At 41.9% G+C, this 72089-nt stretch overlaps 2 protein-coding genes and 2 long non-coding RNA genes across 4 annotated transcripts in view; all 4 read left to right on the forward strand.

The window, feature by feature from the left end:
- Positions 1–562, forward strand: part of LOC311047079 (uncharacterized protein) — a gene marked incomplete at its 3' end in the record, with an annotated part of 5031 nt that extends 4469 nt beyond the window's left edge. Inside the window, exons 7-8 of the mRNA XM_084059664.1 lie at positions 2–220; positions 378–562. Coding sequence (XP_083915790.1) covers positions 2–220; positions 378–562 — 404 coding nt within the window. The remainder of the gene's footprint in view (position 1; positions 221–377) is intronic.
- Positions 563–9240: 8678 nt separating this feature from the next.
- LOC311047264 lies at positions 9241–10881 on the forward strand. The gene is made up of 3 exons (XR_014600955.1): positions 9241–9401; positions 9497–9676; positions 10441–10881. It is a non-coding gene; the product is annotated as an uncharacterized lncRNA (long non-coding RNA).
- A 21412-nt stretch (positions 10882–32293) lies between these two features.
- Positions 32294–39646, forward strand: LOC311047537 (E3 SUMO-protein ligase ZBED1). Its single transcript, XM_084060284.1, has 2 exons — positions 32294–33862; positions 38567–39646. The coding sequence occupies exons 1-2, from the start codon at positions 32366–32368 to the stop codon at positions 39035–39037; spliced, it is 1968 nt and encodes a 655-aa protein (XP_083916410.1). The 5' UTR covers positions 32294–32365; the 3' UTR covers positions 39038–39646.
- Positions 39647–45261: 5615 nt separating this feature from the next.
- Positions 45262–50337, forward strand: LOC311047688. The gene is made up of 3 exons (XR_014601033.1): positions 45262–46173; positions 46415–46524; positions 50108–50337. It is a non-coding gene; the product is annotated as an uncharacterized lncRNA (long non-coding RNA).
- The last annotated feature ends 21752 nt before the right edge of the window (positions 50338–72089 follow it).

Consider the following 72089-nt stretch of genomic DNA (forward strand, 5'->3'; position numbering starts at 1 on the left):
GGAGTTGGCAAGAAAATTGATGCTCTTGCAAAAACGAGGGATTGCAAAGAACTTGGCCCCTGGAAGAAAAGTGTGGTCAACCATTTCTATTGGTGTGGCTCCTCATCGTCATCTGGTAGGGAAATTGTAGCCAAATGGAAGTCGGTGGCAAATCATGTGCAGGACGTTCACTCACACGATGATGAGGACTTTCCTGAATGCCTCCATTTGCCTCTTGTGGGTGACCAGGCCAGTGGCTCAAACCAAGTATGTACACAATTATTTGATGCAACATTGGCAATTTATTTGCACAAAATGATGGTAACATAAATTACACATTACTTAGTTTTTCTGTGTTACAACTATTACTAAACCAAGTTATCCTTATTGTGTGACAGGTACTGCTGCATGTGAAAAGTTGGCTGATATCATCAAGGCCCCCAGGCTGTTGAAGGACATGGAGAAGATGAGCTGTGACTTTCAGACCTCTTCCATAGAGTCCTTTCACAGCATGATCCTGAAGTTTGCGCCAAAAAGTGTTGCTTTTTCCTTCATCGGGATGTTGTGCAGGTATGGTCTATGAATTTGTTAGGTTTCGAGAGCCTATCAGGCTTCGAACCCTATTACATCTCTACACTTTCATTATTAGGTTTCGAGAGCCTGTAAGGCTTCGAACCCTATTACATCTCTACACTTTCACTATTCTTCCGCCGTTTTTGCCAGTTCTGGCCTAACCGCCTGGTCACTTCTTATGAAATTCGGCAATATGGTAGAGGGCTATGCCAAACGGCGAAAACCCGAAACTCACAACCATTGGCCAAAGGGTGGCGCTGTAGCACTCAATTGAACATGCCAACTTTGAACAGGTACAGCTCATGCCCTGTTCGACCTACAGCCATGAAACTTCGATACACACATGCGTCTCCTCATGCCTAACAACTTTCACTGTTTGACTTTTGACCTCTGACCTTTAGATCTCCCACCATTTCGAATTCTATGAAAAGCAGTAAAAAGCAGTAAAAAGCCTACTCCTCCTGGGATTTATGAGCAATCTGTACGAAACTGTATACACATGAACTTTGGACCAATGCCGACAGACGTAACTTAGCGGATTTTCCATAAGTGAAAACGTTAAGCTTTTATAAGCCAATGAAAATTGCAGCTTTTTTAAAATTATTCATCTGCCCCTAACACATACATGCAGACTCACATTTGTTTGACACTTTGCAATATTGTAGAGGGTCCTTCCAAGTATCACTGAAACCAATCTTACTCCAATTGGTCAAAGGGGGGCGCTATAGCAATTTTTTGAAAATGCAAACTTTAAACAGGCAAAAGTCATGCCTCGTTTGGCCGACAGCCGTTAAACCTGCTTACACATGTGCCTTGACTCATGAGGAACACATGTATCACTTTGACCAGTAAGCTCTGCCCTTAGATTGTCTGCAATTTTGAGCAGTTTGAAAAACATTTAAATCCAGGATTTCTGAGCAATTTGCATGAAACTGTGTCAAATACATGTTTGAGGCCCTTTTTCACAGGTTCAGGTGTGTTGGTTCAATAGCTTGATCGCTTAATCATCTGCCTTGAAACCATAGGGTAGCCGGTTCGAATCCCACCTCAGGTAGACTTAATTATAATTGCATTGCACACAACATGACTATATCAATGAATACATGTGCAATTGTTAAAGATGACGAGAAATGCATACTTGAAAGTAGTTATTTTCAATGTATGACGTACTTCATTCGCGCTTTTGTTTTGTTTTGTTGGATTCTCCCTTTTCACTGTCTAAGGCTGTGTATTGGATAGCTCCACCAGTAGAGTGTGAGTCTCATGTGCCGAAGGTCCCTGGTTCGAATCCCACTTATTACAGTTCACATTTAAATTGCATTGTACAAAACATGACCCTGTTAATTCAGACAAGTGCAATGTTTAGACAATAACACGAAATGCTTTTGAGAGTAGTTTTTTTTTATGTATGACATACTTTCTTGTGAAAATAGCCGATCTACAATCTCACACCTTTTTAGATAGCAACGCGTTGTGAGCTTGTAGATCAACTATTTTCCACTAGTTTCCATTCCGAAATATATTGAGCAGTTTGAAAAACATTTAAACCAAGGATTTCTGAGCAATTTGCGTGAAAGTGTGTCATGTGTGTGAACTCCCTTTTCACTAGTACAGGTCTGTTGGCCCAATGGCTTAATCATCTGCCTTGAAACCACAGGGTTCCTGGTTCGAATCCCACGTCATGTAGAATTCATTATAATTGCATTGCACACAACATGACTGTATCAATGAATGCATGTGCAATTGTTAACCAGTAAACTCCGCCCTTAGATTGTCTGCAATTTTGAGCAGTTTGAAAAACATTTAAATCCAGTATTTCTGAGCAATTTGCGTGAAAGTGTGTCATGTGTGTGAACTCCCTTTTCATCAGTTCGGGTCTGTTGGCCCAATGGCTTAATCATCTGCCTTGATACCAGAGCGTCGCCGGTTCAAATCTCACCTCATGCAGACCTCAACTCAATTGCATTACACACAACATGACTGTATCAATGAATAAACATGCAATTGTTAAATGAAACACTTATTGAGAGTAGTTGTTTTCAATGTATGATGTACTTCATTCCCTCTTTTGTTTTGTTTTGTTTTGTTGGATTCTCCCTTCTCACTGACCAAGGCTGTGGATTGAATAGCTTGATCAATACAGTGTTAGTCTCATGTGCCAAAGGTCCACGGCTCAAACCCCACTTGTCACAGTTTACATTTAAATTGCATTATGCAAAACATGACCCTGTTAATTCAGACATGTGCACTTTGCTCTCTCTCTCTCTCTCTCTCTCTCTCTCTCTCTCTCTCTCTCTCTCTCTCTCTCTCTCTCTCTCTGCCTGTCTGCCACTCTGTCACTGTCTGTCTGTCTGCCAGTCTGCCACTCTGTCACTGTCTGTCTGTCTGTCTGTCTGTCTGTCTGTCTGTCTGCCAGTCTGCCAGTCTGTCACTCTGTCACAGTCTGTCTGTCTGCCTGTCTGCCACTCTGTCACTGTCTGTCTGTCTGCCAGTCTGCCACTCTGTCACTGTCTGTCTGTCTGTCTGCCAGTCTGCCACTCTGTCACAGTCTGTCTGTCTGTCTGTCTGCCAGTCTGCCACTCTGTCACTGTCTGTCTGTCTGCCAGTCTGCCAGTCTGCCACAGTCTGCCAGTCTGCCAGTCTGCCACTCTGTCACTGTCTGTCTGTCTGCCAGTCTGCCACTCTGCCACTCTGTCACAGTCTGTCTGTTTGTCTGTCTGCCACTCTGTCACAGTCTGCCAGTCTGCCAGTCTGTCACAGTCTGCCACTCTGTCACTGTCTGTCTGTCTGTCTGCCAGTCTGCCAGTCTGCCACAGTCTGTCTGTCTGCCAGTCTGCCATTCTGCCACAGTCTGTCACAGTCTGCCAGTCTGCCAGTCTGCCACTCTGTCACAGTCTGCCACTCTGCCAGTCTGCCACTCTGTCAAAGTCTGCCAGTCTGCCAGTCTGCCACTCTGTCAAAGTCTGCCAGTCTGCCAGTCTGCCACTCTTGTCACAGTCTGCCAGTCTGCCATTATTCTCGAAACCGCTAATTGCTGCTTGCAGCTATATTTATTATTATTATTCTTCCGCCGTTTTTGCCAGTTCTGGCCTAACCGCCTGGTCACTTCTTATGAAATTCGGCAATATGGTAGAGGGCTATGCCAAACGGCGAAAACCCGAAACTCACAACCATTGGCCAAAGGGTGGCGCTGTAGCACTCAATTGAAAATGCCAACTTTGAACAGGTACAGCTCATGCCCTGTTCGACCTACAGCCATGAAACTTCGATACACACATGCGTCTCCTCATGCCTAACAACTTTCACTGTTTGACTTTTGACCTCTGACCTTTAGATCTCCCACCATTTCGAATTCTATGAAAAGCAGTAAAAAGCAGTAAAAAGCCTACTCCTCCTGGGATTTATGAGCAATCTGTACGAAACTGTATACACATGAACTTTGGACCAATGCCGACAGACGTAACCAAGCGGATTTTCCATAAGTGAAAACGTTAAGCTTTTATAAGCCAATGAAAATTGCAGCTTTTTTTAAATTATTCATCTGCCCCTAACACATACATGCAGACTCACATTTGTTTGACACTTTGCAATATTGTAGAGGGTCCTTCCAAGTATCACTGAAACCAATCTTACTCCAATTGGTCAAAGGGGGGCGCTATAGCAATTTTTTGAAAATGCAAACTTTAAACAGGCAAAAGTCATGCCTCGTTTGGCCGACAGCCGTTAAACCTGCTTACACATGTGCCTTGACTCATGAGGAACACATGTATCACTTTGACCAGTAAGCTCTGCCCTTAGATTGTCTGCAATTTTGAGCAGTTTGAAAAACATTTAAATCCAGGATTTCTGAGCAATTTGCATGAAACTGTGTCAAATACATGTTTGAGGCCCTTTTTCACAGGTTCAGGTGTGTTGGTTCAATAGCTTGATCGCTTAATCATCTGCCTTGAAACCATAGGGTAGCCGGTTCGAATCCCACCTCAGGTAGACTTAATTATAATTGCATTGCACACAACATGACTATATCAATGAATACATGTGCAATTGTTAAAGATGACGAGAAATGAATACTTGAAAGTAGTTATTTTCAATGTATGACGTACTTCATTCGCGCTTTTGTTTTGTTTTGTTGGATTCTCCCTTTTCACTGTCTAAGGCTGTGTATTGGATAGCTCCACCAGTAGAGTGTGAGTCTCATGTGCCAAAGGTCCCTGGTTCGAATCCCACTTATTACAGTTCACATTTAAATTGCATTGTACAAAACATGACCCTGTTAATTCAGACATGTGCAATGTTTAGACAATAACACAAAATGCTTTTGAGAGTAGTTGTTTTTTATGTATGACATACTTTCTTGTGAAAATAGCCGATCTACAATCTCACACCTTTTTAGATAGCAACGCGTTGTGAGCTTGTAGATCGACTATTTTCCACTAGTTTCCATTCCGAAATATATTGAGCAGTTTGAAAAACATTTAAACCAAGGATTTCTGAGCAATTTGCGTGAAAGTGTGTCATGTGTGTAAACTCCCTTTTCACTAGTACAGGTCTGTTGGCCCAATGGCTTAATCATCTGCCTTGAAACCACAGGGTTCCTGGTTCGAATCCCACGTCATGTAGAATTCATTATAATTGCATTGCACACAACATGACTGTATCAATGAATACATGTGCAATTGTTAATTAGGTTTCGAGAGCCATCAGGCTTCGAAAGCTATTACATCTCTACACTTTCACTATTATTAAGGTTTCGAGAGCCTGTAAGGCTTCGAAGCCTTATTGCATTCCTTGGCTTTCACTATTATTATTCTTCCGCCGTTTTTGCCAGTTCTGGCCTAACCGCGTGGTCACTTTTTATGAAATTCGGCAATATGGTAGAGGGCTATGCCAAACGGCGAAAACCCGAAACTCACAACCATTGGCCAAAGGGTGGCGCTGTAGCACTCAATTGAAAATGCCAACTTTGAACAGGTACAGCTCATGCCCTGTTTGACCTACAGCCATGAAACTTTGATACACACATGCGTCTCCTCATGCCTAACAACTTTCACTGTTTGACTTTTGACCTCTGACCTTTAGATCTCCCACCATTTCGAATTCTATGAAAAGCAGTAAAAAGCAGTAAAAATCAAACTCCTCCTGGGATTTTTGAGCAATCTGTACGAAACTGTCTACACATGAACTTTGGACCAATGCCGACAGAACTAAGCAAGCGGATTTTCCATAAGTGAAAACGTTAAGCTTTTATAAGCCAATGAAAATTGCATGTTTTATGACAATTATTCATCTGCCCCTAACACATACATGCAGACTCACATTTGTTTGACACTTTGCAATATTGTAGAGGGTCATTCCAAGTATCACTGAAACCAATCTTACTCCAATTGGTCAAAGGGGGGCGCTATAGCAATTTTTTGAAAATGCAAACTTTAAACAGGCAAAAGTCATGCCTCGTTTGGCCGACAGCCGTTAAACCTGCTTACACATGTGCCTTGACTCATGAGGAACACATGTATCACTTTGACCAGTAAGCTCTGCCCTTAGATTGTCGGCAATTTTGAGCAGTTTGAAAAACATTTAAATCCAGGATTTCTGAGCAATTTGCGTGAAACTGTGTCAAATACATGTTTGAGGCCCTTTTTCACAGGTTCAGGTGTGTTGGTTCAATAGCTTGATCGCTTAATCATCTGCCTTGAAACCATAGGGTAGCCGGTTCGAATCCCACCTCAGGTAGACTTCATTATAATTGCATTGCACACAACATGACTATATCAATGAATACATGTGCAATTGTTAAAGATGACGAGAAATGCATACTTGAAAGTAGTTATTTTCAATGTATGGCGTACTTCATTCGCGCTTTTGTTTTGTTTTGTTGGACTCTCCCTTTTCACTGTCTAAGGCTGTGTATTGGATAGCTCCACCAGTAGAGTGTGAGTCTCATGTGCCGAAGGTCCCTGGTTCAAATCCCACTTATTACAGTTCACATTTAAATTGCATTGTACAAAACATGACCCTGTTAATTCAGACATGTGCAATGTTTAGACAATAACACAAAATGCTTTTGAGAGTAGTTGTTTTTTATGTATGACATACTTTCTTGTGAAAATAGCCGATCTACAATCTCACACCTTTTTAGATAGCAACGCGTTGTGAGCTTGTAGATCGACTATTTTCCACTAGTTTCCATTCCGAAATATATTGAGCAGTTTGAAAAACATTTAAAGCAAGGATTTGTGAGCAATTTGCGTTAAAGTGTGTCATGTGTGTGAACTCCCTTTTCACTAGTACAGGTCTGTTGGCCCAATGGCTTAATCATCTGCCTTGATACCGCAGAGTCGCCGGTTCAAATCCCACGTCATGCAGACTTCAACTCAATTGCATTGCACACAACATGATTGTATCAATGAATAAACATGCAATTGATAAATGAAATGCTTATTGAGAGTAGTTATTTTCAATGTATGACGTACTTCATTCCCTCTTTTGTTTTGTTTTGTTGGATTCTCCTTTTTCACTGACTAAGGCTGTGCATTGAATAGCTTGATCAATACACTGTTAGTCTCATGTGCCAGAGGTCCATGGTTCAAACCCCACTCGTCAGAGTTTACATTTAAATTGCGTTGTACAAAACATGACCCTGTTAATTCAGACATGTGCAATTTTTAAACAATAACATGAAATGCTTTTGAGAGTAGTTGTTTTTTATGTATGACATACTTTCTTGTGAAAATAGCTGATCTACAATCTCACACCGGAAGAACCTATAGGACGGAAAAACCTATAGATATCAACAGACACCATCAGGGAGGCCATATCTTTAGCTCAATGAGAAGAGAGGCAGCCTGTGAATCCATAGGTCGCTGGTTCGATCCCTGTCCCCAACAATGCGTTGAGGTGATCATCATTTGGAATTCCCCCTATTCCCATGGATTGGATCCACCCCTCTCACCTGCTCTCACTCATCACCAATCACACCTGCCACATGCACAGTACAATTTTTAGGTACTTTTACTTTACTACTCTACTCTACTACAATTACAGCAGATGACAGCTTTAGTTACTTGTTACTTTGCAGATGTAATTATTAATACAACACCTACAGTAACCACATACAGCCGATCTACAATGTGACGCGTTATGAGCTTGTATGTATATAATAAGCAACCCATGCTGTATGATAACTTACCACATATGAAATCCAATTCTGTCTATCCAATAGCTCAGTCTGTACTGTGGCCATAGCTGAGTGGTTAGTGAGCCCACCTAGGGAGCCAGAGGCCCTGGTTGCCCCAGGTACGATTCCAGGCCAGGCCAGCAAATGTGTCGATGAAATGAAATTTGTCCCTGAGCAAGACTCTTAACCCTTAAATGCTCACAGGCCCTCATTGGAAACAAGACCGCAAGGACTTTCATGAACGGACCTGGAATTATCCTTATCCTTTACACTGTCTACCCACAAGTCTATAGGTCCCTGGTTCAAACCCCAATTTAACCGGTCCAAATATAATTTACTGAACAAAAATCATGACTTTGTTAATTAATGCATGTTCACTTCTTCTCTCTCGCTCTCTCTCTTACTGCCTCTCTTTCTCACTGCCTCTCTCTCTCTCTCTCTCTCTCTCTCTCTCTCTCTCTCTCTCTCTCTCTCTCTCTCTCTCTCTCTGCCACTCTGCCACTGTCTGTCTGTCTGCCAGTCTGCCACTCTGTCACTGTCTGTCTGTCTGCCAGTCTGCCACTCTGTCACTGTCTGTCTGTCTGTCTGTCTGTCTGTCTGTCTGCCAGTCTGCCAGTCTGCCACTCTGTCACTCTGTCACAGTCTGTCTGTCTGCCAGTCTGCCACTCTGTCACTGTCTGTCTGTCTGCCAGTCTGCCACTCTGTCACTGTCTGTCTGTCTGTCTGCCAGTCTGCCACTCTGTCACAGTCTGTCTGTCTGTCTGTCTGCCAGTCTGCCACTCTGTCACTGTCTGTCTGTCTGCCAGTCTGCCAGTCTGTCTGTCTGCCAGTCTGCCAGTCTGCCACTCTGTCACTGTCTGTCTGTCTGCCAGTCTGCCACTCTGCCACTCTGTCACAGTCTGTCTGTTTGTCTGTCTGCCACTCTGTCACAGTCTGCCAGTCTGCCAGTCTGTCACAGTCTGCCAGTCTGCCACTCTGTCACTGTCTGTCTGTCTGTCTGCCAGTCTGCCACAGTCTGTCTGCCGGTCTGCCAGTCTGCCACAGTCTGTCACAGTCTGCCAGTCTGCCACTCTGTCACAGTCTGCCAGTCTGCCAGTCTGCCACTCTGTCAAAGTCTGCCAGTCTGCCAGTCTGCCACTCTGTCACAGTCTGCCAGTCTGCCATTATTCTCGAAACCGCTCATTGCTGCTTGCAGCTATATTTTGTTTTTAAATTTGGAATTGTATGCACTACTTCAGTGATGATTTTACAGTGATTATTTTTTTGTGAATAGCCTCCATATGGCCCCTCTCAATAACTTTTAAACCACATGAACACTAGCGTCCCTATCCCGTTACATTACATACTGTAGCATCCCTATTTGTACATATTGTACAACACAAGACAACATTGTTTTCCAATGAGCTATTTTCGGCGAAGAGAATTGAATAACATAACATAACAATAATAACATTTTTGATATGCAAGACGGGTGAAAATGTTTCTTACATCGCACTTAATACATGTGTCTTGTCCTATTTTAGAACTCAGTTGGCAGCCATTCACTACAACGAGAACGGCAAGCGGCTTCAAGCAACAACCAGTGATGGTGAGCTCAGATGGCACATCCTGTACCCACGGTACAAGCAGGGGGACTACGCAGTGCGACCCTTGAAGACAAATCCCACATTTAGTAAGTATTTGTATTTTCATAGTGGCAAAACTAGCAACCCCTCATTATATTACCTAGATATTGCACATTTTCACATTATCTTTCTCCTACTGCAGAATACATTGACAAGCTGCAGGATCTGGTTTTCAATGATCTGCTGGACCAGCCTGAGACCTACCAGGACCTCCTCAGGCAGATACCGGTTCCTGATCACCTTTGTACCCAGTTCTACCAACCAGACAAACAAGAGGCTGTGGCTCGACACTCATCACGCTTCTTTCTTTCAAATGGCTAAGGTGCAAATGATACTCAGCTCTATATTGTGATAGAAATCATTGTTATAGTGTTTTTTCAACAGGGGTCTCTCCGTCTTTCCAGCTCTTTAGTATAAAATACATTTTCAGGTGAGATACAAATTTCATCTATCAGGAGAAACCCCATTTATCAGATTCAATGTTGTAGTGTAGTTCTTTCAGATTGGATGAAATAGTTATCCCGACCTTAAAATTAACCTTAGAAAAATTAGACCTAAAACAAATTAGACCTGGAGTGATAAGGAGACCCTGCTCTGATTCTGAACAAACACTCTATAGCAGTGGTTCTCAAACTTTTTTGCGTCAAGGACCCTCAAATTGACACATAATAGCCCACGGGCCCCCAGTTAAAAATATATACCGGGGTCTCAACCATTTTAATTTTAATTTCAAGGACCCCTTGAAGTTAGATATGCATTAGGCCATGGAAACCATGGAATATGCATTAGGCCATGGACCCCCATTTGATACCATTTTGATCTCGGGGACCCCCAATCTACATTGCAGTATCATCATCATCATGCAGTATCATCATCAGTGTTCATTTAACTCTGAGTGTACAAATGGAACCAAATGGACCCATTACACTCTCACTTACAGACTCATAAGGGTCATTTTGGTTCCTACCGATTAATTTGGCTGGGGACCCCCTGGAAGCGGACCTCACTTTGAAAACCACTGCTCTATAGCAATGACTACTCACAATATAGAGCTATTTTAATACTTATTTTACTGTCCTGCATTAGGGTCCAGAGCTCTACAGTGTTGCTGGCTCCGCTGTCACGCCGCCCGTATCGGTGAACTCGCCATCATTTCCAGGTGCCTGACATAGGCCACGGTCAGCCTCATCTTTCTCTCTGAAGCTGTCTGAGACCCACCAGAGGCCCCCACAGAGGTCTACATGTCTGAGGTCATCATGGAATTGACAGGGACCCTTACTGTAGTTTTGTGTTAGTCTGTTACTGCAGGGGTTTTCAATGTTTTTCAGACCAAGGACCCCTTAGCTGAGAAAGAGATGAAGCAGGGGACCCCCTACTACATATTGTATACAATTGTGTTACAGATTTAACTTTTCATAGATTCATACTCATTCAGACTTGTTTGACAGCACTATCATCCGTGTTGTGTAAATGAATGTTTTTCGTCTGTATGTTGGATTCATGTGCATTTGCAGACATTACCTCATTACTGAGTAAACTTGAACTTTGGCTCTGTACTTGGTCTGTTCTTTTCCCCCTTTACACCAAATGTCTTCACCAAAAATAGCTTGTACATATGATATTTTCTGCTAATGTTCCCTCCAGAATAGGAATGCTAGGGTTCAAGTGGTAATGTAAAAAAATAAGTTGACAAAGAGGACCCCCTGTTGAAGACTAATGTGTTACTGAATAGAAAGCAGCACATTCCTAACATAAGGACATCAAAACTTGACTAACTGAAATGTTATACGACCACAATTAAAAAATAATCTGCTCAGGAGGGACTAATTGAAACACTTACATTTCTTATAGTAATATTTAAAAAATGTGGGTTATCATTCTTTCATAGCATGTTTTTAATCTACTTAGTATTTCACTTTCATACCTTTTAGTAATGTAGCTGTCTCACTGATGTTTTTTATATATGCTCGGAAGTCACTGTAAATTATGGTAACCTCAGTGCGTCTCGAGCATAAAGGTTTTAAATGAAATATACTAGCTATGGTTTCTTTACAGACATCACTAGTGTGGGAACGTATTCTACCAATGAATGTAAAACAGGAATATTTTTTGGTAATGAATTGACAGTGAACCATGCTGAAGAGTAATTTACCAATCATTTATTGAAATCCAAGAGGGGGCAGAAAACCGCGATACTGTGAATCGGGAGATTTAGGGAATTCTTGTCTGATGCGGGTCACCACACAGGAGGGGAGGACAACTCTGACTTTGTCGCCCAGGTAACCCCAACACCAACGCACAAAGTTCCTGTATCCCAGGTGCCTGTAACAGCTGCAGAAAAAAGAGAAAGAGGTTTAGTGTTAAATGGCTATTTGTCTACAATATTACACTGAATAAATGTATTGCTCTTTGACGGGCACACAATATGTACTAACTTGTTTAAAATGGGGTCCTCCATCTCTCCATGATGATGCAGGTAGGTGCCATATACAGCCTGCAGCACGAAGGGATTCAGGGTTACAGCCTCAAACCCTGGGTGGACTGTCATACACTGTACCCCCCCAACCTGAGCACATCTGATCATGACCTGTATTTGGAAAGACATGTTTTTGGTCATTGATAATATACTACGTTTCAATTACCTATTATGATACAAAATTAGTTGGCCTACTATTATACTCCAAACATATATGGATTATGTTGACAGTACAGTATTCAGGTCATGGGGGTATAGCTGGCTGGGCATAATTATGTGATGCTTTAGGGCAGCGGTTCTCAACCTTTTCAGCCTGTGAACCCCCCCCCCCCCCCATTTTTTAAAATCATTTCTGAATATGGGACCCCCCACCCTGACGAGCACATGGAATTGTAGGGGTTTAGGCATTCGATTTAGATGTCTCAACAGATAGATATTGTGAAAATAGCAGATCTACAAGCTCACAACACCTCGCAAGGCATTGTGAGCTTGTAGATCAGCTATTTTCTAAATGTTTGCCTCTTTCTTATATTTGACAATTTGGTCGAGGTTTGACCAGTTTTAATGTATACTTTGTTGATTACTTTTGTGGCCATAAGCCCCCACCACTGCTTTAGGGTGTAGTTTTGTAACAATGCTTCTGTATAGAGAAGTAAGGGGACCTTACCTTGGCCACCTCTCTGCAGCACACATTCTCTCTGGGGGACAGAATTTCACAGTTGCCACATGTACACCTGGTGGAACAGATATAGACATTACATTACATTACAGTCATTTAGCACAGTGGTTCTCAACCTGTGGGTCGGGACCCCTAATTTTGAAATATTGAAAGAATTGAATGAAAAAAGACCATTACTGCATCATAAGTAATCAACAAACTATCAAACATTGGCATATGTTTCAAATAATATAATAAAGACGCCAAAAGTGTGAAAATAGCCGATCTACAAGCTCACTCAGCATTGCCAGGCATTGTGAGCTTGTAGATCGGATATTTAAAAAATATTTATCTGTGGAACCGAGTCAAACTAATGTAACCTAATGCCTCAACTCCAAGTGCTTGTCAGGGGAGGGGGGTCCCCAGTTCGAAAAAATATGATTATTTTGGGGGGTCCCCAGTTCAAATATGATTATTTTGGGGGGTCCCCAGTTCAAATATGATTATTTTGGGGGGTCCCCAGTTCAAATATGATTATTTTGGGGGGTCGCGGCCCTGAAAAGGTTGAGAACCACTTTTTTAGCAGACGCTTTTATCCAAAGCGACTTACAAGTGCATTCACATAGGTAGGGAACAAAACTTGAGGTGGTTGAGGGCACACTGACACTCTTACTAGATAAAGTTTAGTGACATTAATTTACCAAGTTGATTATGTCGGTATTTTTTAGCCTATATATGAGCAGGACGAAATAGTTGACCACAAAGTGAAGTTTATTTACCATTTTTTGTCACCCATGCGCCAGTCAGACGGCAAAGCTTCACCTCCGACGGCTCCATCCTCTTCCTCCATAGCTGAGCCTGAAGCTAGGGGTTCAAACTGATAGGGTAATGGTGGACCTGCTCCACCAACACGTTGATTCATCTCATTCTCCCCCCCTGAATTCCCTCCGGGAGATCCAGGGGGGGAGAAATCTTCCACTTCATCATGAGATGAATCTTCGGGAGATGGAGGAGGTGAGAAGTCCTCCACCTCAACAGAGGCTTCTGTTCTGAAAGATTCAGTGTCACTGTCCATCGCGTTCTCCATTGAATTCTCCATTGCAGTAACCGTGCATGTGAACTTCGGGCGCGCGCGTGCGTGCGTGTGTGTGTGTGTGTGTGTGTGTGTGCGTGCGTGTGCGTGTGCGTGAGAGAGAGAGAGGAAGAGGGTGGGTGTGTCTGGGTGTGTGTGGTTGTGGAGGTGGAGAGACGTCATGCTGAAACAACAGCGCCATCCTCCTAACAGGTGCTCCAGACCGGGACCTCCGCTCCGTGTTTCGACCGGATGAAAGACAGCAGTCATAGCCGGCGAAAGTGCTCACAGCACGGCATGAAAATAATTAGACACTGGATACTAATACCTGACGTTTTTTTGTAAAGGACTTTTATTTTTTTAGGGGTAAATATGCCATGTAGTTGCGAAATCTTTATTATTTTTTCACCTGCAACAGCTAGTTTTGATTTTTGTTTTAGAAGTCGCATTTTCGGTGCGGTCAGCTTTTCTGTGGCTCGATTCAGAATATAATGATATGTACGTCGCTCCACTCCGCCCCTCCCACCCAACAACGGATAACCACGCCCACATTTTTGGTTTCTTTTCATTTCTCGATTCTGATAAAATAAATGAAGAGGCGGGGTGTCCTGACCCTTTAAATAACCGGTGCTGTAGCGCTTTTGCACGGATTGAGTTGATTATTTTAACAACAACAGTCATCACATGTGACATGTCAATTGCTTTAGCAGCCAGTGCCTGCTGATGTATCACGCAGTGGTAGTTTACAAACGGCGGAAAATCTTCGTCTTTTCTGCACAGTGAAACAAATCCCCGTCTGTTGTCATCGATACGATTTTATGAATGGGAATCTTGTACTCACGCACGTAATCCTTGAATGCGTTGTACACATCCTCACCCCGGGTCCTTTGCTTCAACGGAATAAGGGCAAGAAATTCCTCTTTGATGGTAAAATCGGCAAAAAACATTCAAACAACAAACACAATTAGCTGGGCTGTGTCAGTGGCATCAGTGGACTCATCAAATTGAAGTGAAAAGTATTCACAGTTTGACAAGTCTTTGAAAACTTGCTGGGATACATCTTCAGACAGCGATTCCACTCTCCTGGCGACCGTAGGTGCACCAAGCGACAACGTTTGTATCAATGCTTTAATTAGGTTTCGAGAGCCTATCAGGCTTCGAACCCTATTACATCTGTAAGAATTCATGATCTTCCGCCGGTTTTGCCAGTTCTGGCCTAACCGCGTGGTCACTTTTTATGAAATTCGGCAATATGGTAGAGGGCTATGCCAAACGGCGAAAACCCGAAACTCACAAACATTGGCCAAAGGGTGGCGCTGTAGCACTCAATTGAAATATGCCAACTTTGAACAGGTACAGCTCATGCCCTGTTCGACCTACAGCCATGAAACTTCGATACACACATGCGTCTCCTCATGCCTAACAACTTTCACACTCTGACTTTTGACCTCTGACCTTTAGATCTCCCACCATTTCGAATTCTATGAAAAGCAGTAAAAAGCAGTAAAAAAATCACTTCTCCTGGGATTTATGAGCAATCTGTACGAAACTGTATACACATGAACTTTGGACCAATGCCGACAAACGTAACTTAGCGGATTTTCCATAAGTGAAAACGTTAAGCTTTTATAAGCCAATGAAAATTGCAGCTTTTTTTAAATTATTCATCTGCCCCTAACACATACATGCAGACTCACATTTGTTTGACACTTTGCAATATTGTAGAGGGTCCTTCCAAGTATCACTGAAACCAATCTTACTCCAATTGGTCAAAGGGGGGCGCTATAGCAATTTTTTGAAAATGCAAACTTTAAACAGGCAAAAGTCATGCCTCGTTTGGCCGACAGCCGTTAAACCTGCTTACACATGTGCCTTGACTCATGAGGAACACATGTATCACTTTGACCAGTAAGCTCTGCCCTTAGATTGTCTGCAATTTTGAGCAGTTTGAAAAACATTTAAATCCAGGATTTCTGAGCAATTTGCATGAAACTGTGTCAAATACACGTTTGAGGCCCTTTTTCACAGGTTCAGGTGTGTTGGTTCAATAGCTTGATCGCTTAATCATCTGCCTTGAAACCATAGGGTAGCCGGTTCGAATCCCACCTCAGGTAGACTTAATTATAATTGCATTGCACACAACATGACTATATCAATGAATACACGTGCAATTGTTAAAGATGACGAGAAATGAATACTTGAAAGTAGTTATTTTCAATGTATGACGTACTTCATTCACGCTTTTGTTTTGTTTTGTTGGATTCTCCCTTTTCACTGTCTAAGGCTGTGTATTGGATAGCTCCACCAGTAGAGTGTGAGTCTCATGTGCCAAAGGTCCCTGGTTCGAATCCCACTTATTACAGTTCACATTTAAATTGCATTGTACAAAACATGACCCTGTTAATTCAGACATGTGCAATGTTTAGACAATAACACGAAATGCTTTTGAGAGTAGTTGTTTTTTATGTATGACATACTTTCTTGTGAAAATAGCTGATCTACAATCTCACACCGGAAGAACCTATAGGACGGAAAAACCTATAGATATCAACAGACACCATCAGGGAGGCCATATCTTTAGCTCAATGAGAAGAGAGGCAGCCTGTGAATCCATAGGTCGCTGGTTCGATCCCTGTCCCCAACAATGCGTTGAGGTGATCATCATTTGGAATTCCCCCTATTCCCATGGATTGGATCCACCCCTCTCACCTGCTCTCACTCATCACCAATCACACCTGCCACATGCACAGTACAATTTTTAGGTACTTTTACTTTACTACTCTACTCTACTACAATTACAGCAGATGACTGCTTTAATTACTTGTTACTTTGCAGATGTATAATTATTAATACAACACCTACAGTAACCACATACAGCCGATCTACAATGTGACGCGTTATGAGCTTGTATGTATATAATAAGCAACCCATGCTGTATGATAACTTACCACATATGAAATCCAATTCTGTCTATCCAATGGCTCAGTCTGTACTGTGGCCATAGCTGAGTGGTTAGTGAGCCCACCTAGGGAGCCAGAGGCCCTGGTTGCCCCAGGTACGATTCCAGGCCAGGCCAGCAAATGTGTCGATGAAATTAAATTTGTCCCTGAGCAAGACTCTTAACCCCTAATTGCTCACAGGCCCTCATTGGAAACAAGACCGCAAGGACTTTCATGAACGGACCTGGAATTATCCTTATCCTTTACACTGTCTACCCACAAGTCTATAGGTCCCTGGTTCAAACCCCAATTTAACCGGTCCAAATATAATTTACTGAACAAAAATCATGACTTTGTTAATTAATGCATGTTCACTTCTTCTCTCTCGCTCTCTCTCTTACTGCCTCTCTTTCTCACTGCCTCTCTCTCTCTCTCCCTCTCTCTCTCTCTTTCTTTTCTCTCCCTCTCTCTCTCCCTCTCCCTCTCCCTCTCCCTCTCTCTCTCTCTCTCTCTCTCTCTCTCTCTCTTTCTCTCTCTCACTCTGTCACTGTCTGCCAGTCTGCCACTCTGTCACTGTCTGTCTGTCTGTCTGCCAGTCTGCCACTCTGTCACTGTCTGTCTGTCTGCCAGTCTGACACTCTGTCACTGTCTGTCTGTCTGCCAGTCTGCCACTCTGTCACTGTCTGTCTGTCTGTCTGCCAGTCTGCCACTCTGTCACAGTCTGTCTGTCTGTCTGTCTGTCTGTCTGTCTGTCTGTCTGTCTGTCTGTCTGTCTGTCTGCCAGTCTGCCACTCTGTCACAGTCTGCCAGTCTGCCAGTCTGCCACTCTGTCACAGTCTGCCAGTCTGCCAGTCTGCCAGGCTGCCACTCTGTCACAGTCTGCCAGTCTGCCACTCTGTCACAGTCTGCCAGTCTGCCACTCTGTCACTGTCTGTCTGTCTGCCAGTCTGCCAGTCTGCCACAGTCTGTCTGTCTGCCAGTCTGCCAGTCTGCCACAGTCTGTCACAGTCTGCCAGTCTGCCAGTCTGCCACTCTGTCACAGTCTGCCACTCTGTCACAGTCTGCCAGTCTGCCAGTCTGCCACTCTGTCACAGTGTGCCAGTCTGCCAGTCTGCCATTATTCTCGAAACCGCTCATTGCTGCTTGCAGCTATATTTTCTTCCTTGTTTTTAAGGTTAGAAAACAAGCTGTCAGCCGTGACATTCAGCAATTCTTTAACCATCTCCCGTCCGTAAATGGTTTCTTGCGCCGAGACAAAACATGGCTAATTCGGAACGATGCCTCTGTCGCCAGCTTGTTTTTTGTTGTTGTCGGTGGCGCAGTAAACAGCCGCTGCTGTGTTTGGAGTCCACTTTTCAGTTCATCAATTCTTTTCAATCTTTTTGCGCTGTTCAGTGGATACAGGTCTTTGTATTTAGCATGCACGGTAGAATGATGGCGTTCCAGGTTGCCACGTTTTGGCAAAGTTAACGTCTTTTGGCATACGAGGCATGTAGTATTCCCATGCGCTGACGTGAAAAAAAAATCATGCTCACATTCCAGGTGGTAATGGTATGTTTTCGGTTTCTTTTTCGCCGGACCTTCCATAGCTTGTCACTGCTTGCCTGTGTAGGTATAGTAGTGTGTGGTTCATTTGCTCTCTGTGGGTTTTTATACTGATGTAGTTATGTTCTGATATGCATATGCAAAACACCACTCCGGATGCGGGAGATAGCGGCCAAACAATAGAACAGAAGCATTCCACAGTGGATGGCCCCAGACATGTCCGTTTGGTAAACAGCTAGATGAGCTACTCTAAATACACACATTCTGTGTATTGTCGATGGCTGCCCGTCTGCCACCGGGTCCGCCCCGCAATCGACTTCAAAGGCTTTGATGATCTACCGGTAGATCGTAATCGACTGGTTGGTTACCCCTGTTCTAGTTGATCTGTGTGAACATGTTTGTGAACTAACATCATATGTTTGTTATTGTCTTCCAAATGGTCTTTCATGTGATTGACTGACATTACCATGAACACACAGTACTCCAATAAACCTCACACCGCAAACCACCTCTTATATTTCAATGTTTATTATAAGACAACAATATGAACTTATCAGTCAAAAGTACTGAACAAAATTAAAGAGAAAGTAATGCATGATAATAATACATGATCATTTGTTTTATGTAGGCTACATGCTAATCTTAACAATTATTCATTTACATTCACCATATGTTAAATCTGACCTGACCTTAAACTCTCAGTCTTTTCTCTGGAGATCACAATTCACTTTTATACCACACGAGGGAGTACTTCACACATGCAACAATAATTTGGTTCTTACGTCTGACGTAATTTAAAACACACCAGAGAATTCACACTGGAGAGAAACCGTATGGGTGTGATCAGTGTGGACAACACTTCTCTGTGATGTCCAACCTTAAGATACACCAGAGAATTCACACTGGAGAGAAACCTTATGGGTGTGATCAGTGTGGATAACACTTCTCTGTGATGTCCAACCTTAAAAAACACCAGTTAATTCACACTGGAGAGAAACCGTATGGGTGTGATCAGTGTGGACAACACTTCTCTCAAATGTACGACCTTAAAACACACCAGAGAATTCACACTGGAGAGTCTATGAATTGAATACCAAGGCCCTCATTGGAAACAAGTCCGCAAGGACTTTTATGAACGGACCTGTTAGACAAAGTATTTTAAATGTAAATGTGTTGTTTTACATTTTTTGCCTAATAAAATATTCAATCAATCAAAAAGAGAAACCTTATGGGTGTGATCAGTGTGGAAAACATTTCTCTGTGATGTCCAGACTTAAAACACCAGTGAATTCACACTGGAGAAAAATCTTAATTTGGTCAGTGTGGAATTAATTTTACTCAGTTAAGCAGTCTAAAATGACATACATGCACAAACCAATGACACATGATTGTGAACTGTGTTACACTCGCTACATTATAAAGGATGCTTTCATTTACAATAAAAAAAAACTCTAGTCATGTCCTTGTGTGGATGTGTTTCTCTCATCTCAATCTTGCTAGTCAAGCAGAGCCATTAAGATAGATAGGCCATTCCATTTCCTATTTTACAAGATTGCTCCAAATTCCTTCCGAACAATACAACCTGGTGAGGTGAAGGAATAACTGATTGCTAAATTATGTTCATAGTCTTCATTGTACATCACAGCATCTTCATTTATTTGACAAACATCTTGTGTTATGTAGAATTACAAGGTCTTATATCTCCCTCACCCACTTCACACCTGCACTGCAACATTCCTTTTGTCTTGTGAGTATGTGGCACCGCTAAAAACACCCAATACTTATAATATGGTACTTATAAATTAAACAATAAAATACAAGTTAAAGGTTTGTAAAGTGCAGGGTGCTTAAAGCTTAAAATGACCGACTACGCCACCTTTTGAGAGGTCTGGTCCTCAGTTAAAATGTTAAAAAGGCAACACAGGTCTGTCTGACAACTTTGAGATTAAAAAGGCAAAAACTTAAAACTGAGGCAAAATTGCAAAGTGAAACAAATGACTTTTATTGTCATTTGTGAGCTATGCTCTTCCGTTGCGGTTGTTGCACGTCAATACTCGGGTCGCGTCCTCCTTCTCTCGGTCCTCCACAGGCACGATATGGTCCGTGTGTCATCTGGGGGTGGTCACCGTCTTATAATGCCTCGTTCTGGCTGTCCGTGTCCTCGTCTGGCTGGTTTGTCTGTGTGGTCTCCGTACCCTGGCTCTGCTCTCCTCCTGTGTCTCGCTACAAACATTTAAAGTTGGTCCAGTCTCTCGGGGGAACCCTCCCCTCTGCCTACTCAGCTCTGGATTGGCTGAGAGAGCTCCACCTGATCCTATGTTGCACAGCTGCTGTCTATGCCAGAAACAAAAATTAACTTAAGGCAAAAACAATTACAAACTCCAAATATAGAAAAACAAATGTAGAAAAACAAACCATACACAAAAATAACACTGCAAAAAATAACACATCAAAACATCACAGCAAAATAATAGTCACAGCAAATAAAGAAAATAATGTTTTCTGCCTACTGACAAGTAGCTACCTTCACTTTTAGTTTTTAGTCTGGTCTGATTCTTACATAACTGTTGTTAATGTTGTACAGTCTTGCTAAAAAGAAACACCCCCTTGTTGTTCTGTATTTAACTCAAGCTGAACATTTGCTGCTTCTGTCATGTTTGAGCCAAACATTTATAATGAATCCTCTGATTGTCTTACAAATACAAAGGTGCTCTGAGACAATTCTTTGACTGAGTCTTCCACTTTCTTCTCCAGGAAACATAGACATTACATATAGTTACTCATATGCACTTGTTTCTTGCAAGGTGGTAATGTTGTATGCAACATTACCATTAATACAACCATTAATGTTGTATGCAACGTTACCACCACACTCTGACTGTGCGATATCCTCTTAAACATGTTTTACATGTCAAAAGAACAAACGTTACACTCTTGTGTACTTACTACAAAATAAGCTTTACTGTGAAAAAAGAATAATACATGAATTCAATTTAGATCTGCATTACTTTACCAAAGTTTTTTTTTTGAGAGATAGAGAGATAACAGATGCATTCACCCCTGCTGAAAAAAACAGCTTAGACCAGCCTAAGCTGGACCAGCTGGTTTTAGCTGGTCTTGGTGGTTGACAAGCCTAAGGTGTGTTTTCGCCAGTTTAAGGTGTGTTTTCACCAGCTTAAGGTGTGTTTTCGCCACTTTTTAGCTGGTCTTGGTGGTTGACCAGCTTAAGATGGTAGGTTTTGCTGGTTTAAGCTGGTAGCTGGTTTAAGCTGGTAGCTGGTATTTATGATGGTTTAGCTGGTTTAAGCTGGTAGCTGGTTTAAGCTGGTTTAAGCTGGTAGCTGGTCAAGGCTGGTTTAAGCTGGTAGCTGGTATTCATGATGGTTTAGCTGGTTTAAGCTGGTAGCTGGTTTAAGCTGGTTTAAGCTGCTATCTGTTTTTTATTGTATTCAGGTGTATTCTGGTATGCAGTTAACAACTTTGCTGGAGAGTGTAGTATATTTTCATAAGGAGAAGAAGTTGAAAGGTCCAGACCAGTAATGTTCCTCAAGTCGATTTATTGGACAAAACAGAGTACAGAGCACAGGAGCACATGTCAGCCTTGCTGCTACATGGTGTGGCCGGAACAGAACAGAGCAAGAAGAAGAAGGGCAAGGCAAGAAGGCAAGGGGCAAGAAGGGGAAGAAGGGACGGTTTCTTTGTCCTCACATTATTTATAGGCAGACTTCACATGTGTGTGTGGGTACTTGCATACATTGGATGTGCACGGAGCTAGGTGTGTGTGCTACATCTCTTGTGTGTGTGTGTGTGTGTGTGTGTGTGTGTGTGTGTGTGTGTGTGTGTGTGTGTGTGTGTGTGTGTGTGTGTGTGTGTGTGTGTGTGTGTGTGTGTGTCCATTGTGCAGAAGAACAACACCCCAAGATGCTAGAGGTCAGCTAAGGTCAGATGCCCTCTGGGAAGCATCCTTTGAACTGGACATCTAGTGTTAGAGCAACCACTCTGGAATGTGCACTGTCGACCACTCAGTATCCAAACTTATCTCTGTGTGTGTGTTCAGATTTGCTCTATAAGTCCATAAATGTATATCAATTTACCACATTCCCCCCTACGGAGGGCCCTATTGGTCCTTCGTAAACAAGGGTACAATGAAGAAAATCAAACTCAAATAAGAAAACCATAATTCAAAACATACTCCTCAAAAAGACAGAACTCATCACACCACAACATCTCATTGGCCCCCCTTGATAGACAAAGTACTGGGACACAATCAGACTAACATAAAAACAGGCATTAAGATTACACAGTATTGTCATAAGGTGATTCACATTCAATTTCAAAATAAAAATAGACAAACTGTTCCACAAATCATGCAAGAATATCAGTATTTAGAAACGTGTCGGCTTACGATCACTGCGTAGCCATGGATCACATGACGCTCGTCTGACGATAACCGGCAACACTGGAACTTATTTCCCAATAAAACAAGCTTAAAAATAAAACAACTCAGAAAATCTTATTCACAGAAAATACATAGGATGCTCACGTCGCATCAAAATGCATTCCCCTTCCAATCAGTGTGCAGGTCTCTCTGTTCCTTAAACTCTGGGAAAAAATGTTAAACATATTCACAACATCACAATGAACCATGTGCTCTCTAGGGACTTTCTACCCTTTCTAGTCACCATGTCCATATGTGCTCTCTAGGGACTTTTACCCTCTCAAAAATATAAAAAACTCCACATTTAATACAAGAGACCAGAGAGTGAAACATAATCCTTTACAACACTGCAATAAAACGGCAGCCAAACACTCCGCAGTTTAAATCACCATTATCACAAACATATAACCCACATACATTCATTCAACAAAACACTAATTGATACAGCTTCGTCTTCACTCACTTACAGAATAGTAGATCTGCTGGTTTGTGTGTAAAAACTCTCCCCAATTTTCAAATTTAGGATATGTAAGATAATACATCTGTTTGTACTTTAAATCTCTGTTTTCCAAGGCCAAGAGCTTCCGAACCTCTGTCGGACCCGCTCAATTGAAATGTTAAAATGCCAGAGGTTAGGCCATAAAAACAAATAATCTTCACATTCGTGGCAAATACCTCGTTGACTCTTTTTATTCCACATGTCAACTTTCCTCTAATACTCCTCATGTCAATTTAGTCAGCTAAATATCAACAAACATATAACATCAACAAACAACCTGTTGAAAAGACAGACAAACATTGAAACATGTTAAACCTTCCATCCAGTCCACGAACACAAAGTCCAGTCACACGGAGCAGAGATGGATCCTGTGGCATAGGCAAAGAATGGGTGGGGGCCATCTGTGCCCCTCAGTGCTCAGTGCTGTTCCCTGGTTGCATCCTTGCTGCAGCTGTCTGTGCAGCTAGCAAGCCAACATGCTGCTGTCCTCTGTCCATACTACTCTGAAGTTTTCCTGTAACCCTCTTTTTACTTCTTTTCTTCCATGTCGTCACAGGGGTTGATGCTGTGAGGCTGAGTTCTAGTGTCATCACAGGGTTAGTGCTGTGAGGTCCCATCGTAGATCAGTTGAAAATCAGTTCTTGTCAATTTTCCCATAGCCTGCTCCTCTGGTGGGTCTGCATCTGTGTAGGAAGATGGTCTGCTTCTGGTCCGGATGAGCTTTCAAAAAAATCTTCTTCCCAAAAGAAAATCACAGCTTGTACTCCTCTTCTCAAGTTCTTCTCGTGTGGAACGGTCACAGACACTCCAGTGTCCAGCACTGTTGTCTAAAGAAGACCAAACCATTTACACGTCCTGGCTGGTTCGCCAATTGTAGTATATTAGGTGACACAAGTAGAAAGGTCCAGACCAGTAATGTTCCTCAAGTCGATTTATTGGACAAAACAGAGTACAGAGCACAGGAGCACATGTCAGCCTTGCTGCTACATGGTGTGGCCGGAACAGAACAGAGCAAGAAGAAGAAGGGCAAGGCAAGAAGGCAAGGGGCAAGAAGGGGAAGAAGGGACGGTTTCTTTGTCCTCACATTATTTATAGGCAGACTTCACATGTGTGTGTGGGTACTTGCATACATTGGATGTGCACGGAGCTAGGTGTGTGTGCTACATCTCTTGTGTGTGTGTGTGTGTGTGTGTGTGTGTGTGTGTGTGTGTGTGTGTGTGTGTGTGTGTGTGTGTGTGTGTGTGTGTGTGTGTGTGTGTGTGTGTCCATTGTGCAGAAGAACAACACCCCAAGATGCTAGAGGTCAGCTAAGGTCAGATGCCCTCTGGGAAGCATCCTTTGAACTGGACATCTAGTGTTAGAGCAACCACTCTGGAATGTGCACTGTCGACCACTCAGTATCCAAACTTATCTCTGTGTGTGTGTTCAGATTTGCTCTATAAGTCCATAAATGTATATCAATTTACCACAAGAGGATGCATGATCGTGGTGAATTTCAGCCAGGTGCCCACAGCGCGTGGCATATTAAAAAAAACAGTAGCCTCATAGCCTATAAAAAAGTGAGCAAAATCCACAAAGGAATAAAGAATCATGTATCAATTTCAACAATAATTTATTGAACAGTGAAAACTCAAACTACATTTATATAATAATTAAAACAAACATAAATAAAATATAAATAAATAATAATAAAATAAAAAAATATATAATAAAATAAAATAAAATAATAAAATATAAATAAATAAAACATAAAACAAACATAAATAAATAAATATATAAATAAACAATAAATACATAAACTTCAACCTTCAGTCCATAACAATAAGAATATAGTATTATACTATTTTTAAACATACAGTAAAGCTGTAGCAATATAAACAAAAACATAGCAATATATGCATTAAAAAATAACAATATAAACATAAATGTAGCAATGTAGGGTAAACGTATAAAAACATAGTGATAAAAACAATTGTTCTTTTCTTTTTCTTTGAACCAAATGGGCATGTTACTGTCAGAGTTACAGACCTATAACTATCAGTCATTTAAACTGGGAGACCCCCCGTAACCCCCTCACTTTGTTCTAAATGCTCTTGGACCTACTAAGATTATTAACCACTTAATCCTTATTTACTTAAAGCCCTTTTTCATCTTTTTCATCTTGAAGGAATTCGGCATAAAACATGAGGTTGGCTACATTGTTCCACAGATGATACTTTTAGATTTGAATACACATTTGTGCTAATATCTTGCTTCTAATAGATATTCCAATAACCTCCAATTAAACTCTGGGTAGCCTGAAATGCCCCTACAGTAGTTGGTTCTCAACAGTACATCAGACAACTAGGTGACTGGCAACTCATCATCGACAGCACAGCAACATGGTTCAGTCCAGTTCTGCTGTACAAAACCTTGGGGTTATCCTAGATATTGAACTAAGATCTAAAAATCTGCTCTAGGCTGATGAAAAAAACTCAATGCATTTCTGTTTTCCAGGATTGATTACTGTAATGAATTTTTTAATGGGGTCACCAAAAACAAATTCCTAATTCAGCAGTCAGAATTATAACCCCTACAAGGCCCAAATGCACCTATTCTGCAAGACTTACAGTACATTGGCTTCCAGTACCTTGCTGTGTACAATTCAATAACATTCAAAGCTCTCAATAACCTGGCCTCAACTTCTTGTACTTCACCCAACTGGTCGTACTCTCAGATCTTTTACTGCAGTCCTACACACCCTCCACGCATCCAATGCTGTTTTGTTGTAGAAAACAAGAACATTACCCCCATATCACCCCCCCCCCCTACCCAGACACACTATTTTTTGTCCTTCTTCTTGATGTCCTGGATTTTTTCAGAAATGAATTTCCCCATGGCCCTCTTCCTCTTTGCTAGGTCTTCCTCACTGATGTTCTGCCTCTTTAGCCACCAGTGGAAACAGTCTGAAAAGAAAACAAACAAGAACCCCCACCAACAAAACAATAGTTAGCCTAAGGATTGCATATGGGGTGAGTTGTATGAATTGTGATGTGTTGAGAATAACTTAAAGTAACTCAAACTTCACCCATTTTCAACCTTATCTTCATGGTCCTCGCTAATGTTCATTATACAATGGCACCATTTCTGTCTACTCATTCTGCCACTCATTGGTGGAATGTGGACAGTTCAGAAACCAGACTACCACTGACATCACCAATGGAGCTAATAGAAACAACAGTATGTCTCTAACTGGAAAGTTTGCATACTGAAGTAGAAGCCATTGTTCTTGCATTAATAATTAACAATTAAAAAAGTTTGAAATTTTGTTCAAAATGACCAAGCCTGCCTAACGATGATGTCAAAGGTAGGCAGGTTTCTAAACTGTCCACGGCCCATTAATGAAACACAGAGTGAGTAGACATAAATGTAAATGGTGCCATCTTAAAATGTGTATTAGTGAGGAAGTGGAACTTTAACCACCTGTTCCAGTTATGAAAAAATGCATTTGAATGGATAACGTGGGTGGGCAGGCAATAAGCCAGATAATGGACAACAACAATTGGAAAAAAACACTATCCCTGTCGTATATGCATGTAGGGTTTGCCAATGTAGTATATTAGAATAAGCATATAGTATAGAAAATACTTGAGATGAACACACATAGGAACTCACTGATTTGAGCCACACAAAGAACATACCTACCTCTCCTCCCCCGCAGGACGTCACACACAGAAAATCACTGATCACTTGTTAATGAGGAACAGGCATTTAAACAGCACATGTTCCTTGTACTTACTTACATACATCCATACATAATATCATATATCAATATACACTAATGCACTAGTACTTATATTGTAATGCACTTACATTACAATATAACTAGGCATACTACTACTGAAGGTATAATAGATTACTAGTTTGCCTAGCAAGGCATTCCCGATTAGGCACAGAAACCTTAAACCCTTCCATAAGATAAAGGCCCATTCTCTTAGGAGGTCCAGATGGCCAGTATCCTGGGGTCATCTGACCTTAGTTGACCAATATATTGTTCTAACCTACTCTCACAATAGATTTACACACACACCAAACTACTTAATCTAGCACATACACATTTACACACATAGTCTAACACACACACCTACGTGCACACTGAAGTACATCCATACATGCCTATACACACACACAGGACACACTCAGTTTAGACATCTGGATCAGAACACATACACCTCGTGCACAAACCTATAGAAAACAGCATGCATGTGCATACACACTGGGTATAAATATCCACTCTTGAGTTGAGTTCTCTCTCTTTTCCTGCTGAAAACTGCCATGTCCTGACCTGTGTAACCATGTAAGTAATTCTCTTCTCTCCTTAATAAAATCAACTGAGGAGAAGGAATGCCTGGACTCTTTAATTCTCCTTAAACAAGGGCAAATAGCCCCACAGATTAATACATTTTACCACAAATGGCGAACCAGCTTGGAGTTCATTAATTCATTTGTGGGACAATCTTTTAGTTTGTCCCTCAACATGTTTTCGAAGACAAGAACCTATTTTTTTAATTTTTATAGTTGCCATCTGTGGGGCATTATTTTTGCCTTTGTTGAAGGAGTGTTTTGGATTCATGTTAAATTTATTTTTATTGAAATTTTGGTCAAAAATATATGGCTTACATTTCAGTGATGCCTCTGTGTCAGGCGATTACGCATCAGATTAAGACGTCACGCTTTGTCTCCTAATATTTTTGCCTGACTGATCATGAAGCTAAAAAAAATAATTAAAAAAAAAATAGAAAGAGGAACAGTGAACTTTACTTGGTCACTCTGGTGATACTTTATTTTCGTTGCTTAGTTACTATTGTAATGAGTTGATGGAATGTATTTATCGCTTGTGTGCTCAGTTGTTTTGGGGAACTTTACTTAGTCACTCTGGTGATGGGTTGTTTTCGTTGCTTAGTTGCTCTTGCAATAAGTTGATCGGATGTACTTTGTCACTTGGTAATGTGTAGTTCTTGGAATTGGGTTCTTGTTTTTTAACTTTTTAAGTGGTTTAACAGTGACTGAGATGTGTTTGTTGTCTTAAATGCTTGTGTTTTTGGGGGTTTATTTTTTGATGTTGTGTATAGGTGCATCTTTTTTGTTTTTGTTTCATGCATTTTGCATACATGTAATAGCTAAACATGTGTACAAGTGAGGAGATGAGAATGAAAGTGTCTTGTTTGTCTGTCTGTCTCTGTGGGTATCTAATGTGTCTGCCTGTCTACTGCAGTGGGCGGTGGATGTGTCTGTGTCTGTCTTTGTCTGTGAGTGGCTGTCCACACTGCGTGTGGAGATGTCTGTGTGTTTATGACTGAAGAATATGATGGTGTTTTGATTAGGTTGACCGTCTAGCGTACAGGCGGGGAGTGGTATAAGCAGTAATAATGATAATAATGATAATGATAATAATAATAATAATATTAATGATGATAATGATAATACGTCTTGCTAAGTAGTGTATTCCATAGTTAGACAGTGAGAGTGGTCCTACTCCCTCACTTGTCTGCTGCTCTCCTATTTTCTCCTCTGTTTGGGGGAGAAAGGGGGGTCCACACACGCGTTAGCCTGTCTGGTTGCTAACTCATGTGGCTAGCTCATGTGAGTGAAATGAATGTCCATTTATTGGCTTAACTGAGTGGTGTCACGTATTTTCAAAGCAGCGACTATAAGTGTTTTGCTCATAGCACCTGAACCATGTGCTTGATTACAGCATTTATAGCCTTTATTGACACTTTTACACATTTGTGAAACGAGTGATTTTTGTTGACATTCTGTTGCTTACGTCATTACGTTGCTGCCGTAAACCGTTCTGATGGTTGCTATGGTAACGCTCATGTGACCAATGCATTAGACTCATTTATCTCTATTCTTTTAATTAATTTCTTAAATTATATGTGCTTTGGTTCGCAAACTGAATCACTATTTTTGACTTTAATATACTTATTGTGCTAATACTAGTCATCCTAAATTTTAAACTTGCTGATGGTGACGTTATCAGCTGCTGTTTTAATTTATTAACGGCCAACTCGACACTGCTAGCCTTTGTGCCAGGTCACGTGGTACGCTCCTACTACGAGTGCGTCACTACGTTTATACGTGGGGGTTCCCTCCCCTTTTCATTGAGGGTGTCACAGAGATCCTCCTTTGACGGCGGGCTTTATTGTGTTACATTGTACACTCCGCCTATGTTGTGAAGTGTATTGTTCAATGACTGCTATTGTCTCAGCACAAGTTGTCTCCCTAGCAATTTAACCAAGCTATTACTCTTTCCATACGTGCAAGATCGTTTCCTTTACTTACAGCTTTGGTTTTTCTATTTCCTTTGCTGTGTGCTGTGAGTTGAGTTTGGAATATTCTAAGCTCACTTATTTCTTACAGTTTGCTGTTACATTGTTAGTTTAATTACTTTACGTTGCTTTTAATCCAAATCTTATTTTTCTCTGTGTCTCATATTACTTATTACATTTTAGTATCATTTTGACACGCATGTGTTTTGTTGCATGTTAGTGAACAACTTTACAGCCACTTCCATGTGGTATTTTCTTCTCGTTTCACGTATATAGGTGTATTCGGTGTGGTTACATATTTTATAGGATTATACATAACAATTGTGTTGTTCCTGCACACTTTCCTCTGTGTTTCTGAAACCTGATTCTCATGTTTCAAGGGGGGAGGTGAAGCAGGAGAGAAGTTTTAAAATAAGTAATGCACCGTTTACAATCTAATGATAAACATTATAATTGTGAGCATGTTATAAAAGTGTGCAAACACATATTTTCCATTTCACCACGTTAATAACAATAGGGGAAATCATAATGAAACATGTAGTAATTGTGAATCTCCTTTACATTCTTTAAAAAAAAAAAAGTATAGTCTGTTTGAGACATTTAATTCTGGAGACAACAATCAATCACTGTTGGTTGTCCCTTACCCTTTTGTTTGAGTGAATGAGTGAGAGTTAAGAGTTATTCTGCATTTAATGTGATGTAGAGATTATGGTTTGAATAATTGAAGAATGAACGCTAATGCAATTGTTTATTTTCTTTTGTGTTGAGCGCACATGTGCCATGGGGAGTTCCCAGTGAGGATGACACCAAGCCAAACCTTCTGAGGCCATCCCCCTGATACAAAGATCCAGAAGGCCAAACAGACCACACAGAGGCCTTTCATCTGGATGGACACAAGCAGACCCATTCCATGACCTGAGGGATGCCTGTCCATTGTATCACACAAGATCAGTTTGTCCCTAAAACCATTTGAAACTTAATAGCCTAATAGCAGTAGTTTGAAATTTATTGTTTGAGTGTGTGTTTGTGTTGGCATGGAATCGACTCATTGAAATAGGTAAAGTGTTCTCTTTTTTTGTTTTAAGTGGTGAACATGGCTAGGTGCACTCTACCAAAAATCATTTTGGAGTTTTGAGTGCCTAGAAGAACTATGTTCGCCTGGCCGTCGAAACCTGAAGACATAGGGAGGAGTTAGTGACAGTATAAGATTTGGGGTAGGCAGAAAGCCATGGGGTTCAATGAAGAGGTTACATGCCTGGGTGTATGAAGTTGTTTGACAGTGTATGATTACAACATGTATGAGTGAGAGAGAAGATTGAATGTGTATGCCTGGTGAGTGAATGTATAATAGAGCTACTGATACAAATCAACTTCTGAAGATTCACTGTAGTACTGAACGAAAACTATTTTTGGGAGATATGTAAAAGTTACAAGGGGGGACAAAAATTAAGAGAAGATGAGTGACAGGTTTAATAAAATAGTGTATTATTACTGTGAGTGATTCATAAAAATGTAGAGCCACATATGAGCAACGCTTGATCTTCATAAGGAGACAATAATGCATATTATTGTTTGTGAGGGGTTTGCCCATCACCTGCAATAATCTGCATCCACAAATTGTAGTATATTACGCACAAGGAAGTGTGACAATATTCTTGAAAGGAAAGGAAGTAGCAAGGTCCATGAAAATGTTAGGAGAGTGCATACTATAGGAGGACAGTTATCAAATACATAGAGATAAGTGCAGTTGAGTAAGAGGGAAACACATATAGGTTCTTATCTATAGTAATGAAAAATAGTGAGTTGAACATAGTAATTGTATTCTGAGTCTGATGTCTTAAGTGATCACAAAGAGTAGCTTGTTGGACAGAGGGTATTTTGATGTGGACTGTAACAATCACCGGTATTTAAGTGCGACTGTGAGTTTAGGTGAGGACGTGGAGGCGACGGCTGACACGCCCTCCCTGGGACTCACAGCGGATCGTGGGGCAGGAGAGGACGCTCTTGTGCCCACATGGTCTGAGCACAGATCTGCTGGTAGCTAATTAATGCTGCGGGGGACTAGTCCAGTCTAAGTTGGCCCCCACTTCCAAGAGGTGGTGCTTTAGCCAAGGAACCAAGGTTGAGCAGTAGGGTTAAAGCTGACAGAACAATTCTGCCCCACAGCCTAAAATCACACGTCCTACCCTGATTCTAAATGAGCTTGTTGTTTGACATCAGTGAGTTTGTAGTTTTAGTGCCGACTTTTAGAGTAACGTATGGTAATTTGTATTGGAGTAACGTATCACCCCTATATTCCCGTCCTTAACATATGCAGTCTACATAGACTAAACAATATTGCCAAATAAGATGCGTTGTGGACTGACAATTGTTCGTGGTCTGTGTATGAACCTTTAATGGTGAACGTATAGTTTTTCTTTAATGCTTTTCAACATTATTTCAAAGGCTATATAATCAAAAAACACTATTATTATTGGGTTTCTGGCCATGCACAGTGCACCTACAAGGGTCTACTATAACTATCAAATATATAGTTCAATATTATTTGAATACTTGATCGATATTAGTGATGGGAGCCAAGCCAACGAGAGCTCCTTCCCCCACAATGACAGCCGGATGCAAACTCTACTAAGCAAATGTCAGTGATCATTAAGGATCAGCAACTTCATTATGAGCCGTTGTCACATCTGGAGACAATGTAACAGAGGAGAGGGGAGGCCACAGCCCTCCCACAGACAGGGGTGTCATTACTACTTGGAGCTGGACAATTGCAACTACACTCAAAGCAGGAGGAGCACCATTTCCCCCCTCTGTGTCTCTCTCCCCTCAACCTGTGGACATACAGTAGGCCTGTCAAAAAAAATCGATTCGTGAATAAATCGCGATTCTTAATGCCGCGATTTTTTTAATCGTTTCAAATGTTCAGAATCGATTTTTTCGATTTTTTTATTGTGGTGAAATAAGTTGCCGCTTTCATCCAACAGATGGCAGTGCTACGGAAAGTGTAGACAGTGCAGAGGCTATTTGTTGTGGTGGCGCGTTGTGGTGACTTGAGTCAGGTTACGTCATCTGTATGCGCCAAGTGAAAATAGCAAAACACGAAATGGCGGACCAAGAAAATGTGGAATTGGAAAAAGAAATACGACCGGCTCCTGGACATTTTAAATCCAAAGTATGGAAACACTTTGGGTTTTACTTAGTGAAAGGAAGCACCACACAGCTAGACAAGACTAACGCTGTGTGCAAACTCTGTCGTGCACTAGTTAAGTATTGTAGTAATACAAGCAACCTGGGTCAACATCTTTTCCGACACCACCCCGAGGTGCAGTCAGTAACCTCCCCAGAACACAGGCAGCTAGCAGGTCAACAGAGCATCGAAGAAACACTGCAAAAAATGCCCAAAGGTTCGGAAAAGGCTAAACGTATCACCAGATCAATTGGACAGTTTATAGCCAAAGACCTTCGCCCATATTCGGTGGTGGAGAATGAAGGTTTTAGAAACATGCTTTACAACTTGGAGCCGCGCTACAACATTCCATGTAGGACCCATTTCACCGATAAAGCCGTGCCTTTACTCTACAGCGAGGTTGTGGCCAAGGTAAAACTATCGCTGCAAGGAGCAGTACGAGTCGCTCTCACCTGTGACGGATGGACCTCTCGGGCCACAGAGGGTTATGTTACGGTAACGTCCCATCATATCACAGAGGACTGGTCTCTGTGCTCTCACGTCCTCCAAACCCGTGCCATGCACGAGAGCCACACTGGTCAAAATCTTTCAGATTTGCTCAAGGATGTGACGACCGAATGGGGAATCAACGCGAAAGACACGGCGTTAGTCACAGATAACGCGGCCAACATGGCTCTTGCTGCAGAATTAGCCGGTTTTCTTCACATCAGATGCTACGCGCATAGCCTAAACCTGGCCGCGCAGCGCGCACTGAAGTTACCAGATGTCTCAAGACTACTCGCACGGATACGTCGGGTGTCTAGTTTTTTCCACAGAAGTACCAGAGCGAACGACATTTTCCCAGAAAAACAACGTAGACTGGAACTCCCTAAGCACAAACTGGAAACGGACGTGGCGACGCGTTGGAACAGCGCCTATTCAATGGTGGAGCGTTTCTTGGAGCAAAAGGAAGCAGTGAGCGCTACACTGCTTAGCAACGAAATCAGACAGACAGAGAAAGACATCAACACTATGTGTGGGTCAGACTTAAGCAATGCTGAGCTGTTCGTCCAGGCCATGAAGCCAGTTGCTGTGGCTACCAACGCCATGTCGGATGAAAACAATCCAACTCTGTCCGTCATAGCCCCATTGCACGCACAGCTTATGCAGAACACCCAGGAAAACATTGGGGATCCTCCCTTTGTCAAACACCTCAAAGCAGCCATTCACCAAGACCTAGCAAAGAGGTACACATCTGAGCTGGAGAAGACCACACTCAACCTAGCATCAGCACTAGACCCAAGATTTAAAGTGTTGTCATACCTGTCAGAAAATGAGAAGCAAGAAACCTTTGCAAGAATGATCACTGAAGCTGCAGCCATAATGGAGAAGGAGAAGCTTCAGGTAACTAATCATTTATAAATATATAAGCATTAGAGAAATGTTTATTTAGTCCATTGTGTGTGTGTGTGTGTGTGTGTGTGTGTGTGTGTGTGTGTGTGTGTGTGTGTGTGTGTGTGTGTGTGTGTGTGTGTGTGTGTGTGTGTGTGTGAGCAAGTAGAATGGTGTTACTGTAGTCCTTGGGCCAGACGAGATATCGCTACCAAAAAGTTGGCAAAACCTTACCTGTACTAAATTGTTTTTTGGGCCAATATAAGTAAATAAAAATCTGATAGACTTTCCATAGGAGCAGCTTTTTATATTTTTTGACATGTTGTTATTTTTCTCTATAGGCGGATTTTCATTCATAGCCAACAACATATTAAAAGTTATATAACACACTTTTTGGACATCACACTGCTCCTTTTTTTTTATAAATTAAACAAACCTGTGTCCAATTAAAGTAGTTGATGAAGTGGGTGTGGCCTATTTGGTGGTGGAGCAGTTTTTTCAGGAATCAAAGCTGAAGTAGTAGAGGCCCTAGGAGGGGTCCACGCGCGACTGCTTATTTTTTTTTCTAGTTTTGATTTTTGGCATCCATAGGACCTCTAATATTGGGATTTTGATGATCCCAAGAAAAAAAGTGGTCCCAAGTGTGTTTTTTTTCAATGTTTTATTAACCCTATGAGACCTGCGGGATGGCTGGCTGGAACGCCGGCGAGACTGTCTTTCGGAGACTGTGGAACACTCAAATTTAGACGTAGCCCAAAGATAGAGATACCATTTGATTCCAGACAACCTCAGGTTTCCAATGGGACCAACCTTGTCATGCTACCTTGTCGGGAAGGGGGCTAAATACCTAATGATTCAAAGTTAAGACAACATTTTGGCGAGGGAAAAACGACCATCACCATTTTCCAAATGGTCCCTTGAGCTGTCACCTCAATATATGTGAATGAAAATGGGTTACATGGATACCTACAAGCCTCTCCTGTACAGACATGCCAAATGTATGCCTATCTCATGCAGTTCTGGGCAAGAACCATGCAGTGTTTTGCATGCAGTACAAATATGTAATTTCTGCCTATTGTAAAAAGGAGACCACTTCTAGGAGAGGAGACTGCATCTATAGCTGTATGAGACCACTGTACTGTATCTAGAAACCACTGTACTGTATCTAGACCACCCCACTGTATCTATTGCTATATGAGACCACTTTAATGTATCTAGAGACCACTGTATTGTGTATATATACCACCGCACCGTATCTATTGCTATATGAGACCTCTTTACTGTATCTAGAGACCACTGTATTGTATATATACCACTGTACTGCATCTATTGCTACATGAGACCACTGTACTGCATATATGAGACCACTGTATTGCATCTATAAACCACTGTGCTGCATCCAATCCCACTGTACTGAATCTATAAACTACTGTACTGCATGTATAGACCATTGTACTGCATTTATAGACCACATACATTGACCACTGTACTGTATCTATAGACCACTATACTGCATCTCAACTCAACACAGCTTTAAACATGTATATATAAAGCACATTTAACATGACTATGTCGCCACAAAGGCTCGGTAGATGCAGTACAGTGATCTACAGATGCACTAGAGTGATCTACAGATGCAGTAGAGTGGTCTAAAGATGCACTACAGTGGTCTACAGATGCAGTAGAGTGGTCTACAGATGCAGTAGAGGGGTCTACAGATGCACTAGAGTGGTCTACAGATGCACTAGAGTGGTCTACAGATGCAGTAGAGGGGTCTACAGATGCACTACAGTGGTCTACAGATGCAGTACAGTGGTCTACAGATGCAGTAGAGGGGTCTACAGATGCAGTAGAGTGGTCTACAGATGCACTACAGTGGTCTACAGATGCAGTAGAGTGGTCTACAGATGCAGTAGAGGGGTCTACAGATGCAGTAGAGTGGTCTACAGATGCAGTAGAGTGGTCTACAGATGCACTACAGGGGTCTGCAGATGCAGTAGAGTGGTCTACAGATGCACTACAGTGGTCTACAGATGCACTAGAGTGGTCTACAGATGCAGTAGAGTGGTCTACAGATGCACTACAGTGGTCTACAGATGCAGTAGAGTGGTCTACAGATGCACTACAGTGGTCTACAGATGCACTAGAGTGGTCTACAGATGCACTACAGTGGTCTACAGATGCACTAGAGTGGTCTACAGACCACTTCCAATATATTCAGTACAGTACAGTGGTTTCTAGATACAGTACAGTGGTCTCATACAGCTATAGATGCAGTCTCCTCTCCTAGAAGTGGTCTCCTTTTTACAATAGGCAGAAATTACATATTTGTACTGAATGCAAAACACTGCATGGTTCTTGCCCAGAACTGCATGACCATCTTGGATGGCATCTTGAAAATTATGCCTTTCTGCTAAGTATATTTTCCTGGATATTTGGGATGTTCTCAAGCATGCCTAAAGGTACCAGAATCTATTGAAAACCCTTTTCTATCAATGTTTAGGGAGGTTTAGTGGTACTCTTTCTTATATGCCTATTGACCGGTCTATTTCTCATAAAAAGTGCTTGTTTAAGATAAGGCTGAAAATTACCACCCCAGAATGAAATACTATGGGTAAATTATACATTTCCTGAATCCTTAGGGTCATGTCAGTATTCCAGTTGTTGTGTTTTGTGTCTCTGATGTTTCTTGATGCCACAGAACTAAAAGAAAATATATAGATACAGATGCAGTAGAGGGGTCTACAGATGCAGTAGAGGGGTCTACAGATGCAGTAGAGTGGTCTACAGATGCAGTAGAGTGGTCTACAGATGCACTAGAGTGGTCTACAGATGCACTAGAGTGGTCTACAGATGCAGTATCAGTGTCCAGAGATGTCTACAGATCAAGACAGTAGTCTACAGACATACTAGAGGGGTCTACAGACACACTAGAGGGGTCTACAGATCACGACAGGGGTCTACAGATGCACTACATGGTCTACACAGATGCACTACAGTGGTCTATCGATACAGTACAGCAGTCTATAGATACAGTAGCTAGTCTATAGATGCAGTACAGTGGTCTTTAGATGCAGTACAATGGTCTATATATGCAGTGCAGTGGTTTATAGATTCAGTACAGTGGGATATAGATGCAGCACAGTGGTCTAGATGCAATACAGTGGTCTCATATAGCTATAGATGCAGTACAGTGGTCTCATATAGCTATAGATGCAGTACAGTGGTATATATACACAATACAGTGGTCTCTAGATACAGTAAAGTGGTCTCAGATAGCAATAGATACAGTGTGGTGGTCTGCACTAGAGTGATCTACAGATGCAGTAGAGGGGTCTACAGATGCACTACAGTGGTCTACAGATGCAGTAGAGTGGTCTACAGATGCACTACAGTGGTCTACAGATGCAGTAGAGTGGTCTACAGATGCACTACAGTGGTCTACAGATGCAGTAGAGTGGTCTACAGATGCAGTAGAGTGGTCTACAGATGCACTACAGGGGTCTGCAGATGCAGTAGAGTGGTCTACAGATGCACTACAGTGGTCTACAGATGCACTAGAGTGGTCTACAGATGCAGTAGAGTGGTCTACAGATGCACTACAGTGGTCTACAGATGCAGTAGAGTGGTCTACAGATGCACTACAGTGGTCTACAGATGCACTAGAGTGGTCTACAGATGCACTACAGTGGTCTACAGATGCACTAGAGTGGTCTACAGACCACTTCCAATATATTCAGTACAGTACAGTGGTTTCTAGATACAGTACAGTGGTCTCATACAGCTATAGATGCAGTCTCCTCTCCTAGAAGTGGTCTCCTTTTTACAATAGGCAGAAATTACATATTTGTACTGAATGCAAAACACTGCATGGTTCTTGCCCAGAACTGCATGACCATCTTGGATGGCATCTTGAAAATTATGCCTTTCTGCTAAGTATATTTTCCTGGATATTTGGGATGTTCTCAAGCATGCCTAAAGGTACCAGAATCTATTGAAAACCCTTTTCTATCAATGTTTAGGGAGGTTTAGTGGTACTCTTTCTTATATGCCTATTGACCGGTCTATTTCTCATAAAAAGTGCTTGTTTAAGATAAGGCTGAAAATTACCACCCCAGAATGAAATACTATGGGTAAATTATACATTTCCTGAATCCTTAGGGTCATGTCAGTATTCCAGTTGTTGTGTTTTGTGTCTCTGATGTTTCTTGATGCCACAGAACTAAAAGAAAATATATGGTTTAGGCGGAAATTGTGAGAAAAAAAAGGTTATTAAAGGTTTGAAGAGCTCCAGTGACCACTGTACTTATCATACATAGTCACCAAAGGGCTCGAATGAAAGCTCAAAGTGTCCCCTTAAAAATGATACCAAACATAAAATATAAAACATTGTAATATGCCCTGAACGTGAGCCAATACCAAGATATGCACATGTGTCTAAAATGCCATTTTTCAATGGGGGGTGGTAACTTTAGCAGCTGATAACCCCAATTTAGCTGGGCCTCAGGAAGGTCTATCATACAAAAATAATATCTAGGGATGTATAGGAATAAAAAACCCAACTAGAATTTGCCATCCCAGGTGGTAGCGATATGTGAGATTTTGGGGTTTGGCCCAAGGACTATGTTAAAGTAATACAATACATTAAATATAAAATAAAAGTGCTAAGTTAATTGTAGTACCACTTTGTTTTATTTGTTGCACCATGGCCTGTAGGAAAATGTGGTGGTGAGAACAGAGCCAGACTCTGACGAGGAGGAGCCCAGTGCTGCTGACGGTGATAGTGAGGAGAATGAAGACCCCCAGGGCCCCCCACCTGCTAAAAAAAGAGCATCTTCTGCACTGGCTGAACTGTTTGGGAACACCTATGGGCCAGGTCCAGAACCATCTGCACCAGAGAAGTTACCCTTTGACACTGCAGCGGAGGAGGTGAATAAATACAAAGCGGATGCTCCTGTGGCTATGTCTGAAAAGCCACTGGACTGGTGGAAAGAACACCACCGTGAGTACCCTCTCCTGGCCGCACTAACCAAGCGGTACTTGTGTGTACCAGGGTCAAGTGTCCCTTCAGAGCGTGTTTTCTCCACAGCCGGGGACATTGTCACGGCTCAGAGGAGCTGCCTCACCAGTGAGCATGTTGACCAGCTCTTGTTTTTGCACAAGAACCTCGACATTCCCCAGCACTAGTTTGATGATGATGATGAGCACTTTGATTACTAGCTAAATGTAGCAGTCCTGATTCATTTTTGTTTGTTTTTTCTTACCAAATGGAAGTCCATAGTTTTGAAGTTGAGCTCATTTAATGTGAATGATATTAATGTATATCAAGGTCAATTTTATTTGTTATTGCACTTTACTTTAGCCTTTACATTTATTTTATATTTTATTTACTTTTCTCAACATTTATTTCTCAATCTGTTTAATTTCAGTGACTCCCAGTTTAATATGCATTAGGCCACATGGATACAATTAAATACATCAGTAATTGCCTAGTCATTTGTACACTCTAAGTTGAAGGCCTGTTGGTCCATTTAGTTTCATTTGCACACTCTTTTAAGTTGCAGACCTGTAGTAGTGTAGGTCCATTTGTTAAAGGCTAAAATACTAATAGCTCATCTGCAGCACATCTTTTTTCATCACTGTGAAGTGTGAATGTGTACTGTTTGTGTTTTTTTTCCCAGCAACTGATGAGATGACTGACTGGCAGCTTTAAGACCAGGATGTAATGTAATAATTAAATAACATGTTTTTTTTATAAGGTTGTACCTTGTACACTCTTAAGATGTATACCTGTAGTGTAGGTCCATTTGTTCTCAAGTTGAAGACCTGTTGTTCTGGTCCATTTGTTCTCATTTGTAAGTTGAAGACCTGTAGGTCCATTTGGTTTCATTTGTACAAGACCTGTTGTTGATGCCTGGTGGTCCCCAGAACTGCATATATTCTGTGTTGTTAAGTAAAGGTCTAGAAGAACATCAGGTTTAGTTAAATGTCATGATGATGATGTTGTTAAAGGAAATATCTCATCTAGACATCTACAGCACATATTTTTTCATCACTGTGAACTAAGTGTGAATGTGTACACTGTTTGTATGCAGATGATACACAATTATATCTATCAATGAAGCCAGATGAAACAGATCAACTGGCTAAACTTCAAGCATGTCTTATAGACATCAAGAGTTGGATGACCCGTAATTACCTACTCCTCAACTCGGACAAAACTGAAGTTATTGTACTCGGCCCTAAGCACCTCAGAGATAAATTAATCGATGAGAATTTTACCCTAGATGGTATTACCTTGACCTCCAGGGCCACTGTAAAGAATCTGGGAGTCACGTTTGACCAAGACATGTCCTTTCAGTCCCACATAAAACAAATTTCAAGAAATGCCTTTTTTCACCTGCGTAATATTGCAAAAGTTAGGCACATTCTGTCCCAAAATGATGCAGAAAAACTTGTCCACGCATTTGTTACTTCTAGGCTGGACTATTGCAACGCCTTACTATCAGGCTGCCCAAGTAAGTCCCTAAATAGCCTGCAGCTTGTCCAGAATGCCGCTGCGCGCATACTGACAGGAACCAGAAGAAGAGATCATATCACTCCTTCATTGGCCTCTTTGCACTGGCTCCCGGTTAAATACAGAATAGAGTTTAAAGTTCTCCTCCTCACATACAAGGCTCTCAATGGACAGGCACCAGTATATCTCAAAGAACTCATCGAGCCCCGTAAACCAGCCAGAACACCACTGCGTCCACAGTATGAAAAAATGCTTACGGTTCCAGTAAACCCCCAAAAAACTAGAACAGGAGGTAGAGCATTTAAGTTTCAAGCACCTCAGCTGTGGAACCTTCTCCCAGTCTCAGTCCGTAAAGCAGACACACTCTGTATATTTAAAACTAGACTAAAAACCTTTCTCTATGATAAAGCCTATAGCCGAAGTGTATAGACTCAGTCCCCCTATAGTCATCCTCTCTCCCCTCGTCCTCTCTCTTCCCGTCCTCCCTTTGGTTGTGTGGGTTTGTGTCCCATTGGTACAATCGTAATTAACCCTGTACGGATTCACGCTCTAGTAAGGCCTGCCACTAATTCTACAACCGGGGACTCGTTCCCCGGAGTTTCTTCTACCACCCACGTCGCAGGTCCATGGACTATTACTATGGACCCCCAGCTGCGGCTCAAGACTGTGACTGCGGACCGGGCCTGGGCCTCTCCATGGAGTCTTTGGACTGTTACTACGGACCCCCAGCTGCGGCTCAAGACTGTGACTGCGGACCGGACCGGGCCTCTCTCCATGGAGCACGACCTGGACACGACCGTGGACTTCTACTACACTACACTATACCGCATATTATATTATCTTAAACATTTTTATATTATTCCATTATATACTGCATACACACTATTGCTGTACTATATTATACTATCATATGCTAGTATCTTACACTATTATATTTGCTATTATTGTTATTGTTACTGCTTGCACTGTATCTCTTTCTGTCTCTCCTCTGTCTCTCCCTTTCTCTCTCTCTTCTTTCCCCCAACACGGTCGAGGCAGAAGGCCCCCGCCCTAGAGCCTAGGGTCTGCCTGACGTTTCTTCCTGTTGAATTAAGAGGGAGTTTTTCGTTGCCACTGTCGCAAAATTGCTTGCTCAGGGTGGGATGTTGGGTCTCTTCTCTACATGTAAAGTGTCTTGAGACAACTTGTTGTGATTTGACACTTTAATAAAATTGAATTGAATTGAATTGAATTTGTGTATTTTTCCCAGCAGCTGATGAGATGACTGACTGGCAGCTTTAAGACCAGGATGTAATGTAACATGTTGTTTTTATAAGGTTGTACCCTTTTCACTGGCACTTTGTCTGAAATAAATGTCAGAAAGACTGACTGACATGATCTGGCTGCATTGGAAGTGTATGACTCAACTTTTCATGGTTTATGTTGTTCAGAATTGTTTTAAAATGTTCTAGTATAATTGAAGCAAAGTGATTTGGGGAAGAAAATCGCAATAAATCGCAGAATCGAATCGAATCGCAATTAATTGCAGAATCGCAATTTAAATCGAATCGGCACCCTAGGATTTAATCGCAATAAATCGCAGAATCGAATCGAATCGCAATTAATTGCAGAATCGCAATTTAAATCGAATCGGCACCCTAGGATTTAATCGCAATAAATCGCAGAATCGAATCGAATCGCAATTAATTGCAGAATCGCAATTTAAATCGAATCGGCACCCCAGGATTTAATCGCAATAAATCGCAGTATCGAATTGAATCGTAATTACTCATAATTAATCGCAGAATCGCAATTTAAATCGAATCGGCACCCTAGGAATCGATTCCGAATCGAATCGTGACCTAAGTGAATCGTGACACCCCTAACATACAGTACATCTTTCCTCTTCCTTTTCTCTTTTACAGCTTTAACTTAACTTTACTCTATCTTTTCTTGTGAGACGGGGTTTTCCGTTCATGAAGACAGATGTCCGTCAGAGACCCTGATGAAGACAGAGATCGTTTGATAGTGCGTTTTAATATAGGCGATTTTTTGTGTTTTGACGCGCATAGTAAATGGCGATTTGTATGTCCTTCTATTTTTATAGATTGTCATTTTAGTTATCTTTTGAAGCCTGTGTAGCCTATTTGTGTTACAGTTTTTGTTTGCAGAGGGGGGTCTGGATGATCCTAACACATTTGTTCTTTTTCTACATGAGGAGTAGCAGGTTTTTATGGTTTGTGTTTTGGTACTAATGTTTAGTTAGTTCTTTGATGCCTTTTAATTTGTGTTACTTTAGTGTTACTTTAGGTTCTATGGTTTTCATGTCCCCACGTTTATGGAGGACCTTTAGGGCCCTCCATTGGGGGGATGTGTAGTATATTAGAATAAGCATATAGTCTAGAAAATACTTGAGATGAACACACATAGGAACTCACTGATTTGAGCCACACAAAGAACATACCTACCTCTCCTCCCCCGCAGGACGTCACACACAGAAAATCACTGATCACTTGTTAATGAGGAACAGGCATTTAAACAGCACATGTTCCTTGTACTTACTTACATACATCCATACATAATATCATATATCAATATACACTAATGCACTAGTACTTATATTGTAATGCACTTACATTACAATATAACTAGGCATACTACTACTGAAGGTTTAATAGATTACTAGTTTGCCTAGCAAGGCATTCCCGATTAGGCACAGAAACCTTAAACCCTTCCATAATGTAGTGGGTTGAGATTCTCTGGTTGCCCCTGGCAACGCAACGCAAAGCAACGCCCCCATAATCACCAGGCTGATTAATAGGCAGCTCTACGCAGCCGCTAGTTAGTTGGCGTTTGTCCGTCTGCCTGGTCGTGGGTTGTGTGCGGGAGCGTCGCGGTTCAGCGTCTCGTTTAAGGTACCGAATGTAACTATATGTGTTAACTGCATAGTGATGTGTGAGCCTAGCAAAACTTAATGCTGTTCTATTCTGCAGGTGCTCACTGCTCCCCCCTTCCCGACCTGTTCTCTCCGTGAGCGAGAGGTGTGCGTGGCGTGCTGTCTGTCTGTTTGTCCAGTCTGTGCTGCTCTAACTGTTTATAGAGGTAAGGCAGTCGCGCTGCGCACATTGGAGCTTGTTTTATGTTATTGATCAGGTTATTAATTATGTCATGTTTGTTTTGTTAGGTGAAGCTCCGTTTGCCGCTGCTGTTTTTGTCCTTATTATTTTGGTTATTTGATTTAGGTTTATTTTTGGTTATTTGATTTGGTTATTTGATTTGGTTATTTGATTTTGTTTACTTTGATTTATTGTGTTTGTGCAAACCAGCTGCTTGATAAAAGATATATATATATAACAGTATAAACTGAGGTATCTTTGGCTCCGGCCGTACCAGTACTAGGGGGCTATAGTTGTAGTCCCGACAGGTGGGTGGTCACTGGTGATAGGCTGTATTGGAGTTTGTGTTAGTTTTAGTGCATGATTTACTGTTTTGGCCGCATGCTGATTTAGTCTTTTAAGATTTCAGTGTTGTGGTGTTTTTAACATGTTTTCTCTTGTCTTTTAGTGCGTGTGCCGTTTTGTGCGCTTTTGGTGGCGGTGAAACCCCTCTCTCCTCACTCCCTCACTCCCTGCCTCCCAGCTGTGTGTAAGGACACCTATGCCCCCGGGTTACTGGTACTCTAGGCTATTGCCCCATTTTTATCCCTTTTGATACTGTTTGATTGAAATGGTGGATTACCTTTTACTTAGTCTTTGTAATTGATAATAAATATAACTTACAGTTCATGAACTTGACCCCTTCCAGTTTGACGTATTGATTGTTGCTTATTTTGCTCTTAATTATAAATAAAACGAATGTACTCTTTTCAACTGGAAACGCACGTCTCTGCTCCTCCTTATTATAACCACCTGTGGGCTAGTATTCAATGTGTATTGTGCATTATAGAATATTCTCTGGGTGAAACTCCCAGAGTGGCGTAGTCTGGTATCCTGTGTCAGGGCCTAAGTGCCCTGGTCACATTTGGCGTATGTCGGCAGGACAATTGTAAAGCAGAGACGTGTCATTCTAGTTTTTCTCTCAGTTGGTTTGCACTTTGTTTTCCTGTTTTTTGTCGATGTATGTATGAGCTTTTTGATTTAAAAATAACCATTGTTAGTTTGTTAAGAAGGACAAAAACAGCAGTTGGCCTTGGATTCCTCGACTAGGAGGCACCTGTGGACATCTGCCTGGTCATCATGAGCGAGGAACAGGATCTGCGGGACCTGGTGATACAGCTCCGGGCTGAAAAGGAGAACCTTGTACAAGAGCTTGCTTCTGTTAACACTATGAACTCAACCTCTGCTCCAACAAACGGGGCCGCCAGCCCTGCTGGTCACTCTAACCCACCTGGTGTGGCCCCTGACCGCCTCCTCTATGCACCTAGAGAAAGGAGGTGCCCCATGTTTCGTGGGACTATGGGTATAGGTATAGTAGAGTGGGTCGAAGAGGTCCGTGCTAGTATGCGGGCCCGGCGTCTAGCCCCAGTAGATCAGGCCTACTTCATCTATGACAACTTGGAAGGGCCTGCCAAAGATGAGATCAAGTATAGGCCTAAACAAGATCGTGAGGACCCTGAGAGAGTCTTAGCTATTTTACAGGAAGTGTATGGGTGTCCTCTGTCTTATGTTGCCCTGCAAAAAGATTTCTTTTCTAGGAAACAGCTTGATGGAGAGTCACTCCAAGAGTACTCCCATGCTTTATTTGAACTCATGGAAAAAATCATGAGAAATGCACCTCAGGCCATACCTAACTCATCTGTCTTATTGAGAGATCAATTTGTTGAGCATGTTAATGATCCAGATCTCCGCAGGGCTCTAAAGCAGTGTGTGCGTATGAAACCAACAGCTACGCTCCTGGATGTGCGAGGTGAGGCGATCAGATGGGAGAGGGAAGGTACACTGCCAGAAGGTAGGCCACGTAGTTTTTCGGTCCCCTCAATTTGTGCCACCCATACATCTCGGGTGTTGGATAAGGCTATTGTGCCACCTCAAAATGAGATGGCTGAGATAAAAGCAATGTTAAGAAAACAACAGGAACAGCTTAGTCAGCTCTCTGAGCGCCTTCTGCAGTTACAAAACCCTCCCAGATGGTCCCAGCCTCAAAATAATGGCCCTGTGATTTGTAGACGCTGCCAGCAGCCAGGCCATTTTGCTCGTGATTGTGACAATGACAGGGTCGCTTCCCAGGCACCACGCACCCAGTATCGTCCGACGCAAAGGTTTGCCTCAACAAACCAGCAGTCGGAAAACTAATGCCCTCTGTTTTGCAAAGCCACAATTCAGAAGGGGGCATCACAGGCTCAAATGAACAAACCATTTCTCAGCTTGTAAGTCCATGTCCACATGTCACTGTAGATATGGGAGGGGTAGAGGTAAAATGTCTGCTTGATACTGGGTCCATGGTTTCCACTATTAGAGAATCCTTTTTCCGTCAGCACTTTAGCAACTCTACTCACAGCTGCCAGTGGTTACAATTGACAGCAGCTAATGGACTTAGCATTCCCTATGTGGGATATGTAGAACTTGATGTTTGTGTACTAGGTACAGTCATTTCCAAGAGGGGAATCCTGGTTGTAAAGGACCCCCCTGGGTCCTCTGAAGTAGATGTCCCGGGTGTACTAGGCATGAATGTAGTCCATGAATGTTATGCTGAACTGTTCGGTAAACATGCTTCCTCCCTTTTCGATACCCCACTGGTGAAAGAGGCTCCAGAAGTATGGAGACAGGCCCTACAGCAGTGCCATGAAGCCAGAGTCCAACCAGCAGCACGTGACAGCGGTGTTGCTAGGGTGAGGGGGAGACGCGCAGTTTACATACCGGGGGGGACAGTTAAGTTAATAGCAACGACTTGTACACAGAAATGCTTCTCCTCTCTTCATGCTTTGTTTGAACCTTTCATTAATCACGATACCCTCCCAGCAGGCTTATTAGTATCTCCTACCATGGTCACAGTGCAGCGTGGTACTGCATACATCCCAGTGGTAAATGTTGGAATTACTGATGCTAAACTTTATCCCCGTTTTGCCCTAGGAATGTTGATCCACGCCCAGATAGTGAGTTTACCCGCAGGCATCAGCGAGGTCCCCCAGGTGCCAGAAGGGTTGCGTACTGTGGCCACCATGAGTTCTCAGGCAGGGCAGGTGAGCAAAATCTCAGATACCATACAGTCCCTTGATTTAACAAACGTCCCAGAGGCAGAGCAGGCTAAGGTCAGGTCCTTGTTAACCAGATATCAGCCTGTCTTTTCAACGGGGGAAGGAGACCTGGGGTGTACTAACCTCATAGAACATGAAATCCCGTTGTTAGACGAAGTGCCTGTGCGACAGCGTTTCAGGAGAGTTCCCCCCTCTGACTATGATTCTGTGAAGGCCCATATTAACCAGCTTTTAGAGGCCCAGGTGATCCGGGAGAGTTGCAGCCCTTATGCGTCCCCCATAGTCCTTGTCAAGAAGAAGGACGGCAGCCTGCGAATGTGTGTAGACTACCGTCAGCTCAACAGTAAGACCCGCAGAGATGCCTTCCCGCTGCCGCGGATAGATGAATCCCTGGATGCCCTGTCTGGTGCACAGTGGTTCTCAACTTTAGATTTGGCGAGCGGCTATAACCAAGTACCGGTTGCCGAGAAAGACAAGGCAAAAACAGCCTTTTGTACTCCGTTCGGCCTGTTTGAATTCAACCGCATGCCCTTCGGCCTCTGTAATGCGCCAGGCACATTTCAGAGGCTGATGGAGCGCATCTTCGGGGCCCAGCACTTTCAGACTCTCCTGTTGTACTTAGATGATGTCATTGTGTTCTCGTCCTCAGTAGATGAACATCTGGAGCGCCTGGAATCAGTGCTGTCCCGTCTGAGCCGTGAACAGTTGAAGGTGAAGCTGGAGAAGTGTTGCTTCTTCCGAACAGAGGTGAACTATCTGGGACATGTGATTTCGAACGAGGGGGTGGCTACAGACCCGGGGAAGATTGCTGCAGTGAAGGAGTGGCCCAGGCCCTCTAGTGTCAAGGAATTATCATCTTATCTGGGATTCTGCGGCTACTATCGCCGATATGTGGATGGCTTTGCCAAGATTGCAGCCCCTCTCAACCGTGTTAAAGCAGAGCTTACAGACCCCCACACAAAGAGACCATCCCGCAGGTTAATTGGAGAACTTTGGGATGACCAATGCGAGAAAAGCTTCCAGGAACTTAAGTGCAGATTAGTTAGTGCCCCTGTGTTGGCCTATGCTAACTTTTCGTTACCGTTTATCCTGGAAGTGGATGCCAGTCTTAGTGGCTTGGGGGCGGTGCTCTCCCAAGAGCAGGAGGGTAAAGTAAGGCCTGTAGCTTATGCCAGTAGATCTCTGAGTCCGTCAGAAAGAAACATGCCTAACTACAGTTCAATGAAACTTGAATTTCTCGCCCTAAAATGGGCCATGACGGAAAAGTTCAGGGAGTATTTGATAGGTCAAAAATGTGTAGTGTGGACGGACAATAATCCCCTCAGTCATCTGAACACTGCAAAGTTAGGCGCAGTAGAACAGCGGTGGGCCTCAGAACTGGCGGTGTTCAATTTCACCATCCGGTACCGCTCAGGCCGTTCTAATGCTAACGCTGATTCTCTCTCCAGACAGCACCAAGTGCCCAGCACTCTCCCAGCTCCGGGAACCGCCCTCCCTGATTCCCTGAGGTGCCGAGACACCGGAAGACCCTTACAGGTGACCCAGATGTCGATGTCCGTCCTCCCCTCTCACTCCTCTGACCATCTGATTTCCCTCCAGCGTGCAGACCCGGTGTTGGAGGCCTTCCTCCAGTTCTGGCGCCGCGGCAGTGTCCCTGACCGGAGCGAACACCAGGCCCTTTCAAAACCAGTACGAGAACTGGTCCGGCAGTGGAATCGGTTGGTGGAGAAAGAAGGGCTCCTATACCGGCGCGTCTGGCGGCCGGACGGTGGAGAAGAAGTCTACCAGCTGCTGTTACCCGTTTCCTTGAGGGAGGAGGTCCTCCACCAATTACACCAGGGCCACGGACACCAGGGAGTGGAGAGAACGACTGACCTGGTGAGGGAACGATGCTTCTGGCCGGGCATGTACCAAGATGTGAAGGACTGGTGCAAACGGTGTGATAGATGTACCCTAGCTAAACCCATACACCCGACTGTGAGAACGCCCATGGGCCACCTGTTGGCCTCCAGACCAAACCAGATTCTGGCCATAGACTTCTCACTGTTGGAACGTTCCCGTGATGGAAGAGAACATGTCCTTGTAATGACTGATGTATTTTCCAAATTCACACAAGCTGTATCTACCCGTGATCAGCGTGCATCCACAGTAGCAGGGGTGCTGGTCCGGGAGTGGTTCTACAGATATGGGGTGCCAGCCCGGATTCATTCGGACCAGGGTCGTAACTTTGAAAGTCTGCTGATCCAACAGCTTTGTAGTTTATATGGCATCCAGAAGACCCACACCACCCCTTACCACCCCCAGGGGAATGGCCAGTGTGAGAGGTTTAATAGGACCCTACATGGACTGTTGCAAACGCTCCCGCCTTCCAAGAAGCTGGATTGGCCTAACTACCTCCCACATGTCACCTTCTCCTATAACACCACCATCCATCAAACCACTGGTGAGTCACCACACCTGTTAATGTTTGGTCAAGAACCCTCACTCCCTGTTGATTTCCTCCTCGGCAGAATCCGGGAACCAACTGGGGGCACAGTTAACGACTGGATGCAGGAACACCAAACACGTCTTCAGACTGCCTTTGATGGTGCCAGGGAACGGATTCAAACAGCGGCTCGTCGTAGGAAGGAGCGGCATGACGAGCATGTGTCCGGTGGCAGTTTGGCAGAAGGTGAAGTAGTCTATCTGCGAGACCATTCTGTGCGAGGAAGAGTGAAGATCCAAGACACCTGGGGTGCCTTGAAATATCGGATCATTAAAGCTCCTTCTGAGGGGGGAGCAGTCTACTCCATCGCCCCCTTGGATAACCCAGCAAAGGTCAAGCATGTCCACCGAACCCAGTTGCGGCCAGCTCCCCAACCCACTTCCCCTCCTGGTGAGTTCGACCCGATGGAGCCAGAGACTGCACTCCCGAGGGAGGAGGGTGAAGACCAGAGTGGTGAGTGGTACATCGCTCCTCAACCAGCCAGAGAAACAGTGACCCCAGTCGGCCTCGTTCCATCTGTTACCTCCCCTCAGCTACCTACACCAGTACCCGGGCCGGTTGCTGTAGCCACCCCTTCTGGAAGCACCGAGATCACTGACCCCATGGAAGGCGCCAGTAATACAGGACTGAGTTCCGTACGCAGAAGTCAACGTGAAACAGCGGGAAGGCATGCTAACCCTCACCATCTCCCCGTGGCGGTGGGACAAAGGGGGACGACGGCTGCAACCTCTCGGGTCCCTGGGTCTGGCAGTATGCACTCTATGTTTAGGCCCTGGAAATAAATGTCTGCAGTTTATCGTTGGGACACCGATAGAAAGTAGGGGGTAGATTGTAGTGGGTTGAGATTCTCTGGTTGCCCCTGGCAACGCAACGCAAAGCAACGCCCCCATAATCACCAGGCTGATTAATAGGCAGCTCTACGCAGCCGCTAGTTAGTTGGCGTTTGTCCGTCTGCCTGGTCGTGGGTTGTGTGCGGGAGCGTCGCGGTTCAGCGTCTCGTTTAAGGTACCGAATGTAACTATATGTGTTAACTGCATAGTGATGTGTGAGCCTAGCAAAACTTAATGCTGTTCTATTCTGCAGGTGCTCACTGCTCCCCCCTTCCCGACCTGTTCTCTCCGTGAGCGAGAGGTGTGCGTGGCGTGCTGTCTGTCTGTTTGTCCAGTCTGTGCTGCTCTAACTGTTTATAGAGGTAAGGCAGTCGCGCTGCGCACATTGGAGCTTGTTTTATGTTATTGATCAGGTTATTAATTATGTCATGTTTGTTTTGTTAGGTGAAGCTCCGTTTGCCGCTGCTGTTTTTGTCCTTATTATTTTGGTTATTTGATTTAGGTTTATTTTTGGTTATTTGATTTGGTTATTTGATTTGGTTATTTGATTTTGTTTACTTTGATTTATTGTGTTTGTGCAAACCAGCTGCTTGATAAAAGATATATATATATAACAGTATAAACTGAGGTATCTTTGGCTCCGGCCGTACCAGTACTAGGGGGCTATAGTTGTAGTCCCGACAGGTGGGTGGTCACTGGTGATAGGCTGTATTGGAGTTTGTGTTAGTTTTAGTGCATGATTTACTGTTTTGGCCGCATGCTGATTTAGTCTTTTAAGATTTCAGTGTTGTGGTGTTTTTAACATGTTTTCTCTTGTCTTTTAGTGCGTGTGCCGTTTTGTGCGCTTTTGGTGGCGGTGAAACCCCTCTCTCCTCACTCCCTCACTCCCTGCCTCCCAGCTGTGTGTAAGGACACCTATGCCCCCGGGTTACTGGTACTCTAGGCTATTGCCCCATTTTTATCCCTTTTGATACTGTTTGATTGAAATGGTGGATTACCTTTTACTTAGTCTTTGTAATTGATAATAAATATAACTTACAGTTCATGAACTTGACCCCTTCCAGTTTGACGTATTGATTGTTGCTTATTTTGCTCTTAATTATAAATAAAACGAATGTACTCTTTTCAACTGGAAACGCACGTCTCTGCTCCTCCTTATTATAACCACCTGTGGGCTAGTATTCAATGTGTATTGTGCATTATAGAATATTCTCTGGGTGAAACTCCCAGAGTGGCGTAGTCTGGTATCCTGTGTCAGGGCCTAAGTGCCCTGGTCACAATAAGATAAAGGCCCATTCTCTTAGGAGGTCCAGATGGCCAGTATCCTGGGGTCATCTGACCTTAGTTGACCAATATATTGTTCTAACCTACTCTCACAATAGACTTACACACACACCAAACTACTTAATCTAGCACATACACATTTACACACATAGTCTAACACACACACCTACGTGCACACTGAAGTACATCCATACATGCCTATACACACACACAGGACACACTCAGTTTAGACATCTGGATCAGAACACATACACCTCGTGCACAAACCTATAGAAAACAGCATGCATGTGCATACACACTGGGTATAAATATCCACTCTTGAGTTGAGTTCTCTCTCTTTTCCTGCTGAAAACTGCCATGTCCTGACCTGTGTAACCATGTAAGTAATTCTCTTCTCTCCTTAATAAAATCAACTGAGGAGAAGGAATGCCTGGACTCTTTAATTCTCCTTAAACAAGGGCAAATAGCCCCACAGATTAATACATTTTACCACACCAATCATTCTCTTAGCGATTGTTCTATTTATAACTTTTTTGATAACATTTAATGTTTTACTACATCGATTCATGTAACTACTTAAGCCCTATTTTATATATTCAATAGTGTCATTCAAGAAATGCCGGTAGAGGCCAATCTACAAGCTCACAACGCATCCAACGAGTTGCAAGCTTGTAGATCGGCTATTTTTCATCCCCAAAATCTATTATTTTATCACAATAGAGGTTTTTTTTTAATTAATAAGCTTAATAAGACTTACATAATACACTTATAACACTTGCGTAATAAACTAATGATAGGCTTCTGTACATGACTGTAGTTCTCCTTTCCAGAAGAGAACTATACAGTCTCTTTTCCACCTTGGAATAATGAACCCCCCCCCCACCCCTCAGTAAACATACCTCTGACTGCATTAACTTTTCCTGGGGTCAGGGGGGGTTTGGCCTCCGCCTTGCTGGTGGGGCATTCTTTGCCTGTAAGGCTCCTGGTTTTCAGGGTTGTTGTCCCCCAAATAGAAACAGCAAGCTCCTTGACGAACAAGGAGTCCTTGCTGTTTCGTGCCACCATGTCCCAGGTATCTTTTCTTAGCCACACACCGGAGCCAATGTGTACCTGAAAAGAAGAAAACAAGACATCTTTTAGAAATAAATAAAAAACCTTACAAGAAATGTCTCAGGCTTTCATTTTGGACAAAAGCATGCACACTTCAAACAGAGTTTACTGTAAAAAAAAAAAAAAAAAAAAAAAAAAAAATATATATATCATGTCAAGGACCCCCATTTGGAAAAGAGTTGGTGCCATGGACCGCCAATAGAGAAGATGTTAATAGTTGGATTAGATTTAGTACAGAATTCTACAACTGTCTATACTGTAGGTGGGGAGAGTTAAAGTAATGCTTATACAGTACATTATCACATTTTGATTACATTCTAGCTGGTAAAAATGTAGTGAAATGAAACCCTTTCCACCTTGCATCCCTATTTTGTGCATGCCATAGGCAAAACTGTTCAAATGTAGTTCCAAATAGCAAAACATAGCTGATCTACAAGCTCACGATGCATCATGACACGTTGGCTATTTTTATATAGAGTTTTTGTGCTTAACTGCTCCTAATTTAGTTGGGGACACTACTGGGGACTCCACTTTTAAGAACCACTGTCCTACAGAGTATGTTTCTTCAATACCTTGTCACCGTCGGTGTCAAACATCCCAACAGCCGATGCCGAATCATGTTGGTGCGACTCGGTGGAAACGGAGGTGGGAACAGAGGTGGGAACAGAGGTGGGAACAGAGGAAGGTGCAACTGAAAATATAGACAATCATATTTAAGCTCCTTTTGCCATTATCACAGTACTTATATTGTGCACATTGTCAAAAAAATCCCTAGAACAGTATCACTGTCTAAACACACCTATGGCGTCACTGGTTCCCTTCTGCAGCAGGGATGTTAAGCTTTGCTGAAGAGCAATGTTGAGGGCCTTGTAGACGCTGACTTCCTCCTCTAATCCGTTGCATCTTAAAGCATGAATAGAAACGAAAAACAAAAAAATTAAAACTGAATTGATGTATGCATTATTAGGATACCAGTTTAATAATGAACCTAGTATCTGTCCATTCTATATAACAAGCTTTGTATATAACTTTTTTTTTTACCATTTGTGGTCAAGAAAACAAATCTAAGTAAAAAGAACATGAGAATAATTAACAAACATGAAAACGAAAATAGCAGACTTTAGGACTATAGACGTCCTTCTGGCATGCAACTGTTTTGTTAAAATTAGTCATTCCTTACTTAGTTCTGAGATGCTCTAGGTCCCCCTCCAACTGTTTGGCCTTCTTCTGGGCACTCCTGTATTTCTTTGCCATCTCCTCATGGATGGCTTGGGGGACAATACCACCATCATCTCCCTCATACTCAGACGAGTCAGAGTCTAAAGATAGTGCAAGTGATAGATTTTGGATAAAACAAGACGTTTTTGGTTAAAGTGGCACTACAGTACATAACTTTTTAACCCATTTAGACCTGAGGCCGATTATAAAAACAGAATGATGTTGCTATATCTATTGTCTCTGTCGGGTGGAAACCTCAGATGTCCAAAACTGTATTCAAAAATAGCAAATAAAGTAGCAGAATTACAAGCTCGATCGAGCTTGTAGATCTGCAACTTGTGACCCAGGTTCAATCCGGGGTAGAAGAGGAAAGTTACATAGTGCAGCTTCAAAGCAGCTCTCCATTTCTTTAATAAGTAGAAAATACAGTTTCAAGTGGGTTGCCAATTTCAGGAGAGAGTACCTATTATTAGCTTAAATGTTTGTGTTCCTGTTCTAATTTTGTGGCATCACTTCCAATTTCACTTCTTTATCCTGTATCCTGTATGAGCTGTGATTGGATAAAATTTGTATTCCGAACTCGACATGCATTTTCGGTTTACTAAAGAGTAACAAGCAATCTATAGCAATGATTTCTATCAGAAACTAGATCTATTTAACAACATCACTTTACCTCTAAACAGTTTTCTCTTTGTGGGGGGGCGGGGGTGGGGGGACATCCCACACAGTGGGTGGGTCTTTTTGGCTGCTGTCTTTTCTTTTATCAAGGCTGCCAAGCCGCTCTTCTTGGCCACTGCAGCCGATGACTTCTGGCTCTTCTAAAGTCAGAAATGTGTAATAACACACACACACACACACACACACACACACACACACACACACACACACACACACACACACACACACACACACACACACACACACACACACACACACACACACACACACACACACACACACACAAAATTGTAGTGTATCTTTCTGCATCATACTGAATTATGCACAATAATGAACTCTACTTCTTTTTTTCAACTTGAGTATCCCACAACACCCGACAGATGTACTGAAGCACAAAGAAATAAGATTATAACAATTATAACATAACGGAAAGCATAATATTATTATGCTTTATCTGTGGCAGGTATACGATCCCCCTACCCCCCTCGCTCTATTCTCTACCTCTTATTTCTCATCTTCTACCCCCTCACACTCTTCTCTCCCCCTCTCTCTCCTCTTTCACTCTTTTCCCCTCCTCTCTCCTTTCACTATCTTTTCTCTCTCCTCTTTCACTCTCCTTCCTCCTTATGCTCTCAACTCGTGTTTCTCTCTCTGTCTATTACAGTGGTTCTCAAACATTTTAATTTCAAGAACCCCATAACACTGAGAGTGTAAATAGAACCAAATGTACACGTCAGTAAGGATCCATTAGGAACCCCTCAAAGAACCCTGAGGGTCCCAGGACCCCACTTTGAGAACTACCGTTCTATTCAATCCTATCTTTCTACTGTCTGTCTCCCTGACAACCTCCCTACCAAAAACCAGGACGTCCTTCTGGCGTATTCACATATGAATATGTGAATACTATGTCTTCTAACAAACTTACATGCAACCAAACAACAATCAATATAATGTCCGTATGACGACAGAACATATAGCTGGCGTTTTAGACAGGCTATAATTCTGGCATAACATTAGACATCCGTTTTAACTTAGGGACAGGTAGATTTTTAAAGAAGGGTACCCCTGGAGAAAATGTATGTGCCCTGATCTAAAATGCCATGACCCTCCCTTTGACTAAAAAAAAAAATCAATGACCCTCCCCAAGTGATTAAAAAAAAAAGACTAACCCTCCCCGCCTATTGGAGTTATATACGATATATTGTCCAACGATATAGCCTATCGTGGTATTAAAATGTGACGATAGGTATTGTCAATATGTCATACTGTATCGTAATATTTTTTTAATTATTTTTCTTTTCTTTATTTTTTTTGCCGGTGAAAGTTATAGGAGTTCTATGGTATATGATACGAAATGTAAAGCTTATCATAATCACAGTAATTATGAATCATGTCTTCCATCATATTCAAGATATTTTGGAGAGAATGAAACAGACTCCATGTCACTTTCAGTTTAAAGCACTGCAGATTGGAGGTGTTAATTGTGTGTCAGCTGATGCTCGTTAACGCTCGTTAATGTGACATGCGTCAAAGCAGCCTCTGCACTCTCAAATAGGCCTACAGTACATCTAATCTAAGATGTATACTGTATCTGGTATTATAGATTTTTTTTTAGCTGTTGTAAATAACTAGTCTGCACTTGGTTCGTAAAGTCCAGATGACAAAAATATGAGGTTTGTAGAATTTATAGTTATGCAGTGTTATATTATATTATATTTGTTATATTAGTGCCTATCTGTCCTCTGAAACAATGGGTTTATAGTTAGTGAGAACTTCACTTCTCCCTTAAGCTTGCATATATGTATTTATTTGTGTGTACAAAGCACTTTGTAATTGTTATTTTAAACTAAAGATGATGGCCAATGTTGATGATACATGAGAAAAGAACATTAATAATGTATCATATCGATATCATATGCCCAACATCATGTATGTGTCGTGAAATTAGTGTTATCTTGACACCCCTAACCCTCCCTATCAAATACAACAACATGACATTTAAAACTGATAATATGTCCGATGTTTTGCTTTCCACATTGATTAGAACATTACTGTAATCAGTCTTGCTAAATGCACAGTGTAGTGTCTGTAGTGGTAGCAGAATGGACAGTATTCTAAACTTACATGTGGGAAACCCATAATTATAAACTACAGTGACTACACTGTTGCCTACATCATGGGTTTTCAACTGGTGGTCCGTGGATGTATTGCATGTGGTCCCTGACCATGCATTTAGTAATGTAGGAAAGTGAAGATTTGTATTATATTTTATTTTATCGATGGTGGATACTGTTAATGTGCATGACAACAGAAAGGAACTTCAACTCAAGGATGACTTTAAGGGAGGTTTTAGTACATCAAGGTAAATACAGGCTTTTATTTGATCCTGTATTTAGTTACAGGCTCAAATAAAGCCTGTCTCAGGTTGCATTGATGCGTTAAGACACATCAATGTTGTCAGTTACTTGGAAGTCGGATGTCAAGAACTTCCACAGAAATGGGAGCTAGATTTTCACGGGAAACTGTAACGGTTTACCTGGTTGAGTCATCATTAGTAGGAAATGTGCCCATATCAATCGCATGTGCTTAATTGTAGCCTACTTTTGCAATTCAAAAATGGCCCCTGTCTAAGTCTTACCCCCCCCCCCCACCTCCCTGATTTTTTCTTCTCTTGTACATAGTTTTCACTCTTCATACCAGTAACCTGTAAGCTGATTGTATGACGTTCTGTATAGTAGTGTGTATAATATATCTGTCTGTCTCTTATATGTCATCATGATTTGTGTGCATGTGGATATCATTTTAAACAAGCTTAGTACTTTATGAGTCTTCCAGTTTAGTAGACCTTGTATTATGAATATCCAGTTATAAATTGGTCATTGTAACCTACCCGGTGTATGTAATTCTATGAGTAACAAAAACACACTTAAAAGAGGATATCTCTGTGTTGGAAATTGGGATAATGCATCTCCCTAATATGCCTAACACCTGTTGAAGAATGTCGCCATGGTTACGGGGCTGCCCAGCTATGGGACGAACTTACTCCCGGGTTGCCAGATCATGTGCGCATATCCCCCCACGGATGCGTCGACCGGGTATGGTCTAGTTGATTCTAAATAGACCAAGGTGTTACTAGATTTGAATCCTTTGTATCATTTGAAATAGAGGGGCCATTGACCACTGTTCTGGTGTACTAAAAAGGTATATAAAAAATTGACTATTTTATCAATTCAAAATTGCATGACCCTACCTTGGATTCAAAGTAAAATTAGCTGACCCTCCCTTGTACTACAATTAGAAAGGCATGACCCTCCCCTATTTTCCTCCAGGGACCCCCTTTCTGTAAATTTCGACTGGTCCCTTACAGCTTTCAAAGTCTCTCTTAAAAGCTCTCTCTCTTCTGGACCCGGTGAGGATTCTGCCTCATGCAGGGTCTTTTGACTTTTTGGACGGATCCTTTTGCTCCCACTCTCCACTTCCATCACCAACTCGTCTCGAGTTTCTGAAACAAACAAACAAGGTATGTACCTTAGTTAACAAAACATATAGCTATTTGCATTGTCTAGTTTGCTTGGTATTTGCGTTATGTTCTCTCTGTATCAATCATGCCCTGTTGTCAGTGGTGTAAAGTAACTAAGTACATTTATTCAAGTACTTACTGTACTTAAGTACACTTTTGAGGTACTTTTACTTTACTGGAGTATTTCCAATACTGTTACTTCTACTCCGCAACATCTCAGAAGCAAATATTGTACTTTTACACCACTACAATTACTTGAAAACTTAAGTTACTAGTTACTTTGTAAAACATACATTAACCACTTAAGCCCTATATACTTTGGCTATTTGAAAATAGCCGATCTACAAGCTCACAACACGTTGTGAGCTTGTAGATCTGCTATTTTCAAAAGATTTTTATACATTTTATACATGTGAAAACGTGTGATATAGGACATTCTGCATAATTAGTACTTTTACTTTTGGTACTTGAAATACATTTTGATGCCAATATTTTGGTATTTTTACTTGTATTTTTAATGTTTAATTGCGGACTTATTTGTAACAGAGTATTTCTATATTACTGAATTTATAATTTTACTTTTACTTTAATAAAAATGTCAGTACTTTTTCCCACTCCTTCCTGTTGTGTATGACTAACCATAGATATGTGGAGAGACAGCGAGCTCCATTTGCGACCGCGACGGGTCGCCTCGACTGGTGCCTGCTGGGTGGCTGTTTTTGGCGACGTTTCACCCGTGCGCCATGACGCACGGTATGGCTCCGCGGAGTACGGGCGCTCGTCGAGACACCGTCGCGTTTATTGCGACACGTCGGGACATTTGATCTCGTCGTGGCTTTTGAAGTTATGGTCGGGGCTATAGCTAAGTGCGACGGCAACGCAAGGCGCGACGGAAAGAAGCCGTCGTCGCCGAAATCTTACTCGGTCGCGGCGAAATAGGGCCGACGGCGACGGGTCGCTTCGACGGGTGTGACTCGTCGCGACGTAAAGAATCCATCGTCGCCGAAATATTACTCCGTCGTGCCTAAATAATCCATCATCGCCATCCACAATGTAATTGTTTGCATCTGCCTTCCCTCCTTCCTAATATGTGTGTGCTTCCCCCCCTGCTACCCGACCCCCTCCCCCCCGACCTCCACCCGACCGAGGGGGTCGGGTGGGGGTCCCTGTGGACCTTTGGGGGTCCCTTTACGCATTGGGGTTCCCTTGGGGATCCCTTTACGCATGCCTTCATGTTCCCCGTGAATTATGGCTGCATTCCCGAAGTTAACTTTCCATTTGATTGCTTCCATTATTTTAATCCAATAACCATATGTTGCATCACATTTTATCGATTGATATAACTTCAATAACCTCCGGAAATAAGGAATTTGTTTGATTCGATTTTAACGTTTAATGATGGCCTATTGAAAACATAAGTGTTTTTGGAGACGCTTTTCTTTTACGCATGAGGGAGAGAGAGAGAGAGAGAGAGAGAGAGAGAGAGAGAGAGGGGGGGGGGGGGGGGGAGAAAGAGAGAGCGGGGGGGGGGGGTCCCCGGGCGACCCCCTCCCCCCAACGCAATAGATAACACAGAAATCACACTATAGCTTACAATGCATTTACATTCAGCCGCTCCTAGCTCATATATGCTGCTTTGCGAAAGACGTATTCTGTCTGTCTGTCTGTCTGTCTGTCTGTCTATCTGTCTGTCAGCGCACGCAGACGCAGACATGTGCGTGTGACGCAAATTATAGTGAGACTTTTTTTTTAAATTATATAACAGCCTGGCTCTCTAATTTTTATTGACAAATATTGACTTACTGTGTTTTTTATTTCTCCCTACAGACTGTTTTCATCTGTTATTCTAATTAATGTTTAAGTTTTCCATTGAACTATTCAGCACCGAAATAAATTACTCATCCATTCATTAATGCATTCATTCATTCATTCTTTCATTCAATTTACTGCTTTAAGGAAATTATGTCTGTAGCCATGAATGGGATTGTTGCAATGTGTGGTTATGTTGATTATATGTTTGGTCAATGAAATGAATGCGCTGTCATTGGTGCTATGGATGCTTGATTTGACGGGGCCTGATTAATTCATAAACGTCACCTGTTTGGCACACACAGTGAGAGAGGGTACACCCTAAGTACGCCATGTAATGATGTACAGTAGGCTACATGTAAGCTACAGTATGTTGTGTAAAAAATATGCACTATCTCAGGTTTTTCATAACCATCCCCGCCCGCCCTGCACGGAGTCCATTCAGAGAGAGAGAGAGAGAGAGAGAGAGAGAGAGAGAGAGAGAGAGAGAGAGAGAGAGAGAGAGAGAGAGAGAGAGAGAGAGAGAGAGAGGGGGGGGGGGGCAGAGGGGGAGAGAGAGAGAGAGAGAGAGAGAGAGAGAGAGAGAGAGAGGGGGGCAGAGGGAGAGAGGGGGAGAGAGAGAGAGAGAGAGAGAGAGAGAGAGAGAGAGAGAGAGAGAGAGAGAGAGAGAAAGAGATCAGGTTCAATAGTCAGGTTCACGTCAGTGTGTGTGTGTGTGTGTGTGTGTGTGTGTGTGTGTGTGTGTGTGTGTGTGTGTGTGTGTGTGTGTGTGTGTGTGTGTGTGTGTGTGTGTGTGTGTGTGTGTGTGTGCGCGCGCGCGCGCGCGCGTCTGTGTGGACGGCCGCGAATGGCTAGATTAACTTTCCATGTCGGGAAACAGACAATGCGCCTCCATTAATACAAAAGTCAACAAACAACTTAAATCCCTTTCATCCACCTCCTTTAAAGGCCACTGCAGTGGCTGTAGTTTTCGACTGTTTCAACGGAACATTCTCTCTCTCTCTCTCTCTCTCTCTCTCTCTCTCTCTCTCTCTCTCTCTCTCTCTCTCTCCCTATTTTATTATCTTTAAATGTGTTTTATTTTTTCATCTTTATTTGCAAACCTTTTCTGTGAAGCACAACGTGCTGTATACATATTATAAACCTATATTTGCTATATAAAAAACATTTGAAGAATAAATAAAAAATACTATTAAACATTGTGACCATTATCATTTTTTATACTAATAGTTTGTGAAGTAATGTGAAATGTGTTTGTGAAATAATAATAATAATAATAATAATAATAATAATAATAATAATAATAATAATAATAATAAGGGTAATAATAATAATAATAATAATAATAATAATAATAAAGACTCAAGATGTGATTCAATAAGTTATGACACCTGAGGGGTCGTTATACAAGCACACATCATTAAGAGTTATTATTATGGGGGGGGGGGGGGGGTCAATTTTCAGTATTTACTTCTACTCCATCTCAGAGGCAAATATTATACTTTTTACTCCACTACAATTATTTGAAAACTTTATTTACTAGTTACTTTGCATTTATAGATTATTATATTAAACCATACATTAACCACTTAATGTATTAACCACTTACTTTATATATAGGCTATTTGAAAATAGCAGATCTACAAGCTCACATCGCTTCACATTGATGCTTTGTGAGCTTGTAGATCTGTTATTTTTCAAAAGATAAATCCATTCAATATCTGGTACCCCCAGCCTCCCTTACTGTGTAATATGGAATCAGGGGTTGTGTGTGTAGCCTACTCACTCAGGCCAAACCATTCTCTCACACTGCACGGTCAATTTTGATGTTCATACAGTAGCCTACTGTCCATACCCTTTTCGGTATATGCGTTGTACGCTGATTTGCTCATTGGTTATTGTAAAAATTGGGATTCAGAACACGCGCGCGCCCGCACAAACACACACACACACACACACACACACACACACACACACACACACACACACACACACACACACACACACACACACACGTGCGCTCAGTCATTTCATTCTGCATGGGGCGAAGCCCGTTGATCATTCAATTGTAGATTCATTAGCAGGCTATTAAGCCTACTATTGAACCTGATCTCCTCTCTCTCTCTCTCTCTCTCTCTCTCTCTCTCTCTCTCTCTCTCTCTCTCTCTCTCTCTGAATGGACTCCGTGCAGGGCGGGCGGGCTGGTTATGAAAAACCTGAGCCACGCAAAGGCCACTGAACTGATAGTGCATATTTTTTTACACAACATACTGTAGCTTACATGTAGCCTACTGTACATCATTACATGGCGTACTTAGGGTGTACCCTCTCTCACTGGGTGTGCCAAACAGGTGACGTTTATGAATTAATCAGGCCCCGTCAATCAAGCATCCATAGCACCAGTGACAGCGCATTCATTTCATTGACCAAACATATAATCAACATAACCACACATTGCAACAATCCCATTCATGGCTCCTACAGGCATAATTTCCTTAAAGCAGTAAATTGAATGAAAGAATGAATGAATGAATGCATTAATGAATGGATGAGTAATTTATTTCGGTGCTGAATAGTTCAATGGAAAACTTAAACATTAATTAGAATAACAGATGAAGGGAGTCTGTAGGGAGAAATAAAAAACACAATAAGTGAATGTTTGTCAATAAAACTAGAAAGCCAGGCTGTTATATAAGTTAAAAAAAAGTCTCACTATAATTTGCGTCACACGCACATGTCTGCGTGCGCTGACAGACAGACAGACAGACAGACAGACAGACAGACAGACAGACAGACAGACAGACAGACAGACAGAATACGTCTTTCGCAAAGCAGCAGATATGAGCTAGTATATGAGCGGCTGAATGTAAATGCATTGTAGGCTATAGTGTGATTTCTGTGTTATCTATTGCGTTGGGGGGGGGGGTCGCCCGGGGACCCCCCCCCCGCTCTCTCTTTCTCTCTCTCCCCCCCCCTCTCTCTCTCTCTCTCCCTCTCTCTCATGCGTAAAAAAAGCGTCTCAAAAAACACTTATGTTTTCAATAGGCCACCATTAAACGATAAAATCGAATCAAACAAATTCCTTATTTCCGGAGGTTATTGAAGTTATATCAATCGATAAAATGTGATGCAACATATGGTTATTGGATTAAAATAATGGAAGCAATCAAATGGAAAGTTAACTTCGGGAATGCAGCCACGAGTCACACCCGTCGAAGCGACCCGTCGCCGTCGGCCCTATTTCGCCGCGACCGAGTAAGATTTCGGCGACGACGGCTTCTTTCCGTCGCGCCTTGCGTTGCCGTCGCACTTAGCTATAGCCCCGACGAGAACTTCAAAAGCCACGACGAGATCAAATGTCGCAATAAACGCGACGGTGTCTCGACGAGCGCCCGTACTCCGCGGAGCCATACCGTGCGTCATGGCGCACGGGTGAAACGTCGCCAAAAACAGCCACCCGTCGAAGCGAGCAGGCACCAGTCGAGGCGACCCGTCGCGGTCGCAAATGGAGCTCGCCCCTCCTGGATATGTGACTAACAAGCTGATGTCTTTTAGCGCCGTCTGTCTACTGTAATAACGTCTCTGGTGCGCAGGCACATTTACTACCGTATATGACATTTCCGGCATCTGGTTTGGCGTTTCACAATACGTGTTGAAAAGCAAATCCGAAACACACAGTTCTCACAGGCCTTTTTTCACAGGCTTTTATTTGAGTTAGCTCCCTTCCTGTTCTTCTTTACATACTCCTCCTCTGGCTGACACACACCCTCTCGTATCCACGTTGTCTTTCAGACCAGACGTTGTTCTTTTTACGTGTAAACAGTAGTAGTTACATTAAATACATATAGTATATTGTTTCGCTCATAGGCACCGGTAAGCAACTAGGCGTATACTATGCCATATATAATAATATAATATAGATTACAAAGCTAGGTTTTAGTGATAGGAATCATATGTATTGTCCGTTTATATTGTCTGCTGCGGTAATACTATAATTACAAGAAAAGTCATGTTTATATAGACTGCTTGGTTGAGGATTTATCGGTTCTTTTGTTTTTTTTTTGCCAGAGAAAGACTCTAAAGTGAACGGACAAAAGAAGAGAAACTAATAACAGAAAGAAAGGTATGTACTGAAAACAAGTATTATTTAAATTGAGGTTAAACCCGGGATAATAATAATAATTTGGTGAATGTTAAACTGTGACATCGTCGATATTATTTAAATGTACCCAGGATATCGACACCGTGTTATATCAAGGTATACAGCTATATAATGCATTGCCTATGTTATCAGCATCAGCTATTAGCTGATAGCATAGCATAGCAGCCAACAGCTAACAATACCATAACAGCAACAAGCAACGTCTCGTTCCATAGGCTATGCTATGCTATCAGTTAGCAGCGAACTGTTAGCTCATAGCATAGCATGCTATGCTATGCTATACAGATCTACAAGCTCAAAACGCGACGTGTTGTGAGTTTGTAGGTCTGTTATTTTTCATTTCGCGCCGTTTGCTAGGAAGCGCGAGCTACTAGTAGCTAGCTGATAGCATACCATAGCCTGTAGAACGACAAGTTCCTTATTGTTTTTTTTTTTTTAATAATTAAATAAATAAATATCTTTTTTTTAAATAAAGGAAGGATAAAGATGAGACACGCTAGCTCGTTCATGTAAAAGTAGACGTGTCTACCATCGTTAGCTTTAAAGCTAGCGAACCATTACTCACCTTTGAGTAAAAGGACTTGGGCCTTGTAAAAAATCTTCCGCCAGAGAACTTGGTACACAGCAGTCTTATTAAAGTCTTCTGTGTCTCGCGGCTCGAAGTCTTTTATGTCTTTGACATTGACTATTTCTTTGCAGCCGTCGTCAATGTATTTGACATAGGCAAACATTATAATAGTATATAAACACTATCGTATATAATTACTACTGGAGTTAAGCACTGCGGTAATAGACTGTAATAGACTAGTAGTAGTTAACAGTGAGCAGAGAGAGCGTTCGAGAGTTCAACCTGTGCAAAAGGCGCGAAAGCGTAGCAGAACTACAAGCTCGCAGCACGTCGCGATGCAAGGCGCAGTGAGCTTGTAGATCTGCTATTTTAACTTAAGGTTTCTGAAAAATGTTTTTTTTTGCAAACGAGAACAAAGTGGTTAAGTTCACTACAATTTGTCCAGCTAGAACGTAATTCAATCATAATGTACTGTATAAAAATGACTTAAAGTAAATCATGTGTATTTAAATACCAAATATATATATATTTTAAAAAAACATATTTATATTTATACATTATATTTTATATTTACATCTATTATTTATTCATATTTTTATTTTTACAAATGTATTTAAAGACAAAAGTTTTTTATAATTAAAGGTTTAAATCACTGTAAATTCTTTGGCTATTCATAAGCTCTGAGCTGAGGTTGTAGATCTGCTATTTTTGAAAAATGGTAAATCTTTCTATACATATGTATTATTTTAATTTAAAAACGAACATTGTAACTACAAATGTCTTGTAAATCCTAACAGATTTTTATTTTTATTTTTTTATTTTTATAGTGCTTCTTAAACCTTTTCAGGTCAAGGACCACCCAATGTATTTGTATGTATTTGGCCGTGCACCCCCATCTGAAAATATTTTGTTCCAGGGACCCCAGAAGCAAAGATTTTAGTTATATTAAAAGATTTGCGTACATTTTCATGATTTTTTTGAATAACCTAAAGAAAAATGATACAGATTCTTTCCTGGTCTAAATGGGTTAATAAACAGAAAATACATTTTCAGATAGGTGACAAAATGTCAGCCAATCAGGAGAGAATACCCATTTAATTATATAAATATAGTATATATTATTTATTATATTATATATAAATATGTATTTATTTACAATAAATATATATTATATTTATTATATATAATAAATATAATATTTAAAAATGTTTCTGATAATTCAGCTAAATTTTTATAGTGTTCCAGTTTTGTCTGCTCATTTATTTATGTCATCACTTTAATCCTGATCCTGTCTGAGTCCTGATTGGATACAGTTGTTCCTGACCTGAAAGGCATTTTTTGTTTACTGAAGAGCTGGTGTCCCACTCTACCTCAATGAGTAAGAATATACTGTAGAGCTATTTTAACCAAAGAAAATCACTTCCTACCGTTAACTCTCCCCACAGTATAGGTGGTTGTAAACAGGGTTGAGCTGTAGGGGGTACGGGGGGGTACGGTGTACCCTTAGTTCTGACACTGTGGGGGCTGGGGACTCGCGCGTGCACATGCACGAGCAGCTCCACATGCACTCGCGAGCACACACGTCAGCCGCCCGCGAGAAGTCAATCATTAATACAACAACGCACCTTCAGGGGTGAGCCGTTTTTAACACCTTAAACAATGGACTCAACGACCTGGCTGCTTTGCATAACAAGAGCTGGTAGCCTACCAGACACTCACAAAGGTATCCTTATCTAGCTCTGGTCCATAGCGTTAGAAGGAGTTCTCCTTAACGCTATGGTACTTTAGATTCTTTCCCCTCGCACCGCGGTAGCGCAGCCTCTCGTCTGTAGTAAAATAAAAATAAAACGCTTTTGGTACTCACCAAAACAAAGACGGTTTAATGGAGTTGAAAGCCTATTCTATTAAGTGGGAACACTCTGAGCCCCCACCTCACGTATAAAATACACTTTTTGGCCAGAAAAGAAAATATTTCACCTGAAGGAAGAATCTGGTCAATAGGAAAATTCCATTGACCAGATCTGTAGAGGGCACGTGGAGCAACCAAAAACAGGTTTTAATTCCGGTGAAATATTTTCTTTTCTGGCCAAAAAGTGTATTTTAGACATGAGGTGGGGGCTCACAGTGTTCCCATTTAGTAAAGTAGGCTTTGAACTCCATAACACCGTCTTTGTTTTGGTGAGTAGCAAAAGGGTATTTTTTTTAACTTGTTTTAAAAAACACTGTTTTGAAAGCAATGTAAGTCTTAAAAAAAGTAATTAAAGTAAAGACAAGTTGACTGATTATTTTAAGTACTTATGTGTGGGTGAATCTATGTAAAGGGCTTTTATATAAATCAAAAGGAAAATAAAATAATTAATTAATTGAAACAAAAATAAAAACAACAAATTAACAATGCAACAAAATAATAAGAAATATAAATACATTAATAATCACATGTTGAATACAGTATTTCAACTAGCACTGAGCTGAGTGGCTATGTGCACATGCTTGCGCACACACGTGCCCGCGCGCGTGCACGTGACGTCATAAAATAGAGTACCCATAGTTCAAAAATCCACAGCTCACCACTGGTTGTAAAGTTCTGTAATAATCCAATAATTAACATCATCTCTAATGGAGGCACAACCAACTCTTTCCAAATGGGGGTCTGCTTTTGAGGGTCCTTGACATGAAAATGTTAACACTGCTGTAGGCTGCATATGCAATTTTATATATTTTGTATTTTTTACTGCATTTATCCAAAATGGAATTAATTTCTAAAACATGTCTTGTTTTCATCTGTTTCAGGTCCACATTGGCTGTGTGGCAGGACATCTGGAGGAGGGTGGTGGACTATATTTGTGAAGGCAAATAGTGCCCCGCTAAGGAGAGGCCAACCCCCGCCCCCCTGACCCCAGTGGAACTTAAGGCACACTGAGGTATGTTTGAGGGGGATCATTATGACGTTGATCTCAAAAATCAATCTGTTTAGGCTCTGTGCATTTTCTTGGGAAAATATAGTACAGCAAATGCATGGATACTTGAAAGGAAATGTACTTTAGAATAATTACAGGAAATGTACTTTAGAATAATTGCGTATTCTATAAATAGAAGTACTCTAGTACTTTAACTCAAGTACATTAACTCTAATCAACTTTAAAATGTAGTTGATTAATATCTGACCAAGACTTACTTACTTTGACTTAACCCTTTAAGACCTGGAACGCATCTGTGTATTTTTAGATTTGAGCTTAAAAGCATTATTTTACACTTTGGCTATTCAAAAATGGCAGATAAACAAGTTCATAACGCGGTACCGAGGGCCGCGCTACGAGCTTGTAGATCTGCTATTTTTGTCTCAAACATTTGTATCTCAAATCTTTGCTTCTGGGGGTCCCTGGAACAAACTATTTTGAGATGGAGGTCAGCGGCCGAATACACATCATTTTGGAGGTCCTTGACATGAAAAAGTTTGAGCACCACTGATATAGAAACTGGTAAATTATGATTTCATCCATACACATGTTATGTTTATTTGTTGTTACAGACCATGCCTAAAAGGATGTATGCAGAGTCACAGAGGGATGTCGGTACAAATGCATCAAACACGGTATGCTATATTCGACTGGAAGCACTTTCAGTACTCTATCGAGGCAGTTCTGTCATTACCTGTTGTTGGTACCTAGCTTAAGTCTTTGAGTACAGCACTCTTTTCCCAAAATACATTTTATGTTATGTATTGTTGCAGACTGGGCGACCAAAGTACAAGATGCACTTGGAACCACAGGGCAATCCAGGTCTTCCACAACGAAGTAAACGGCAAAATCAGTTGGTACGTCAGATTCCATATTGTCAAATTCTCATGGACATGACCCCTCCAGTTAACCCAGCTGCCTCAAGGAATGTGTCGTCTAGATCAGGTGACAGATAGCACTGGGTTTGCATTTATACATTTGTATTTTCCTCACCCAATTAGGACATGGCCGCACCAGATGACGACGCAACACTCTCAGATGACGAAGAGGCTCTTTCAGGAGATGTCGGTACAAATGCATCAAACACGGTATGCTATATTCGACTGGAAGCACTTTCAGTACTTTCAGTACTCTATCAAGGCAGTTCTGTCATTACCTGTTGTTGGTACCTAGCTTAAGTCTTGAGTACAGCACTCTTTTCCCAAATTACATTTTATTATGTTATGTATTGTTTCAGACTGGACAACTAAAGTACAAGCTGTACTTGGAGCCACAGGGCAATTCAGGTGTTCCGCAACAAACCAAACGGCAAAATCAGTTGGTATGTCAGATTCATTATTGTCAAATTCTCATGTTTCCCTCATGCATTTAACAAAGTCCAGTCTATCATGCCTGTTGGAGGGGGTTTAGAAAGGACTGTATAATATGAACTGAGTCTGTAGGGTAAGTTTCATTTGCCCCCTTTGGTTTAATGAATTTATTTATATTTATATATTTGTGTTGTCCTTGCCCACTTAGGACATGGCTGCTCCAGATGACCACGCAACACAATCAGATGACGAAGCGGCTCTCTCAGGAGATGTCGGTACAAATACATCAAACACGGTATGCTATATTCGACTGGAAGCACTTTCAGTACTCTATCGAGGCAGTTCTGTCATTACCTGTTGTTGGTACCTAGCTTAAGTCTTGAGTACAGCACTCGTTTCCCAAAATACATTTTATTATGTTATGTATTGTTTCAGACTGGGCGACTAAAGTACAAGCTGTACTTGGAGCCACAGGGCAAATCAGGTGTTCCACAACGAACCAAACGGCAAAATCAGTTGGTACGTCAGATTCCATAGTCAAATTCTCATGTTTCCCTCATGCATTTAACAAAGTCCAGTCTATCATGCCTGTGTTGTATGTCTACATTTACTTGGCGTGCATCTGTCATGGACATGACCCCTCCAGTTAACCCAGCTGCCTCAAGGAATGTGTTGTCTTGATCAGGTGACAGATAGCTCTGGATTTGCATTTATACATTTGTATTTTCCTCACCCACTTAGGACATGGCCGCACCAGATGACCACGCAACACTCTCAGATGACGAAGAGGCTCTCTCGGGAGATCAGGTTAGTTGTGCTTTTGATCTCTTTTTATCCCTTTGGTTTAATGAATTTATATTTATATATTTGTATTGTCCTTGCCCACATAGGACATGGCTGCTCCAGATGACCACGCAACACTCTCAGATGACGAAGAGGCTCTCTCGGGAGATCAGGGCATGGCTCTTTCAGATGAGGAAACGTCTCTCCCGGATGACAGCAACCAAAGCATGAGCAGGCAACATTTGGAAGTTCAGGTTAGTAGTGTTTTTGATGTTGTGAAGGAGACGGGGTCTCCAGGGAATGTGGTATAGAGCTGCACAAGGTATGGAGGTGTGTCCAGGTCAGAGGACACGGAAGAAATCCGACTGTTCCCAGTTGAGGGTATTTATTACAGCTGTGGTCTGAAACATATAACATGCATACTGTACATCTTACTCTCTATAATATATAAACCATAATTGTCTTCAAATTTAATAAGGACTAACATACAAATATACAATATAGACTGATGCAGAAATTATGCATACATACTACATGAGACTAAAGATGAGGTACAACAAAGAGTTTGCTGGTAACATCCAAACAATGCTAATAAACTACACATCAAACAAACTGCAAAGTCTAGTATTCAAATACCTTTGTGCATCCACGCACAGCAAAAAAATAAAAGGTCAAACTGGAACTGAACTAACACAATCGGTAACAGCTGTTGTATATATAGCCTAATTAATAATTGTGTTCCTCACCCACTTAGGACACGACTGCTTCCTCAGATGACCACGCAACACTCTCAGATGGCGATGTAGCTACTTCAGGTGACGATGCAGCTCTCTCGGATGACGAAACGGCTCTCTCAGAGGATGACTCGGCTCTCTCAGAGGATGACTCGGCTCTCTCAGATGACAGTGACTCAGACTCTAATGTGGATCATCCTTTGGGGAGGTTAGGCACAGAGCCTGATATGGACTCCACACTAACTTCAACAGGTACCACAACAAGTGCTGAAGCACTGCTCATGATTCTGTGTCATGCTGCTCGGCACAATATAACAGGGACTCAACTCAGTGATTTGCTCAAACTAATTAATCAGTTGTTTGGAAAAGATGTTGTCCCCAGATCCAAACATTGTTTTAACAAGATATTTAAGAATAATTCAGAGATTGTAGAATTTCAATTTTACTGTGACAACTGTAAAGCAAACATAGGTACACGGGAAGAAATACAAGAAAAAAATATAACTCAGTGTGCTGAATGCCAGTTTCCAGTAGAGATCAGTACCCTTAACAATGCAAGGTTTTTCATCAATGTCCCAATTGCTCCTCAAATAAAGCGCATACTTGAAATTCCAGAGGTTCAGAAAGAGTTGAGCTACAGATTCGATCGACCATGCAATGGAGATGGAGTCATTTCAGACATTTATGATGGTGAATTATACAAGAAGTTATCAGGAGCTGGTCAGATTTTATCAGATGCTGATAATTTGTCATATGCTTTTAACTCTGATGGTTCACCTGTGTTCAAGTCCTCCAAATTTTCAATTTGGCCTATTCAGCTGCATCTGAATGAACTTCCACCCAAAATCCGTTTCAAACATGTTATTCTGGCTGGTCTTTGGTTTGGTTTACATGAACCTAACATGCAGGTTTTCCTCAAGCCTTTTGTAGAACAATCAAAGTTACTAGTATCTAAAGGAGTATCTTGGGAAAAAAATGGAATGTTGATGAACAGCAAAGTTGTGGGTCTGTGTTGCTGTGTTGACTCCAAGGCACGGCCCACCATGCAGAATACGACACAATTTAATGGATACTTTGGCTATGGCTTTTGCCTCCACCCTGGCAAATTGGTGGACAGGCAGGTAAAGTACACAGTTTCAAATGAAGAGTACAGTGACAGAGATGCAGAAGGAATGTTGAGGGATATGGAATTGGCATTTGTTGAACAAAAAACGGTCAGAGGTGTCAAAGGCCCATCTCCCTTGATTAACATGCCACACTTTGATATAGTTTGGGGATTTGTGCCTGATTATATGCATGCTGTTTTGTTAGGTGTTATCAGACAAATGACAGAACTCATGCTTAACGGTACCAATCAGCCATATTACATCGGCAGTCCTGCTAAACTCAGGGTTATCGAAAACCGAATCAAAAGCATTCAGCCACCTCATTTGATCTCTCGTTTACCCAGACCATTAAGTGAGTGCAAATTCTGGAAAGCCTCTGAATGGCGGGCATGGCTGTTGTTCTACAGCTTGCCGTGCCTTGAAGGTGTACTAGAAGACCGCTACATCAAGCACCTTGGCCTTCTTGTTTCAGCAGTTTTTCATCTTTTGAAAGAGAAAATTACATTTGATGAGGTGAACAAAGCAGATCTTATGCTCCTTGAATTTGTTATGAGGTTTCAGTTTTTCTACGAGGAAAGTGCAATGACATTCAACGTGCATCTCCTTACTCATCTGGCCAAGTCAGTTAAACTGTGGGGTCCATTGTGGGCACACTCTGCTTTTGTTTTTGAAACAGGAAATGGAAGTCTCCTTAAAATGGTGCATGGAACCAAAGCTGTTGCTATTCAGATAGTTAACAAGTTCTTGCTCAACAGAGCTGTACCACATTTCTCAAGTCATTATGCAGTCAGTGACCGTGTCCTTGCTTTCTGTAGGGAGATGACTGAGTACACAAAAGTGCAGAAATTTGTGCGATACCAGGACACAACAGTTGTTTTGGATTCTGGAAAAACTAAACGCATCACACAGACTGAGCGGAATGCCTTCCTCGCTGCATCGATTGAGCCACCAATCGAAATTCTTCTTCACAACAGAATGGTACATAAAGGTTTGGTC

This window comes from Gymnoscopelus microlampas (assembly GCF_963454915.1).
Source record: "Gymnoscopelus microlampas genome assembly, chromosome: 6".
Classification (NCBI taxonomy): domain Eukaryota; kingdom Metazoa; phylum Chordata; class Actinopteri; order Myctophiformes; family Myctophidae; genus Gymnoscopelus; species Gymnoscopelus microlampas.

Coding starts and splice junctions, on each gene's coding strand:
- LOC311047537 (XM_084060284.1), top strand. CDS start 32,366: ATGCGCCAAGTGAAAATAGCAAAACACGAAATGGCGGACCAAGAAAAT. Junction 33,863..38,566: donor TGGAGAAGGAGAAGCTTCAG/GTAACTAATCAT, acceptor CATGGCCTGTAG/GAAAATGTGGTGGTGAGAAC.